Source organism: Bufo gargarizans, chromosome 3, assembly GCF_014858855.1.
Source record: "Bufo gargarizans isolate SCDJY-AF-19 chromosome 3, ASM1485885v1, whole genome shotgun sequence".
Classification (NCBI taxonomy): domain Eukaryota; kingdom Metazoa; phylum Chordata; class Amphibia; order Anura; family Bufonidae; genus Bufo; species Bufo gargarizans.
Genome location: NC_058082.1, coordinates 65,491,517 through 65,563,605, shown reverse-complemented (window position 1 = coordinate 65,563,605; position 72,089 = coordinate 65,491,517). Strand labels below are relative to the sequence as shown.

Genomic DNA, 72,089 nt, shown 5'->3' with positions numbered 1-72,089 from the left:
GTACAGACTGATTCCGGCCAGTGCAATACATTTTATTTACTTATTTATTTTTAAAGTATACATATTAGGTATTGCTGCATTTGTAACTACCTGCTCTATAAAAATATCACATGGCCTAACCCCTCAGGTAAATAAAACAATAAAATGAATAAATGTGTAAAAACAACCAGTATATGTTCCCCATTTTGCGAACACCCCATATGTGCTCGTAGCCTGCTGTATTGGCGCACAGCAGGCCTCTAGAGGCAAAGTGCAAAATATGTTTTTTTGCAGGCCTGAATTGGCAGACATGGATTTTAGCTGCCATTCAAATCGCTCCCAGGTCATGGTCTGACTGTAAATTGGAGTCTGGTAGAAAATGTCCGAACGCCAATATTGTCTAACGTTAGGGTTCTTTACTACGCCCATATGCAGCACGAGTCCCCAAAACTTCTTCATCTCTGCTGCATTTACTGGGGTCCAACCTAGGAGGTCTAGCATATGGCGAACTAGGGTTCTGAGTAATGACTTGTTGGGCGTACAAATTGGTTTGGGCCACCATTAGATTTACAAAATATTCAGAGAAGAAGATTTTGAAAAAATCTAGCTCGGTGAAGCCCGCACAATCTACCAGAATTCCTGAGTGGCCCACAAACTCAGGAATTTGGGGCTGATAATTCTCAGGGGGTGGGGTCCATGTGGGCTCCATCAGCTGCTACCCTGGGGCACCTTCTAGAGGGTCCCTCATCAGCAGATGATGATGATGATGATGATCAGGAGGTAGAGAAGTAGAGGAAAGTGGCATCCTCTTCTCCCTCACTGCAGACTCGGTATCGGAGGCTAGCATGGCGTATGCCTCTTCAGCTGAGCATAGTCATTGGGATGAATGGGACCTTTTTTTTTTTTGGGGGGTGTGAAACGTGTAAACCTTTATTTAGTGTGAGGGATGTGTATGTAGTGTTTTCACACATGAAGGGGCTTTTAATAAATTTTTAATTAAATTTAGAAGAAAAGTTGTAAAAAAAAACAGTTTTCTGCGAATATAAAATTTTTTGCACAAACTGAGCGATCAGTAATGGACACAAATTGCACTTACGCAGATGGTGTGTTCGTGCAAAAATCTAAACTGACACTAACTGAAATTGAAATCAACACAAATAATCCGCAGGTGCTGATCAGGCAGGTACGCACTGAAAAGCACTTGGAGGTCACAGCAAAAATAGTGCACGGACCAATTTGTGTCCGTAAAAAAAGGATGGGAGGGGGGTGGAAAGGGACAAGGGATCTGGAACAGCTACAAATGACAAAAAATCTGTGCAGCTATTCCAGATGTTGTTGTTATTTTCAGCAGCAAAAGGGTTAAATTTGTAGTGGTGGTACAGCACAAGTCCCAGCAGAACAGATCCTCTGCATGCAGTAATCAGCTAGAATGGCTGCTTGCAGGGAAGTTCAGCCTCTTCCTGTGCAGCTATAGCGCTGCCATTGGCTGGAGCGTTGTTCCAGCCAATCGCAGCGCTGGCAGGGGACCCAAAAACTGGTTTCCCCTGCCTCACCTCGGATGTGACCGGTGCTGACCAGTTAAGCAACATCCACCGTCCCCTGACCTCCACCCGACCCTCTCCACAACTGCTGACAGCTTCCTGGGCTGCGATGTGACCAACACATTGATCAGCCAATTGCAGCGCTTGGAGCTGCAAGGGGGTGGATCGGCACCATGCTGCTCTTTCCTGGCATGGCCTGGCCTGCTAGTAAGAGCAGCCATGGTGCAGCGATTCCACCCCGATCTTCCCCCAGAGACCCACAGACCTCATGAAGTACATGTATGTCATGGTTCTTTAAGTCCCGTCAAAATATGACGAACATGTACGTCATGGGTCCTTAAGGGGTTAAAACAGCACACAGCAGCTATGGTGCTCGCGATCAGCCGCCATATTTAAATAACCACCCACCAAGGTATATTTACCTTGGGTGGTCAGGAAGGGGTTAAAACATTGTACAGGGAGTCCCCCTGTAGCAGTAAACGCTGCTCCTCAATGATCCGCAGGGCGGTGTAATGTGCGCGTCCGTTAGGCCATTGTTGGTGTCGAGGGCAGTGAGCGTTGGAGGCTTCATCCGAAGTCGCTTAGTTCTAAACTTAGGAGAAATACTGTACAGTGATTCGTCTCTGTACAGTATTAGAATGTATGGGCTCCGAGGAGCCAAAGTAAGTTATTCACGAAGTTGCGAGAGACTTTATTGAATAACTCAGGTAGTTGATTTTTAAAGTTGAAAAACACTTTAAAACTAGAAACTGAACTCTGTTTCGGTCCCGTCTAGTATCTCTGAACCGAAGCCGAGTTTAGTTTCAAGTTTTAAAGTGTTTTTCCACTTTAAAAATCAACTACCTGAGTTATTCAATAAAGTCTCTCGCAACTTCGTGAATAACTTACTTTGGCTCCTCACGGCCCATACATTCTAATACTGTACGGAGACAAATCACTGTACAGTATTACACCGACGTTTTGAACGAGGAAACTTAGGATGAAGCATATGAAGCTCGCTTCGCTCAACACTGACCATTATAGACGCCTGCGTCCGTCTGTATGCACAGCTACAAGCGCCTAGAACACAGAAGAACTGGAAAAAAATAAATAAAAAAATGAATGAACAAAAATATATAGAATACATTTTTTTTTGTTTCAACAATAAGTTTTTATTAAAAACAGTCAAACGGGCAGCTTTTACTTTGACTTGTACAGTAGAAAATATATAAGAATAAATATTGGGTGCGGAGAACATACAGAAAACCTGTTCTATTCAGTAAAAGATGTCACATACAACGTGGCCTCCCCAGCAGATAGCAGCCCGAAAATAAAATCACACTGCACCCCCCCCCCTCTGCATACAAAATCACACTGCACCCCCCCCTCTGCATAAAAAAAAATCACACTGCACCCCCCCCCCCGCATACAAAATCACACTGCACCCCCCCCTCTGCATACAAAATCACACTGCACCCCCCCTCTGCATACAAAATCACACTGAACCCCCCCTCTGCATACAAAATCACACTGAACCCCCCCTCTGCATACAAAATCACACTGAACCCCCCCTCTGCATACAAAATCACACTGAACCCCACCTCTGCATACAAAATCACACTGAACCCCCCCCCCCCTCCCTCTGCATACAAAATCACACAGTCCCCCCCATACAATATTACTCGGCCCCCCTGCACACAATATTACACAGTCGTCCCCCCATACAATATTACTCAGCCCCCTGCTCACAATATTACTAAGGCTACTTTCACACTAGCGTTCGATCGGATCCGTTCTGAACGGATCAGATCATAATAATGCAGACGGAGGCTCCGTTCAGACTTTTACATTGAAAGTCAATGGGGGATGGATCCGCTTGAAAATTGAGCCATATTGTGGCATCTTCAAACGGATCCGTCCCCATTGACTTACATTGTAAGTCTGGACGGATCCGCACGCCTCCGCACGGCCAGGCGGACACCCGAACGCTGCAAGCAGCGTTCAAGGTGTCCGCCTGCTGAGCGGAGCGGAGGCTGAACGCCGCCAGACTGATGCAGTCTGAGTGGATCCGCATCCATTCAGACTGCATCAGGGCTGGACGGAAGCGTTCGGGTCCGCTCGTGAGCCCCTTCAAACGGAGCTCACGAGTGGACAGCCGAACGGTAGTGTGAAAGTAGCCTAAGCCCCCCTGCTCACAATATTACTAAGCCCCCCTGCTCACAATATTACACAGTCCCCCCCATACATTACTCGGCCCTCCTGCACACAATATTACAGTCCCCCCCATACATTACTCGGCCCTCCTGCACACAATATTACACAGTCCCCCCCATACATTACTCGGCCCTCCTGCACACAATATTACACAGTCCCCCCCATACATTACTCGGCCCTCCTGCACACAATATTACACAGTCCCCCCCATACATTACTCGGCCCTCCTGCACACAATATTACACAGTCCCCCCCATACATTACTCGGCCCTCCTGCACACAATATTACACAGTCCCCCCCATACATTACTCGGCCCTCCTGCACACAATATTACACAGTCCCCCCCATACATTACTCGGCCCTCCTGCACACAATATTACACAGTCCCCCCCATACATTACTCGGCCCTCCTGCACACAATATTACACAGTCCCCCCCATACATTACTCGGCCCTCCTGCACACAATATTACACAGTCCCCCCCATACATTACTCGGCCCTCCTGCACACAATATTACACAGTCCCCCCCATACATTACTCGGCCCTCCTGCACACAATATTACACAGTCCCCCCCATACATTACTCGGCCCTCCTGCACACAATATTACACAGTCCCCCCCATACATTACTCGGCCCTCCTGCACACAATATTACACAGTCCCCCCCATACATTACTCGGCCCTCCTGCACACAATATTACACAGTCGTCCCCCCATACAATATTACTCAGCCCCCTGCTCACAATATTACACAGTCCCCCCCATACATTACTCGGCCCTCCTGCACACAATATTACACAGTCCCCCCCATACAATATTACTCAGCCCCCTGCTCACAATATTACACAGTCCCCCCCATACATTACTCGGCCCTCCTGCTCACAATATTACACAGTCCCCCCCACACAATATTACTCAGCCCCCTCCTGCACACAATATCACACAGTCCCCCCCAATACAATATCACTCAGCCCCCTCCTGCACACAATATCACACAGTCCCCCCCAATACAATATCACTCAGCCCCCTCCTGCACACAATATTACAATGCCAGGATAAGGGAATCTGAGGTTTTCTGACAGAACACCCCACCTCAGCATACAGTTCTCGATCCCCCTCCTCTCAGCATGTCCACAGCACATGTACCTCCAGCACTGACAGACACTCCCCCCCTCTATCAGTGGTGACCTGCTCTGCAAACAGTCTGATCTCTCCATCTTCCGACACTTCATTTCCCGCTGCCCATTCAGTCAAGTGAGTGACTCATTGACGTCTGAAGGTCTGTTTCTTGATAGGAGTTTAACCCCTTAGTCCGTTTTGTGTCTGGAGTTTAGCTGAGAATAAAATAAGAGGGCACATTGAGGGCTGCAGGGGGAGGGGGAGGATCGGGGAATCTCAGAAGTCTGACACAGAGTAGGAGCAGGGAAGCCTGTGGCAGGGGCTGACTGGGCATGCGCATTTACACAGCAGCTATGGACGGATCTTCTCCATGTCTCGTGCAGCTATGGACGGACTGTCTGCACATCAGAACGAGGCTCAGGAGGTGTGGCTTCAGATTGTTTAAAAAATAGGCATATCTTCTTAAAGACATATATTAGGAAATGTATTTTTTCCCTGCCTCCCACACAGTTGCTGAAAATACATGGAGAGTGGCCAACCCCTTTAATCATTCCAATAACAGGGCATCTTAAGAGTCCCGTATTGTTATTTATCGTCACTACCTCCCCGAGTCAGGAGTGGGTAATTGCAGCGCGCCCCTTCCTTAACTTGGAGGCTTCGGCTTCAATAATTTGTCCCACATTTCAGCTCGATCACATTTATTTTCATACATTGACCTCCCTTGCATGTGGTATCCCTTTCTCACGCTCCCTCTCCAGTGTGGAACACTGATCAACATGGTAGGCGCAGAAAAGAACATCGAAATTTGATAGAGAAGATATGCAATTAGATCATGCACATCACGGGGACATGCGACATGGTGGAGCAGTATGTGTGCACACGCCTACGGGTACTGACTGATGGGTCTGCCCCCTTCAACTTCTGGGTCTCCAGATTGGGCACATTGCCTGAGCTTGCCCTTTACGCCGTGCAGGTGCTGGCCTGCCCTGCAGCCAGTGTATTGTCTGAACGTTTGTTTAGCACGGCTGGAGGGGGTCATCACAGGTTATATTTCCCAATGTTTTGGGGTCTACCCAAATTTAAACAGAAATAAATAAAAAAATAAATAAAAAAAATCTGTGTAGGCTACCTCTTCCACCGCCGCTTCCACCTACACTGCCACATCCACGGCGTCCTCAACCTCCTACTCCATATGGACCTCGTCCTAGATCAAGATTATTATATATTTTTTTTTATGTATTTTATGTTATTTGAAGTCATTTCCCTATCCACATTTGTTTGCAAAGCCCTTGCCATGCTCTTAACCACATTTTGCAGCCTTTTGCAGCCCTCTAGCCCTTTCCATGACTTTTTTAGAGCCATTTTAGTGCTCAAAAGTTCGGGTCCCCATTGACTTCAATGGGGTTCGGGTTCAAGTTTGGGTCAAGTTCGGCCCACAACTTTTTTGTGAAGTTCGGCCGAACCCGTCGAACCCAAACATCCAGGTGTCCGCTCAACTCTAGATTTAATCATTAAATCAGATAAAGGGGGAATATTGTGATGTTAAACTGTAAACAGTACAAATAGATGTGTCTATCACTCCTCTCTGATACAAAAAGCTATGAAATATTGGTGCGGGATCCTACCACACAGTATCAATTGCAACTGTTGATTGTATTAAAGGAGGCTGTAGATAATCACTGGATAGATCGGAATGAGTACCTTCCCTAAGTCCACAAGGGGTTACATCCCCTAAAAGGGAGGCCGATAGTTTCAGGGGTTGGAAATTTGACTCAAAATGCTGGTATTTACATTGATCGAATTCTACGTCCCTTTGTTCTATCCCTTACTTTGTATATACGTGATACGATGGACCTGCTTAAGGAACTTGAAGGAATAGTGGTTAAGGTGGATGTGTGACTGGCCCTGATTGATGTTGAGGCCCTTTATACATCCAAATCACTGACAAGTTTCTGGTGTTAGGTATACGTTCCACCATCAAAATTATATCACTGTCGTAAGGAACGCTATGAAAATTAGATAAAACTAATACTTTATTGTTTCACAAAAAGAGAAGGGAAAAGGGGAGGGGAAAACTACAACCTATATTAAAATTCTAGAACACCACCTAACCACAAGTATGAGTCGGATCAAGATGGCACATGAAAACCGCATGAAGCAGTACCGCTCAGTTGTGAATAGGGTCGCTAGAAAGTCCACTACTGGTGCGTTACTAAAAGCTGCACCACTAGGCCAGCCGGCCGTGATGGATTGAACCAGCCAGAAGTGTGCACCGTGGTACGGACAAGGTGCTCCCTTTAGTTTTTGTTATGGATTAGAACGGGTGCATCCATAAATTGGGGTATGATCCTTCTTGACCTGGCTGCCATTTTAAACTGGACACCCGATTCTTTATAGGCATAAAGGGGTTCTTGCGAACACTCGCTAAGTCGCCACAAGCACCACCCTAAATATGAGATGTGACAGGACTCTTCCCTGTCCCTGCCGCATCATCTTATTTGTAATCAATATCGTTATTTATACACTTGACCATATACCATTATAAAACCTTCATCCCGGTTCCTGCAATACCACACTGCCGTTTAATGTACAGTCTGCGTTTTGGTCACTTCTATATCCAGCATACGAATGTTGTGACATTCGTCTGAGTTCGTCTTACAGAGGGGGCGAACTGATGGGGCGGGATGGCTGATGCGGCGGTGCCGCGCCTCCTGTTTTCCCATTGGCCGAAGAGGGGAGGAGTTCTCTCCTTATATAGCGCGCGTCCTGGCGGCCGCGCACGGCCACTCTGTGCTGACAGCTGCAACCTCTGTTACGGAGGTTAGCAGCTTACTTTGCTGTTTGTCTCATACCCACATCCTTATGCTCCTGACGAGCCACACATGGCGAAATGTGTCGAGCGATGAGTGGGGTCAAACTTATGCTTTATGCATGCGACTTGTATTGCGCTCACACTGCAGTTGAGGTCTGTGGTATCCCAGCCCTCTGCAGTTGGTGAGCAGTTGCGATCAAGCCTTTTTTGCTCAACCCAGCTAAGTCTAGTGTCCCTTGATTCGTGCTTGTAGGGCCGGCACTCAGACATCCACAGATGTTTTTTCCGGAGGTTGGTCTATACGGGCAGATGTTTATCAATGGATTAGCTCATTAAATTTAGTCCAGGGCACACCAAGCTGGTTCTTTTTTGAGCAGAGCACCTTGTCCGTACCACGGTGCACACTTCTGGCTGGTTCAATCCATCATGGCTGGCTGGCCTAGTGGTGCAGCTTTTAGTAACGCACCAGTAGTGGACTTTCTAGTGACCCTATCCACAACTGAGCGGTACCACTTCATGCGGTTTTCATGTGCCATCTTGATCCGACTCATACTTGTGGTTAGGTGGTGTTCTAGAATTTTAACATAGGTTGTAGTTTTCCCCTCCCCTTTTCCCTTCTCTTTTTGTGAAACAATAAAGTATTTGTTTTATCAAATTTTAATAGCGTTCCTTACGACCTTTATACATCCATCCCACACCAAATGGGACTGAGGGCAACCAAGCATTTCCTTGATACCAAAAGCAATCATTACCAGGGCCATAACAGTTTTGTTCTTCGTTTGCTGGAATTCATCTTGACCCATAAGTATTTTGTATTCAATTCTAAGTACTACCACCAGCTCAGGGGCACCGCTATGGGAAGTCCCTGTGCCCCACCTAATGCTAATTTGCTCCTGGGCTGGTGGGAGGATACAATACTTTTTTCTGACCAATATGCTAACTGGGTCTCACATATTTTACTGTGGGTAAGATATATCAATGACATTCTGATTATAGATGAGCGAATCGAAGCTGACAAAGTGGAATTTGATCCGAATTTCAGGTTTTATTCGTTTGCACTGAATCTGAATTTCCTCATGCTCTGTGGTAACAAATCACATTTTTTCCTAAAATGGCTGCTGCACGTGTGAGGACATGGAGCAAGGAACTCTGGGAATGGCGAGATCACCCATAATGCCATGCATGCAGCCAATCAGCAGCCAGCCCTATGATGTCACAGCCCTATAATTAGCCTCAGCCATCTTGGATTCTGCCATTTTCCAGTGTATTTAGTGCAGGGAGAGACATCAGCAGGCGCTAGGGAAAGTGCTAGATAAAACTTAACTGTGCTAAAAAAATAATTTACAAGAGCAGGGAAAGATAATTCAAGGTGAAGGGAAAAGATAGGGAGGAATCATTCCACAGCATTTTGGTTGAACAGGGTTCAGTAGAGGATGTTACATCCTGGGTAATAGGAACAATCCTATTACACCTTGCTGCATTGACTGGGGATCCAAATTGCCATTATACAGCCTCGTGATTGCAGCAAACCGTTCTTGTTATTGGGGTGCAAATGCTGTTTGATACAGGCATTAATAGGGTTTATTACAAGAAAATATTTATACGTCTTATTTGCCCTTGTGCGGTGCAGTTATATGTTCTAAAGCATTTTGTGGCTTGTATTAGTGGGAAAAAGGGGCTTATTAGCCATTGTGTAGTGAAGTACGAAAATGACATCCCTTTTTGTCGTGTATTAGTGGCAAAAGAAAAATATATTTGCCATTCAGCGATGCAGTTATATGTTCTAAAGCCTTTTGTGGTGTGTATAAGTGGAAAAACTAAGGGCCTATTTGCTGTTCAGCAGTGCAGTTATATCTAGTTAAATAAATAAATAGGATAGACGGCTCTACCACTTAGGCAAATGTTAGAGGTGCAAGACTGCTTGATCTGACTCACCCAGTCAGGCGCATATAATCACAGGGAAAAACGAGGGTAAGCAGGCACACTCAAATCTGGGTACAATTAAATAATTTATTAATAATTGTAGGATGGGTAAATATAATGTTTTAATAGAATAGTGAAGATGTACTTGAAAGAGTAGTATTTTAATATAGTAGTGGGTGATCACCACTCGGTAGTGCGTACCCTAAAAACAATAAAAATATATATTGAGGAAAAAATCAAGGGAAAAAACTGGAATAAAAAAGAATCTAGAAAAAATGAGTCTGTAAAGTCTTTCATAAATTAATTTCCATATAATGGTGGCCACTGGTTAAAGGATAAAGTTAATAAAATTGATAAAATTAAAAAATGTATCTTGAATGATGAGATAGTCCTTTGTAGAGGTTAAAAACACTCTGAGCAGAGAATGATAACTCGTTTTGTATATTTTGTCAGTCACCACACAATCTAGGATTAGTATTGCGCTAGTTCAATATATTTCACATAGAGTAGTAGGCATGTGTATATTGTTAAAATTCCTTAGGCAGTCTAAACGGTTGTTGTATTAGTATGCCAAGCTGTGGAGGGAAGCGGAGCTCTGTGCCTGAGTGCGGCGTCCCGCACTGTCTCTGGCTACAGAGATCACTTACCCTTCCTAGCGCTGGTTGTGTTTCGTCCTCCGGCAGTAATCGGCAGTTCCTGGAAGGCTGAGCGGTCGATAGTGTCCCTCGTGTTGCCTAGGACGCTGTGATTAGTGGAGTATCTGTAATGGTGGTCCCTATTATTTTATCTTGTTTTATGTGGTACCAATGGTTATTTATGATCTTTTTAATTTTTTTATATTGTGGGTTATATGGTAGTATAATTCCGGGTGTTGTCTCTCCCTCCTCTGATTTTTTTAGTTGAATTTCCGAAAAATGATTTCCTTTCCATTTTTTTGACTTTATTTAATGATGTTTCAAGTAGTTCGGTGGGGTATTTTTTATCCATAAATTGTTCTTTCATTTTTTCTGCTTCCTCCTCGAAATCGGATTCTGTTGTGCAATTTCTCTTGACCCTGCGGAACTGTCCCTGTGGGATATTTATAATCCATGATGGTAAGTGGCAACTATCGTATTGAATAAAACTATTTTTGGATGTTGGTTTGTGGTAGGTAGTGCATATAAGTTTGTCTTCTTCTATTGTGATTTGTAGGTCCAGAAATTCTATTTTGGAGTTACTAATGGATGAGGTAAATTTTAGGCCGTATGGGTTTGTGTTAATTGTAGTTAAAAAGGTATCCAAATTATCCCTGCTATCTTGCCATATGAATATATATGATATTGTCAATATAAGGTTGCCAGAGCACCAGATGTGACCCCAGTCTAGGCACTATGAACTCATCTTCCCATTGCGCCATAAATAGGTTTGCGTAGCTGGGGGCGAATATGGTGCCCATGGCCGTCCCTTGGGTTTGTAGGTAGAAATCTGAATTCCAATAGAAATAATTATGGTTAAGTATGAATTCTATACCTCCTATTATGTAATGAATTTTTTCCGGTAATAAGGTGGCTTCTTTAATTAGTTGTTTTTGGACTGCTTCTGGTTAATGCTGGTGTAGAGTGATTGGACATCCAGTGTTCCTATGTGCCAATGGGATTTGAATTTTAGGTTTTCAACTGTTTTGATGATTTGTGTAGTGTCTTTAATGTATGAATTAATCTTTTTGACTCTTGGTTGTAGGAGTGTATCTATGTATTGTGATAGATTGCTTGTTAATGATTGTATGCCCGAAATGATGGGGCGGCCAGGTGGGTTATCTCTGTTTTTGTGTATTTTCGGGAGGCAGTACAGTGCTGGTAATCTTTGAGGCGTATTCACTATGAAGGTGTATTCTGTTTCTGATATGATGCCTTTTTCTTTTCCTTTTTCACAGTATTGTACTAATTCTAAGTAATATTGTTCCGTTGGGTTATTTTTTTAGTTTTTTATATGTACTAATGTCTGCTAGTTGTCTCATGCACTCATTATTGTAGTCAGAGACATTTTGAATTATGATTGCTCCTCCCTTATCTGCGGGGTGTATTACTATGTCTTTTTCTTTTTGCAATTGTTTTATCGCCTCTGTTTCCTTTCTAGATAGGTTGTTCCATTTTTTTTGGTGTTCTTTCATTTTGCGTAGATCTCTCTCTACACATTGTTTAGATGCTGCCAATTCCTGTCCTATTTCTTGTCGTGGATATTTTTTGGACGTACTTTTTAATGTGGTATGTTCATATATTTTATTGATCGTGCTTTCTTTTATAATGGGGTTTTTCATGTAGTATTTCTTCAAGCAGAGTTTACGAATACATTTTTCTATATCTATAAATGTGTCAAATTTATTGAGGGTGTTAGTGGGTGCAAATTTTAAACCTTTATTTAATAGGCTAATTTGGGCCTTATTCAAAGTGGCATTACTTAGATTGATAATTGTGTCCTCATGGTGATCTATCTGTTGTATTTTGGTCTTGTGTCCCCTTCCTCTGCATATCTTTTTTTTTCTCTTGCGTCGTATTGTCTTGTTTGGTATGTTAGGTGATTGTCTTTCCTTTGTGGTACTTGGTGGTTCTCTCCTGATTGTTGATGTGCTCTTTTCCGGTGTTGTGGATTGTGTTGATAATTTGTTCTGTATTCTAATTCTTGTGATGGTTGTCTGTACCTTAGATTGTATCTGTGGTTTTGGGGAATGGGTGTTGGGGAGCGTGGTGGTCTCTGTCGAGTGTGGGGTCTGTGGTGTGGGGGGGTTCGGTCTAAAAAATGGTTTTGTTCTTCCAATATTTCAAATCTATTGGTCGTGGTTATTGGGTATTTATTTATTCTTTGTGGTGCTGACTGTTGCGTATTGTCATTTCTATCTCTGTGGTTGTCCGTCTCCCTATCTATGGTGTTACTATTTTGTTTTCCTCTCTGTTCATTTTTTTGGTAAATATTATTTCTCAATTTTCTAACTTTTTTATTCATGATTTCTTGTTCTGCTTTATCTAAATTACTACAGAGTTTTTGTTGCCAAGTGTTGTAATCCTCATTTTTTGTGAATTTCTCCATTTTAATTCTAATTTCATCTAGTTGTGCTGTGATTTATTTTAGTATAGTGGTTCTCCTTTTAATGATTAAGTGCATAAGTGACAGGGAGTGTTCGTGTAATAGTGAATCCCATTCATCATTGAATTCCCTTTCCCACAGATCTTGGGCAGGTGTCTTGGTCAATTGTAGTCCCTTTGGTACTTTTTTATGCTCAATATATTGTTTTAATGATTTTATCTCCCATCTTTGTTTGAGTTGTCTTATTAGTAAGTATTCTGTTTTTTTAAAGGTGTCTAACATATCAGGTTCTTGATCTTCTATATCTGTTGTTTCAAAAATATATGTCTTAGCTTTTATAGGTTTATTTTCGGCATGTTCCCAAATATTCATTTTACCTGGGTGGTGAGCTAACGTCTAATGGGTGATAAATATTTAGGTAAATAAATAGGATAGACGGCTCTACCACTTAGGCAAATGTTAAAGCCCTTTTTGGCGTATATTAGTGGCACAAAAAAAAAATATATATTATTTGCCGTTCAGCGGTGCAGTTATATGTTCTAAAGCCCTTTTTGGTGTTTATTAGTGGCAAAAAACAAATATATTTGCCATTGAGCGGTGAAGTTCCATTCTACTACAGCCATTTACAGGGTGTATTAATAGGATAGATACGTACGTCCTATTAGCCGTTCTGTGGTGAATTGTGATTGCTGTATTTATTTTTTGGGGTGTATTAATAGTAAAAAGAATACGAGAAAATTGATGGGTGAATGTTGACTTTCTTCTGTATGAACCAAATTAAATTGATTAGCCATTCATTGGTGACATTTTTTTGTGAAACAGCCTTTATGGGGGAAATAGATGGGTGATTGTTGACTTTTTTATGTATGAACCAAATTATGTTGATTAGCCATTCAGTGGTGTAATTTGTTTGTGTCCGCCTCTACCTCCTCATCCTCCACCGTGTCCTCAGCCTCTACTGTAAAGACAATTCACAGTGCTCCTCCAGCATACCACATGTGCAGGGCACGGCGGTGTTATGCTGTTCTACACCTCATTTGCCCGGGTAAATGGAGTCACACAGGGAAGAAACATCTCTGTGTCCTTCATCAAGATATCGAATCCTGGTGGGGCTGAACTGGAGGAGGAGGTAGAGGAGAAGGACATTGCATTGAAGCACAAGCAATGTGTAGCGAAATGGGTGGTTTTTACACACATGTGACAGGAGAGGAGGAGCAGGAGCAGCCAGAGGAGCTACAGGGCGATGAGGAAGACGAGGCAGAGGACCCATACACACCGTGGCAGTATGCAGTGGAGATGGAGGCAGGGAGTCCCTACGAGTCACTTGCACAAGTGGCCTGATACATGCTCACTTGCTTGCTTAGTGACAGCCAAATTGTCAGCATTCGGCAGTGGGATGACTTCTGGCTCTCCACCTTATTGGACCATTGCTACCGGTCCAAAATGGGGGCCTTTGTTACACCCGCAGAGAGGGAGAACAAACTGAACTACTATAGAGACATCCTATGTAGTCAGTGTGCCGCTGCCTATCTGCACCATCGTCTATCCTCTTGCAGGGCTGACCGGTGGGGTGGCAGGAGTGCTCACGTTCTACTGCCATGGCTGCTGGGAGGGGTGGGGTGGCAGGAGCAGTACCAGATCCATCAGCAGCAGCCTGAGTCTACAGTCACTGATGAGCAGCTTTCTTCACCCACCTAGTGAAGAAACTGCTCACCAGCAGCTAGACATAGAGCATAACCTGAACCAGCAGGTGGTGGCATACTTGGAGTGCACCCTGCCAGCCGTCATTGAAGATCCATTGGACTACTTGGCAGCCAAACTGGATTTGTGGCCATAACTGGCCAAGTTTGCCCTGGAAAAGCTGTCCTGCCTGGCCAGTAGTGTGGCATCAGAGCTGGTGTTTAGTGCGGCGGGGACCATAGTTACCCCAAGAAGAACTCACCTGTCCACCCAAAATTGAGACTGACCTTTCTCAAGATGAATCAGGCATGGATTAGCCAGGATTTCCCAGCAATGCCTGAGGCATCAGATTAGATCATCCATGCTGCCTCACCCAAATCTTGACAAAAGAGAACGGTCTGTTCTGGCTACCTACCTCAGCTACTATTCAGATGCTGCCACCTGCCCGATGCCACACATATTTGATGCCAAATGCTTCTTCTTACACCCACCATCATCTGCGGGTACTGTTAGTGCCAGCCATCTCCCCACTCTGTCACCGCGTCACTCTGTGGTCTCCTGATGCTTCTGCTACCTCACCAATTAGGTTTCCTCATGCTGCTGCTGCCACCTCCAAACTCTGTCACCTTGCCACTCTGTGGTCTTTTGATACTGCTGCCACCTCCACGCTATAGTGCAGCGTCCCACTCAGGACACGTGGGAAATGCAAAATTACTGTGAAACGGCATTATTACATTGCATGTCATTTTGTATTACAACACCTGTTGTATTGTTGTATCCCTGTTCATAGGCTGGTCTGTGTAATTTATACATCCCACCACTAGATGGGGATAGCACTATTCTGGGATATCCAGCCCAGCTCAGGTCTGATCTGTGGGCAGTTGGTTGTTAAGTTTGAGAGAGTGCAGATCAAGCACCAAGCTGTTTAGGTCAAAGCCTAGTCCAGAAGGGGAAAAAGAAAGGAAAGACTAGAAAAACCAAAGGATAAACACCACTATTCAGGCATCAAAGACCTTTGGGAATCCAGGTGAAGGATACTTTAGCCTCACCAAATTACTCTGGTTTACAAGGGACCTGAAGCGAAGTCACCTACCAGAAATACTTATACAGAACCACAGCCTGAGTCAAAACCCAGCCAAACCTATTGACAGTGGATCAACAGAATTCCTCTAAGAACAATAGACTGTATTATGTCTGGATGTACAGTACAGACCAAAAGTTTGGACACACCTTCTCATTCAAAGAGTTTTCTTTATTTTCATGACTAAATTGTAGATTCACACTGAAGGCATCAAAACTATGAATTAACATATGTGGAATTATATACATAACAAAGAAGTGTGAAACTTTTGTAATATTCTAGGTTCTTCAAAGTAGCCACCTTTTGCTTTGATTACTGTTTTGCACACTCTTGGCATTCTCTTGATGAGCTTCAAGAGGTAGTCACCTAAAATGGTTTTCACTTCACAGGTGTGCCCTGTCAGGTTCAATAAGTGGGATTTCTTGCCTTATAAATGGGTTTGGGACCATCAGTTGCGTTGTGGAGAAGTCAGGTGGATACAGGTGAAACAGTCCTACTGTTTGTTTACTGTCTCAGCCAATAAAACAAATATAATGACTGTTTGATACAAGAGATACATATCTGTTCAGATAAGATACAGACACAAGATGATATAACGTGCATCAGGAACATCTGTATGATGTTGTAAATATTCTTGTAAACAAACATTCCGGATAGAGTCAATCTTTACGGAACACATTCAGTCACGTGGCACCAATCTCCACGTGTTAAAGAACTTACAACTAAACACAGAAAAACAGAAATTAGACAAAAGCAAAAAGGGGGGGGGGGGAATAAGGAAAAAGGGGGGGGGGGAGAGGCAGATAAGTGGTATATAAAGTTCCCACCCTTTATTCATATAACATCAACGTTTTAGGAACATTCAGATGCAGTGGAATTGCTGTCTGTAAGTCTCATCCATATACACTCAGGCCGCTATTCAAACATACTAAGTATATGCTTAGCATAATGCAATTAATTCAGAATAAATCGTCGATAGGATCTCCAGGGGTTCCATATGGCTTCAAATTTAAGTGGGGACCCAGAGTCCCAATGCACTATCTGCTCATGCCTAAATATCTGGTCACATTTGACAGTCCATTTCTGGATTGAAGGTATTACTTGTTGTTTCCAATGGGTCGCAATGAGGAGTCTAGCTGAGGCCAGCAAAGCCGCACACAAGAATTTTATGTTCTTGGGATTCCTTATATCATTATGCAAGCCAAAAAGGCAAAGTTTCGGAGTGACAGGGATGTGTACTCCGCTCACTTTTGATAAAACTCCACATACTGCTTGCCAAAAGGGTGTTATTTTGTCACAATACCACCAAATGTGTGCATGAGTGCCCAGTTCTGTGTTGCATCTCCAACACAAGGGGCTGGTAGTAGTAGGGAACATATGGTGGAGCCTTTGAGGGGTAAAATACCACCTAGCTAGGACTTTATAACTGTTTTCTTGTACCTTGACGCACCTGGACACCCTAGTTGGGGAAAGCAAAGCACGCCTCCTCTCCACTGGGGAAAACTCGATACATAGATCGGATTCCCATTGTTGTAGAAAGATTGGGTTGCTTACATTAGATAGAGACATTAAAATCTCATACAATTTGGAGATTTTCCCTATTGGGTCTTTAATTTGTATGGCTAGTTTTTCAAATGAGGAATGGATTACCAAGGTGGGTAAACGCGTCAGATACTTCCTTATATGCTGGATGCAATAGTTAATATGGAATGGAGAGCAGTCCTTCATCAATGGATGTTTATAAAGGTCCATTGCTGAAGGAATATCATTATCCAGGCAAATGGCTAATAACGGAGAGACACACTGTTTCACCTTTTCCGGAAGAGTCTGCAGGACATCAGTGGATGCTTGAAAAAAGACATCCCTAATTTGCATTAAAATAGGGTAATTAGGTATCAGAGTAGATCTCCAATTAGACTTTGCCCACATACTTAGTGTATATTTGGTAATTGAACTATGGGTTCGGATACTTTTGGAAGCTTGGGAGTTATCCATAAATAGGAATGCGCGTAATGGGATGATCGACATGTCTTGTTCTACTATTAGATCTAATCGATCGGAATGTGGTCTTAGCCACTCTAGACACCTTAGGCTTAACACCGCCTTGTGGTAGTGATGTACGTCTGGGATGCCCAATCCACCATTTGTAGGATGCTGAGTAATTTGTCTCAAAGGTATACGCTCTCTCTCCACCCCCCCCCCCCCCAAAGGAATCTCAACATAATATCTTGTATTCTTTTAAAAAATGATTTGGGGATGGGTATCGGAAGAGTCTGGATGTAGTACAGGATAGTAGGCAGGAGAATAGTTTTGATTAAAGTCCTGCGCCCGAACCATGAGACATACAGGACGTCCCATGACCTAATAGTATCTTCTAGGCATTTCGGGAGGGGTACAAAATTTTCTTGATATAAGCGGGAGAAATCCAGGGTGAGTTTTATCCCTAAAAAGCTAACATGGCTTGCCGTCCATAGAAATGGTGTAGTTTTCTTAAGAATCCCTAAATCACTGGACCTCACAAACATATATAACACCACAGATTTGGTCAAATTCAATGAAAAATTGGACAAGTCGGAAAACATTTCAAGCGTCGACATGATGGCTGGAAAGGCAATTATAGGGTTAAAGATCAACAACAGGACGTCATCAGCGAATGCTGCCGTCTGATGTACTGAGCATCTTACTGATAGTCCCGCTATCTCGTCTTGCTGTCGAAAGGACTGCAAAAGGGTTTCGATAACTAGTACAAACAACAATGGAGAGAGAGGGCAACCCTGTCTCGTGCCATTTGATATTCTGAACATAGGAGACAGCGTGCCATTCACCAGGATCCTAGCAGTAGGCGAGTTATACATTGCCATGACAACGGCGATAAAGGAATCCGGGATGCCATATTTCGCCAAAGCTTTAGTCATGAATAACCAGTCCACCCTAACGAACGCCTTTTCCGCGTCCATACTGAGAATCGCTAAGGGGATGCTTTGTGTTTTCGCCCATTGCATAAGGTGGATAATCCTAATAATGTTATTTTTCCCTTCTCTAGTGGGTATGAAGCCTACCTGTTCAGGGGATATAAGGTCTGGCAAGTACTTTTTAAGCCTATTAGCTAGTAACTTAGTGATTAATTTTAAGTCATGAGGTCTATAGCTGGCACATAGCGAGTGATCTTTCCCAGGCTTGGGTATGATAGTCACCTGGGCCGATAGCATATCTCTTGTAAACTCTGCCCCTTCTCTTACAGCGTTGCAAACTTTCAATAGATATGGTAGCAGAGTGTCACTAAAGTTCATATAGTAGGCCACTGGTAAACCATCTGGTCCCGGGCTTTTATGGAGAGGAGAGTCTTTTAATGCCTTTTTAATTCGTCAAGAGTGAAAGTAGAGTTCAAAACAGCAACTTGATCACTACTGAGGGACAGCAAATTTATGGTTTTTAACCAGTCGTCAATCAGACGATTTCTTTCTGTATGTTGCGCAGAGGATTGCTTCTCCCTTAAATTATAAAGCTGGCTATAAAACATGCAAAATTGTTCAGCAATCAGGTCTGTCTTACTAACAGTCTGTGCATTCGTAGATTTAATGTGGGATATAAAAGAAATCGCTTTCCTTTTTTTCACTTGGGAGAGTAGTAACTTTGACGCTTTATTCCCATGGGCGTAGGATTTGCATTGTGTGGATAGAAATAATTTAGCCGTATTGGCATTTAATATATTTTTCAATTCTGAGCGTAAGGTGTCCAGATGCGCCAAGACGTCCCCCTTTAGTTGTGATTTATGTTGTTTTTCAAGTTTGGCAATTTCTGCTGTGAGTTCTTCAATCTTAACCTGCTTTTGTTTTTTAACATAGGAGCCCAGGGCTATTAGCTGTCCCCGTATCACTGACTTATGAGCATCCCAAAGAAGTATTGGGGATATGTTATCTCTATCATTCAATTGGAAGTATTCTTCTAACTTTTCTACTATTTTGGGAATATTAGCGCTATTCAACAGCGTTTCATTCAATCTCCACCTAAACTCTCCTTTAGGAAGAGTCGTCATTTTGTAAGTGAGGAAAACAGGTGCATGATCTTATAAAAGGATACTTCCAATTTTTGATGACACACAATTCTGCAGTGATCGGATATCGAGGAATATATAATCCAAACATGATAAGATTTATGAGCAGCTGAATAGTATGTGTAATCTTTTTCATCCTCCAAGAATTAATCAATCCCAGTGAGGAAATTGCTGATTTAATCTTGTTCAGAGACGTCCTAGTGAGCGCAGACAGACCAGAGGAGGAGTCCAAGGTAGGAGTTAATGCAACATTAAAGTCGCCTCCTAGAAAAACAATACCATCTGCATAATTGCCAAATTTTGCAATAGTCTCCACCAACCAATCCGCTTGAGCTGAATTAGGAGCGTAAATGTTCCCAAATGTAAATAATTAGGATCCGATCAGTCCCTTGACAAAAATATATCTGCCATCATCATCCCCCAAGGTATCTTGACATATAAAGGGTATGCTTTTATGTACCGCTATGCTGACCCCCCTAGACGCCGAGGACATAGATGGACCATGAAACCATCGATTAAACAGCATATGTGATAATCTCGGCACATGCTGTTTACGAAAATGAGTCTCTTGCAGTAGCGCTGTGTGTACCATCAACTTGTGCAGATAGTGACATATTTGACTTCTCTTACTAGGAGCGTTCAAGCCTCTTACATTGTATGAGCACACCTGTAGATCAGTCATAATAGACGAGACTTACCATTCCAACTAGCTGAGGTACCCGTCCCGACGAGGTAGGCTGTTTCCTTTGTGGATGGGGAAAGGAAAGATCAGGAAAAAAGGGGTGGGAAGGATAGAAAACTGTAGAGGAAAAAAAATAGACAACAATTGAACACCATCTCAGGATGCGTATCCACGAAAATACAGAGAGTTAACATGCATAGACCAAAGGAGGAGGGTCTACCATATACGACCATCAAACCCCTTGAGCCCGCATTTGAAGGAGCTAAAGAGACAATGCTTTACATAAGAGAGAAGAAGAGATGGAAGGAGAAGAATAGAGAAGGAGATACATTCACATGTGCCAGAAAGATGACTGTAGAGGAAAAACCCTTATTAGAGAGGATTTACTACTTAATAATACTGTGCCATTCATCCCAGAGAAACCAGCACATTACATTTCAGCCTACCGGAAATAATGAGAACTGCAGCAATAACTAACATACGGATGGAGTAGCGTTAACACTCCTGTTTTCTGAGATTTCTGAGTTATGTTATCTAATCTAAGCAAACACCTTCAATTGCTTTTGTCTCAAGATAACGCGATGAGTTAAGAAATTTGAGTTAAGATCTGGAGTGCTAACCCTGCTACATCTGTATCAGCTAGATGGCGCCCTACAACCACAAATCTATTTCATATCATAAGCTTATGCTGTGCCTTGGATATCAAGTAAATAGGGTTGTACACTGAGACTAGCTAGTATAAGTTTCCCTGGAATATATAAAAATGAAAATAAAAAATCGTACATTGTTTACCCCTAGGATGTTACACCGCGTAGTTTTGGAGGAAAACTAATTTAAGAAAGAAGGATAGAAATAGAAAATGGAAACAAGATCAGAGCAAAGAATAGCAGTATAAGTAATGAGCGTTATACATATAGAAAATGAAAAGAAAAACCGCACATTACTCAATCATAGGTTATGCAAAGTCCTTGACTTTTATATTCTCCTTCAGGTGGGAAATTTCCTGGACATCTGGGGATGCTGTTTCTTTGGTACAACAGTTTGCCAGGATTCCTGCAACGGCAGTTCAGTTAAATTCGCCATTAGGGATGAGCGAACTCGAACTGTATAGTTCGGGTTCGTACCGAATTTTGGGGTGTCCGTGACACGGACCCGAACCCGGACATTTTCGTAAAAGTCCGAGTTCGGGTTCGGTGTTCGTCGCTTTCTTGGCGCTTTTGTGACGCTTTCTTGGCGCTTTTTGAAAGGCTGCAAAGCAGCCAATCAACAAGCGTCATACTACTTGCCCCAAGAGGCCGTCACAGCCATGCCTACTATTGGCATGGCTGTGATTGGCCAGAGCACCATGTGACCCAGCCTCTATTTAAGCTGGAGTCACATAGCGCCGCCCGTCACTCTGCTCTGATTAGCGTAGGGAGAGGTTGCGGCTGCGACAGTAGGGCGAGATTAGGCAGATTAACTCCTCCAAAGGACTTGATTAATCGATCGATCTGCAGCTGTACATCATTGAGCTGCTGAAATTCAAATGCTCACTGTTTTTAGGCTGCCCAGACCGTTTGTCAGTCACTTTTTTCTGGGGTGATCGGCGGCCATTTTGTGTCTTGTGCGGTGCTGCGACCAAGTGCATCCAAGCTGCGACCAAGTGCATTTAACCCTCAATGGTGTGGTTGTTTTTTGGCTAAAGCCTACATCAGGGTGAAGCTGTCACACCAAGTGCATTTAACCAGCAATAGTCTGTTTATTTTTTGGCCATATACTACATCAGGGGCAAGCTGCGCCTGTCACCAAGTGCATTTAACCCTCAATGGTGTGGTTGTTTTTTGGCTAAAGCCTACATCAGGGTGAAGCTGTCACACCAAGTGCATTTAACCAGCAATAGTCTGTTCATTTTTTGGCCATATACTAAATCAGGGGCAAGCTGCGCCCGTCACCAAGTGCATTTAACCAGCAATAGTCTGTTCATTTTTTGGCCATATACTACATCAGGGGCAAGCTGCGCCCGTCACCAAGTGCATTTAACCCTCAGTAGTGTGGTTGGCCAAGCTGTCACACCAAATGCATTTAACCAGCAATAGTCTGTTCATTTTTTGGCCATATACTACATCAGGGGCAAGCTGCGCCCGTCACCAAGTGCATTTAACCCTCAGTAGTGTGGTTGGTCAAGCTGTCACACCAAGTGCATTTAACCAGCAATAGTCTGTTCATTTTTTGGCCATATACTACATCAGGGGCAAGCTGCGCCTGTCACCAAGTGCATTTAACCCTCAATGGTGTGGTTGTTTTTTGGCTAAAGCCTACATCAGGGTGAAGCTGTCACACCAAGTGCATTTAACCAGCAATAGTCTGTTTATTTTTTGGCCATATACTACATCAGGGGCAAGCTGCGCCCGTCACCAAGTGCATTTAACCCTCAGTAGTGTGGTTGGTCAAGCTGTCACACCAAGTGCATTTAACCAGCAATAGTGTGGTTATTTTTTGGCCATATCCCAGTCTAATTCTGTCACTAAATCCATACCGGTCACCCAGCGCCTAAATACTAGGCCTCAAATTTATATCCCGCTAAATCTGTCGTTACCGCTGTACTGTTGTGGCTGGGCAAGTTATTTAGTGTCCGTCAAAGCACATTTTTTGTTCAGGGTTGAAATACAATTCCCAATTTAGCAATTTCATAATTTAGTGGTTTCTGCTATATCAGAGCTATTTGAAATCTATCCCTAAAAGGGTATATAATATTCAAGGTGCACATAGGGTCATTCAGAATAACTTCACACACACGCTACTGTGCATTTCCAAGTCTAATTCTGTCACTAAATCCATACCGGTCACCCAGCGCCTAAATAGTAGGCCTCAAATTTATATCCCGCTAAATCTGTCGTTACCGCTGTCCTGTTGTGGATGGGCAAGTTATTTAGTGTCCGCCAAAGCACATTTTTTGTTCTGGGTTGAAATACAATTCCCAATTTAGCAATTTCATAATTTAGTGGTTTCTGCTATATCAGAGCTATTTGAAATCTATCCCTAAAAGGGTATATAATATTCAAGGTGCACATAGGGTCATTCAGAATAACTTCACACACACGCTACTGTGCATTTCCAAGTCTAATTCTGTTAGTAAATCCATACCGGTCACCCAGCGCCTAAATACTAGGCCTCAAATTTATATCCCGCTACATCTGTCGTTACCGCTGTCCTGTTGTGGCTGGGCAAGTTATTTAGTGTCCGTCAAAGCACATTTTTTGTTCTGGGTTGAAATACAATTCCCAATTTAGCAATTTCATAATTTAGTGGTTTCTTGCTATATCAGAGCTATTTGAAATCTATCCCTAAAAGGGTATATAATATTCAAGGTGCACAAAGGGTCATTCAGAATAACTTCACACACACGCTACTGTGCATTTCCAAGTCTAATTCTGTCACTAAATCCATACCGGTCACCCAGCGCCTAAATAGTAGGCCTAAAATTTATATCCCGCTAAATCTGTCGTTACCGCTGTCCTGTTGTGGATGGGCAAGTTATTTAGTGTCCGCCAAAGCACATTTTTTGTTCTGGGTTGAAATACAATTCCCAATTTAGCAATTTCATAATTTAGTGGTTTCTGCTATATCAGAGCTATTTGAAATCTATCCCTAAAAGGGTATATAATATTCAAGGTGCACATAGGGTCATTCAGAATAACTTCACACACACGCTACTGTGCATTTCCAAGTCTAATTCTGTTAGTAAATCCATACCGGTCACCCAGCGCCTAAATACTAGGCCTCAAATTTATATCCCGCTACATCTGTCGTTACCGCTGTACTGTTGTGGCTGGGCAAGTTATTTAGTGTCCGTCAAAGCACATTTTTTGTTCTGGGTTGAAATACAATTCCCAATTTAGCAATTTCCTAATTTAGTGGTTTCTGCTATATCAGAGCTATTTGAAATCTATCCCTAAAAGGGTATATAATATTCAAGGTGCACATAGGGTCATTCAGAATAACTTCACACACACGCTACTGTGCATTTCCAAGTCTAATTCTGTCACTAAATCCATACCGGTCACCCAGCGCCTAAATACTAGGCCTCAAATTTATAGCCCGCTTAATTTGAATACAATACATTGGGCCAAATAATATTTTTGTTGTTGTGGTGAGCCATAACAATGAGGAAAACATCTAGTAAGGGACGCGGACGTGGACATGGTCGTGGTGGTGTTAGTGGACCCTCTGGTGCTGGGAGAGGACGTGGCCGTTCTGCCACATCCACACGTCCTAGTGAACCAACTACCTCAGGTCCCAGTAGCCGCCAGAATTTACAGCGATATATGGTGGGGCCCAATGCCATTCTAAGGATGGTAGGGCCTGAGCAGGTACAGGCATTAGTCAATTGGGTGGCCGACAGTGGATCCAGCACGTTCACATTATCTCCCACCCAGTCTTCTGCAGAAAGCGCACAGATGGCGCCTGAAAACCAACCCCATCAGTCTGTCACATCACCCCCATGCATACCAGGGAAACTGTCTCAGCCTCAAGTTATGCAGCAGTCTCTTATGCCGTTTGAAGACTCCGCTGGCAGGGTTTCCCAAGGGCATCCACCTAGCCCTTCCCCAGCGGTGAAAGACATAGAATGCACTGACGCACAACCACTTATGTTTCCTGATGATGAGGACATGGGAATACCACCTCAGCATGTCTCTGATGATGACGAAACACAGGTGCCAACTGCTGCGTCTTTCTGCAGTGTGCAGACTGAACAGGAGGTCAGGGATCAAGACTGGGTGGAAGACGATGCAGGGGACGATGAGGTCCTAGACCCCACATGGAATGAAGGTCGTGCCACTGACTTTCACAGTTCGGAGGAAGAGGCAGTGGTGAGACCGAGCCAACAGCGTAGCAAAAGAGGGAGCAGTGGGCAAAAGCAGAACACCCGCCGCCAAGAGACTCCGCCTGCTACTGACCGCCGCCATCTGGGACCGAGCACCCCAAAGGCAGCTTCAAGGAGTTCCCTGGCATGGCACTTCTTCAAACAATGTGCTGACGACAAGACCCGAGTGGTTTGCACGCTGTGCCATCAGAGCCTGAAGCGAGGCATTAACGTTCTGAACCTGAGCACAACCTGCATGACCAGGCACCTTCCTTAAAACCAAGGAAGTCACTCAGGCTCCCCCTGCTACCTCTTCTGCTGCTGCCGCCTCGGCCTCTTCCTCTGCCTCTGGAGGAACGTTGGCACCTGCCGCCCAGCAAACAGGGGATGTACCACCAACACCACCACCACCTCCGTCACCAAGCGTCTCAACCATGTCACACGGCAGCGTTCAGCTCTCCATCTCACAAACATTTGAGAGAAAGCGTAAATTCCCACCTAGCCACCCTCGATCCCTGGCCCTGAATGCCAGCATTTCTAAACTACTGGCCTATGAAATGCTGTCATTTAGGCTGGTGGACACAGACAGCTTCAAACAGCTCATGTCGCTTGCTGTCCCACAGTATGTTGTTCCCAGCCGCCACTACTTCTCCAAGAGAGCCGTGCCTTCCCTGCACAACCAAGTATCCGATAAAATCAAGTGTGCACTGCGCAACGCCATCTGTAGCAAGGTCCACCTAACCACAGATACGTGGACCAGTAAGCACGGCCAGGGACGCTATATCTCCCTAACTGCACACTGGGTAAATGTAGTGGCAGCTGGGCCCCAGGCGGAGAGCTGTTTAGCGCACGTCCTTCCGCCGCCAAGGATCGCAGGGCAACATTCTTTGCCTCCTGTTGCCACCTCCTCCTTCTCGGCTTCCTCCTCCTCTTCTTCCACCTGCTCATCCAGTCAGCCACACACCTTCACCACCAACTTCAGCACAGCCCGGGGTAAACGTCAGCAGGCCATTCTGAAACTCATATGTTTGGGGGACAGGCCCCACACCGCACAGGAGTTGTGGCGTGGTATAGAACAACAGACCGACGAGTGGTTGCTGCCGGTGAGCCTCAAGCCCGGCCTGGTGGTGTGTGATAATGGGCGAAATCTCGTTGCAGCTCTGGGACTAGCCAATTTGACACACAACCCTTGCTTGGCGCATGTGCTGAATTTGGTGGTGCAGAAGTTCATTCACAACTACCCCGACATGTCAGAGCTGCTGCATAAAGTGCGGGCCGTCTGTTCGCGCTTCCGGCGTTCACATCCTGCTGCTGCTCGCCTGTCTGCGCTACAGCGTAACTTCGGCCTTCCCGCTCACCGCCTCATATGCGACGTGCCCACCAGGTGGAACTCCACCTTGCACATGCTGGACAGACTGTGCGAGCAGCAGCAGGCCATAGTGGAGTTTCAGCTGCAGCACGCACGGGTCAGTCGCACTACAGAACAGCACCACTTCACCACCAATGACTGGGCCTCCATGCGAGACCTGTGTGCCCTGTTGCGCTGTTTCGAGTACTCCACCAACATGGCCAGTGGCGATGACGCCGTTATCAGCGTTACAATACCACTTCTATGTCTCCTTGAGAAAACACTTAGGGCGATGATGGAAGAGGAGGTGGCCCAGGAGGAGGAGGAGGAGGAGGAGGAGGAGGAAGAGGGGTCATTTTTAGCACTTTCAGGCCAGTCTCTTCGAAGTGACTCAGAGGGAGGTTTTTGGCAACAGCAGAGGCCAGGTACAAATGTGGCCAGCCAGGGCCCACTACTGGAGGACGAGGAGGACGAGGATGAGGAGGAGGTGGAGGAGGATGAGGATGAAGCATGGTCACAGCGGGGTGGCACCCAACGCAGCTCGGGTCCATCACTGGTGCGTGGCTGGGGGGAAAGGCAGGACAATGACGATACGCCTCCCACAGAGGACAGCTTGTCCTTACCCCTGGGCAGCCTGGCACACATGAGCGACTACATGCTGCAGTGCCTGCGCAACGACAGCAGAGTTGCCCACATTTTAACCTGTGCGGACTACTGGGTTGCCACCCTGCTGGATCCACGCTACAAAGACAATGTGCCCACCTTACTTCCTGCACTGGAGCGTGATAGGAAGATGCGCGAGTACAAGCGCACGTTGGTAGACGCGCTACTGAGAGCATTCCCAAATGTCACAGGGGAACAAGTGGAAGCCCAAGGCCAAGGCAGAGGAGGAGCAAGAGGTCGCCAAGGCAGCTGTGTCACGGCCAGCTCCTCTGAGGGCAGGGTTAGCATGGCAGAGATGTGGAAAACTTTTGTCAACACGCCACAGCTAACTGCACCACCACCTGATACGCAACGTGTTAGCAGGAGGCAACATTTCACTAACATGGTGGAACAGTACGTGTGCACACCCCTCCACGTACTGACTGATGGTTCGGCCCCATTCAGCTTCTGGGTCTCTAAGTTGTCCACGTGGCCAGAGCTAGCCTTTTATGCCTTGGAGGTGCTGGCCTGCCCGGCGGCCAGCGTTTTGTCTGAATGTGTATTCAGCAAGGCAGGGGGCGTCATTACAGACAAACGCAGCCGCCTGTCTACAGCCAATGTGGACAAGCTGACGTTCATAAAAATGAACCAGGCATGGATCCCACAGGACCTGTCCATCCCTTGTGCAGATTAGACATTAACTACCTCCCCTTAACCATATATTATTGGACTCCAGGGCACTTCCTCATTCAATCCTATTTTTATTTTCATTTTACCATTATATTGCGAGGCTACCCAAAGTTGAATGAACCTCTCCTCTGTCTGGGTGCCGGGGCCTAAAAATATGCCAATGGACTGTTCCAATGTTGGGTGACGTGAAGCCTGATTCTCTGCTATGACATGCAGACTGATTCTCTGCTGACATGAAGCCAGATCCTCTGTTACGGGACCTCTCTCCTCTGCCTGGGTGCTGGGCCTAAATATATGCCAATGGACTGTTGCAGTGGTGGCTGATGTGAAGCCTCATTCTCTGCTATGACATGCAGACTGATTCTCTGCTGACATGAAGCCAGATCCTCTGTTACGGGACCTCTCTCCTCTGCCTGGGTGCTGGGCCTAAATTTATGAAAATGGACTCTTACAGTGGTGGGTGACGTGATGCCTGATTCTCTGCTATGACATGAAGACTGATTCTCTGCTATGACATGAAGACTGATTCTCTGCTGACATGAAGCCAGATTGTCTGTTACGGGACCTCTCTCCTCTTCCTGGGTGCTGGGCCTAAATTTATGACAATGGACTGTTGCAGTGGTGGCTGACGTGAAGCCTGATTCTCTGCTATGACATGCAGACTGATTCTCTGCTGACATGAAGCCAGATCCTCTGTTACGGGACCTCTCTCCTCTGCCTGGGTGCTGGGCCTAAATTTATGAAAATGGACTGTTGCAGTGGTGGGTGACGTGAAGCCTGATTCTCTGCTATGACACGCAGACTGATTCTCTGCTGACATGAAGCCAGATCCTCTGTTACGGGACCTCTCTCCTCTGCCTGGGTGCTGGGCCTAAATTTATGAAAATGGACTCTTACAGTGGTGGGTGACGTGATGCCTGATTCTCTGCTATGACATGAAAACTGATTCTCTGCTATGACATGAAGACTGATTCTCTGCTGACATGAAGCCAGATTGTCTGTTACGGGACCTCTCTCCTCTGCCTGGGTGCTGGGCCTAAATTTATGAAAATGGACTCTTACAGTGGTGGGTGACGTGAAGCCTGATTCTCTGCTATGACATGAAGACTGATTCTCTGCTGACATGAAGCCAGATTGTCTGTTACGGGACCTCTCTCCTCTGCCTGGGTGCTGGGCCTAAATTTATGAAAATGGACTCTTACAGTGGTGGGTGACGTGAAGCCTGATTCTCTGCTATGACATGAAGACTGATTCTCTGCTGACATGAAGCCAGATTGTCTGTTATGGGACCTCTCTCCTCTGCCTGGGTGCTGGGCCTAAATATCTGACAATGGACTGTTGCATTGGTGGCTGACGTGAAGCCTGATTCTCTGCTATGACATGCAGACTAATTCTCTGCTGACATGAAGCCAGATTGTCTGTTACGGGACCTCTCTCCTCTGCCTGGGTGCTGGGCCTTAATTTATGACAATGGACTGTTGCAGTGGTGGCTGACGTGAAGCCTGATTCTCTGCTATGACATGCAGACTGATTCTCTGCTGACATGAAGCCAGATCCTCTGTTACGGGACCTCTCTCCTCTGCCTGGGTGCTGGGCCTAAATTTATGAAAATGGACCGTTGCAGTGGTGGGTGACGTGAAGCCTGATTCTCTGCTATGATATGAAGACTGATTCTCTGCTGACATGAAGCCAGATTCTCTGTTACGGGACCTCTCTCCTCTGCCTGGGTGCCGGGGCCTAAATATCTGAGAATGGACTGTTCCAGTGGTGGGTGACGGGAAGCCAGATTCTCTGCTATGGGACCTCTCTCCAATTGATTTTGGTTAATTTTTATTTATTTAATTTACATTTTTATTCATTTCCCTATCCACATTTGTTTGCAGGGGATTTACCTTCATGTTGCTGCCTTTTGCAGCCCTCTAGCCCTTTCCTGGGCTGTTTTACAGCCGTTTTAGTGCCGAAAAGTTCGGGTCCCCATTGACTTCAATGGGGTTCGGGTTCAGGACAAAGTTCGGATCGGGTTCGGATCCCGAACCCGAACATTTTCGGGAAGTTCGGCCGAACTTCTCGAACCCGAACATCCAGGTGTTCGCTCAACTCTATTCGCCATATTTTGTGCCGGGCACCAGTCAGGGATGTCCAGTCCTTGTATGTCCATGACCTCACAGACTCTTAAAAGGTCGGCATGACTTCTTATTACTTGCTTGTGCAGCGGCGTATTTACTAGTAAGCCAAACGGATGGAGCCATCGATATGACAATTTTTTCTGAAGGAGAATGTCCAAAAAAGGTTTTAGGTGTCACCTTTTTCTGAGAGTCATTGGCGACAAATCATGGTATAGCGATACTGTGGATCCCTCAATCTCTACATTTCTGTTGTTACGTGCTGCAGACAAAATGTCCTCCTTTACGGCAAACTTGTTGAGCCGTCATATAACATCCCTCGGGAGATCTTGTGGTCTCAGTGCTGGACGTAGGGCTCTGTGGACTCTATCTAATTCAAAGTCCTCCGGTTGGCGATCAGGCACTAGACGGCCGAATAGCTGGACTACCTCCTGCTTCAGGATCTCCTGTGACACCGATTCGGGGACCCCTTTTAAATGGATATTGTTCCTTCTCCCCCTGTTATCCTGGTCTTCCACCAGGGAATATAGGTAGTTCACGTGCACCTGTGCTTCATCCAGGCTATGGGAGATTTGTTCATTGAAGGTGATGATAATCTGCTTCGTCGTCTCTAGCGCCTCCATTTTGGAATTCATCAGACGCATGTCTTTTTTAATTTCAGACAAATCTCGGCGCAGCGGTTCAAGAGCATCTTGCAGGAGGTCTCTCATGAAGTCCCGTGAGATAGGTAAATCCTCAGAATGCACAGTCTCCTCCTGATCACTGTCACCTTCTCTCTCTGAGTCGGGATCTCTGGCTTCCACGGGGCCAGTACGGCCGGCGGGCGCCATCTTGGATTCGCCTCTGGGTTCATCTCTCCTGACGAATTTATCCAGGTCACTCTGGCTAGCAGAGGCTTTAAGTCTGCCTGGGGTGTCTTTAGGCTTATCCTTGCCTGTTTTGCCCATTTTCAGCAAATAATAATAGCTTTGAAAGGCTCAGAAGGCACGGTCAACAGCAGAGCTCTTCACATGTGCTGCATCCGGCTCGGCCGCTTGACTCTGCCCCCCCCCCGATAGTCCTACTGAATAGACTGCTAGAATTTGTATTATGGCAAGAATAAAGCAGCTAAGTAAAGAAAAACGAGTGGCCATCATTGCTTTAAGAAATGAAGGTCAGTCAGTCCGAAAAATTGGGAAAACTTTAAAAGTGTCCCCAAGTGCAGTCACAAAAACAATCAAGCACTACAAAGAAACTGGCTCACATGCGGACCGCCCCAGGAAAGGAAGACCAAGAGTCACCTCTGCTGCGGAGGATAAGTTCATCCGAGTCACCAGCCTCGGAAATCGCAGGTTAACAGCAGCTCAGATTAGAGACCAGGTCAATGCCACAACAGAGTTCTAGCAGCAGACACATCTCTAGAACAACTGTTAAGAGGAGACTGTGTGAATCAGGCCTTCATGGTAGAATATATGCTAGGAAACCACTGCTAAGGACAGGCAACAAGCAGAAGAGACTTGTTTGGGCTAAAGAACACAAGGAATGGACATTACACCAGTGGAAATCTGTGCTTTGGTCTGATGAGTCCAAATTTGAGATCTTTGGTTCCAACCACTGTGTCTTTGTGCGACGCAGAAAAGGTGAACGGATGGACTCTACATTCCTGGTTCCCACCGTGAAGCATGGAGGAGGTGGTGTGATGGTGTGGGGGTGCTTTGCTGGTGACACTGTTGGGGATTTATTCAAAATTGAAGGCATACTGAACCAGCATGGCTACCACAGCATCTTGCAGCGGCATGCTATTCCATCCGGTTTGCGTTTAGTTGGACCATCATTTATTTTTCAACAGGACAATGACCCCAAAGGACAATGACCATGAAGGAGAGTGATGGGGTGCTGCGCCAGATGACCTGGCCTCCACAGTCACTGGACCTGAACCCAATCGAGATGGTTTGGGGTGAGCTAGACCGCAGAGTGAAGGCAAAAGGGCCAACAAGTGCTAAGCATCTCTGGGAACTCCTTCAAGACTGTCGGAAGACCATTTTAGGTGACTACCTCTTGAAGCTCATCAAGAGAATGCCAAGAGTGTGCAAAGCAGTAATCAAAGCAAAAGGTGGCTACTTTGAAGGACCTAGAATATGACATATTTTCAGTTGTTTCACACTTTTTTGTAATGTATATAATTCCACATGTGTTAATTCATAGTTTTGATGCCGTCAGTGTGAATCTACAATTTTCATAGTCATGAAAATAAAGAAAACTCTTTGAATGAGAAGGTGTGTCCAAACTTTTGGTCTGTACTGTATATGGAAACAACTTCAGTAAAAGTTGGGAGTTGTATCCTACCACTGTCTACTTCATTCTTCAATTTATTTACATCTGGTTGTACCACCATTAACGGTACTGGCGTCACAACAAATACCACGAAGGGACCCAGCCGCCACAAGCACCCTAAACACCACTGCCATCAAGGGCACCTCAACCTCCATCTAGGCTGGTGCTTCCCTACCACAGAGTGTGCCCCGGAGGATTTCGTGCTGTCTTCCTCAATAATGTGCTGCCAGCCCAGGGAGGCTTTCTGCTAACCGTGAGTAAACCAATGAACTGTGTTATTATTTGGCCCCTCATCGGCCCACCGTGCACCTCCCGCGTAGCCCCTGCAGTTATGGCTGGCTGCAATAGTATATCCAAAAAGAGGGGGGTCTACCACCCTGACGGCGCCAACCCCATGTGGTAAAAGGAGTGCACTTCTTCCTGGCGCTAACATCGACCTTTAATGCTGAGTTCATACTTGAGTTATTTGGTCAGTTTTGGCCCCGTGACTGCACGAATAAGTGAAGTGTGCAGTGATTTTAAGAGCGTACTCCACAAATCTGGCCTTTAAGGAAAAGTGGCAATAATAAAACAAAAATAACTTGAAACCGAAACAGAGTTCGGTAAAAGTTTTTTAACAGTAGAAATTAATCTCTGAAGTTATTACCCGAAGTCTTGCGATACTTTGTGAAGTAATAACTTCGGGTCATAGGAGCCAATACATTCTAATTCTGTATGGAGCACTAGCTCCGTACAGCATTCTAACTAAGTTTTATGCAAATCGACGTCGGATGTTTTATCCAAAGTCGATTCGCTCATCCCTAGTTATGTATTCTGAGGTGTGTGGGTACTCATTTTTTGCGGGGTGATCTGTAGTTTTTAGTGATACCATTTTGGAGTGTGTCTTTTTTATCACATTTTATTAAATTTTTTGGGGGGTAAGAGAAGCAATTAAAAAATGGTGAATCAGCCATTTTGATACTATTTTTCCATTACGTTATTCACCGTATTAAAAAAATATTTTTATATTTTAATAGTATGGGCGTTTTTGGACACGATGATGCCTATGATGTTTATATTTTTAGCATTTATATATTTTTATTCTAAGGAAATTTTTATATAAAAAAAAATTATCTTTTTATTTTTTTTGTAGCCTCTCTAGGAGGTTACAATGTCTACTTTGTTTTTTAGAGAATATTACTATACTCCAGTGGTCAGCAAATGTCAACACACCAGCTGCTATGAAACTACAACTCCCAGCATGCAAACTTGCTTGGCTGTTGTTTTAACTCCCATAGAGGTAAAAGGAGGCTTCTGGGAGTTGCAGTTTCAGGACAGCTCGAGTGCTGGAGGTTGCTGATCCCTGCTATACTCCCATAAGGAGTATAGTCATTTTCTAATGGCTGATCTCCTATGTTGGCCACCTGCTGGCCAACATAGAAATTGCAGCTCTAATATGCTGGGACTCTTCAGAGAGACCCAGCCTATTAGAAACAATGAGAGGCATCTTAACCTGGAAGCGTGCAGGTTTTTCACCCTTTAGATGCTGTGAACACACTTGAACACGGAATCTAAAGGCTGTAATGCCCGCAATCGTCATTATTGTTGGTCACAGACATTAGCCGCGGGCCTCTGCTGTTTGAGCACCATGTTTGGGCGCCATGTTTAAAGACCCCACCAGCGCCTTACATCTTTACAGATGAAACAAGGACTGATTTTCCACAGATGGAAAATGGACATGGAAGTGTGAATGAAGTCTAGAAGTCAGCCCCAAATGGAGTTGTCTGTTGCTGAAGCTTTTGGGTTTTGTTTGAATGGGTCTCACCCATGGATCCTCTGCTTCTGGTAAGCCAGTTACAGAAACTTGAAAACTAAAATGACACCAAAAGTCTATGACCACCTCTATTCTTATACACCAGCTTAATAATTAGACAGACGTGTTAATACTGTTTGCTGGATAAGTATGTTGATGAAATGAACTTCACTTTTACCACAGTGTGTTGCTTCTATTTTTGCTACATCTAAAATTACCCACGCTCTTTTCCACACACATAAAGCAAGCACCTTAGCATCTGTCACATCTGAAATATTTCCCAGTACCTATGTCCAGGTGTATAAAAGAGCAGCTCCTGTAATACAGGTACTTAGTGGATCTTCACAACCTGCTGAGGATGTTGAGGTTTCTTGTGCTTGCTGCTTTGGTCCTGTGCGGTAAGTCTGTCTATGATTCTACGTAGCATACATTTCTACACTGGCTACTCTATTCTTTCAAAGGAGAGGAAGAAATCAGTAGTAACAGCAAAACGACATGTAGTGTTATCAACTGATCTTATTGGTGGGAGTCCGAATCCTGGCACATCTGCCGAGCAGCTTGAGGAGGCCGCAGTGCTCCAGTGACTGCATTGTGGCCTCCTTACAGTCACCAAGCACAGCTCTGTCTATTGGATAGCGGATGTGCTTGGTTTCAAAGCTTAGCTAAATTGACTTGAAGATGAAATGTTAAAATCTTTCTGTAATGAGCAGACGATGGAAGTTACAGTAGAAATACAAACAGAAGGCAGAGTTCTCAGATATTTAATACAGCAGAATTCTCCCAAAGGTTATATTTAGGAGGTGGTACAGCAAGCCAGGGAGGGAAGAGGAAGGGGGTGACAGTGGCAGAAATGATAGACATAGTGGTACTCACCATGGCAGTCTGTGCTCCTTGACGCTATACAGTGATAGGGCACATCCTTTCTTCCCTCTGGGTACACCTTTGTCTCCTGGGGAGTCTCCTGCCAGCTGGTGGTTTAGGTGCCCTTAATGGTGGGTGTTGTGGGGTGCAAGACAAGCTCCCTGTGAAGTGCAAGTTGGGACTGTGATACTACAGGTACTGGTACAGGAAATGATGGCAAAGTTCAAGCACAGCAGTTATAGTTCTCAGAATACATGGACTGGCAGATCTTACACAGTTCTTACAGTATCATATGCTGCAAAGCTGATTCACAGGCCAAGTTGTTGGCTCTGAGTTAAACTTCCCAACATTGAACTTTTCTCTCAAGCATTCAGATATAGGGGTGCAACACTTCTCTTGCTGCTTTCTGCACTGTTCCTCATGTTAGCTATGTACTCACAATGACGTACTACAAATTCCCACTCTGGGGTGTATTCCTTAGCATATCTCTACCGCTAAAGTATGTCCAGGCTCTCAAAGCCTTACATCTTCTGGACAAGTCAGCTGCAGAGTCCAAAAGTTTCTCAAATTATTCCCATAGAATGTTTTGCTCAAAACTGGAATAAAAATGTTTCTTTTTCTTTTATTCCCCTAGTCTAGAAGCTTGTTTGAAGACTTTCTCCACTTTGACTGGTTCACTAATTCAGGCCTGTTTTCTGTTTGCATTCTTCTCTCTCACTGCTCTGTCTCACACAGTTCTTACCTACTCCTCCCTATGGGAAGGGTGGAACAGCCCCACCTAGCAATGGTTACTATATGGCCTATTAACCCTTTCTGCAGCATACACACACACTAAGGCTACTTTCACACTTGCGGCAGTGTGATCCGGCCGGCAGTTCCGTCGTCGGAACTGCCTGCCAGATCCGCCGATCTGGATGTGACTGAAAGCATTTGTGAGACGGATCCGTATGCGGATCCTTCTCACAAATGCATTGCAAGAACGGATCCAACTCTCCGCTTGTCATGCGGACAGACGGATCCGTCTTGTATTTTTTTTCACATTTTTACCGGTCTACGCAGGCCAGAAGGACGGATCCGCCATTCCTATGGGGAAAAATGCCGGATCAGGTAAGTCTTCAGTGTTTTTCGCCGGGGGTAAAACCGTAGCATGCTCCGGTTTTATCTTTTGCCTGATCAGTCAAAACGACTGAACTGAAGACATCCTGATGCAAACTGAACGGATTACTCTCCATTCAGAATGCATGGGGTTATACCTGATCAGTTCTTTTCCGGTATAGAGCCCCTGTGATGGAACTCTATGCCGGAAAATAAAAAAGCTAGTGTGAAAGTACCCTAAGGCCCCTGTGCGGGTGCAATGCGTGAGGTGAATCAGGACCCATTCATTTCTATGGGGCTGTGCACACGAGCGGTGATTTTCACACATCACTTGTGCTTTGCGTGAAAATTGCAGCAAGCTCTATTTTGTGCATTTTTCACACAACGCAGGCCCCATAGAAGTGAATGGGGCTGCGTGAAAATCGCAAGCATCCGCAAGCAAGTGCAGATGCGGTGCGATTTTCACGCACGGTTGCTATGTGACAATCGGGATGGGGACCCGATCTTTATTATTTTCCCTTATAACATGGTTATAAGGGAAAATAATAGCATTCTGAATACAGAATGCATAGTACAATTACAGCTGGAGGGGTTAAAAAATAATAAAAAATAATTTAACTCACCTTAATCCACTTGCTCACGAAGCCCAGCTTATCTTCTTTGCTGTGTACAGGAAAAGGACCTGTGGTGACGTCACTCCGGTCATCACATGGTCCATCACATGATCCATCACCATGGTAAAAGATCATGTGATGGACCATGTGATGACCGGAGTGACGTCTCCACAGGTCCTTTTCCTGTAAACAGCAAAGAAGAGAAGCCGGGCTGCGCAAACAAGTGGATTAAGGTGAGTTAAATTATTTATTTATTTTTTAACCCCTCCAGCGCTATTGTACTATGCATTCTGTATTCAGAATGCTATTATTTTCCCTTATAACCATGTTATAAGGGAAAATAATACAATCTACAGAACACCGATCCCAAACCCGAACATCTGTGAAGAAGTTCGGGTTTGGGTACCAAACATGCCGATTTTTCTCACGAGCGTGCAAAACGCATTACAATGTTTTGCACTCGCGCGGAAAAATCGTGCATGTTCCTGCAACGCAACCCGCACCTTTTCCCGCAACACGCCTTTTGTGAAAGAGGCCTAACACTTTAAACCCTTAGCAGTTGAGAACTGCAGTAGCAATTATAGTAGAAGTCCTCCCTGAGTCTAAGAATTTTGCAGTGTTTCAAAATTAATCACAGGTGTGAATTTCCATTCTCACTAACACTTTCTGCAGTGCCTAATCTGTAGGGTGCACAACTTAGATCCGGATGGCCAGTCTGTCTCAGAGTGCGCCCGAAGCAATTAACCCTTTCCACAAGAAGTATATTCTATTGCCATACACATAAATGTACCTTACTGTCTCAGTCTAGCACAGCCTTTAAGTGGTTCTCAACCATCTGCAAATGTCTTTTTTCTTTCTCTCGGGGGTAGTCTCTGCTCTCATGGCAGCTCTCAGCCTCAAGAATGAAGGTTGACTGGACAAGGCCTAGTTTTCTTCAGCTCACACACATACATTCTTCCTCTAAGCCTGTTCAGCAAAGACTCCTAGCCAGGAATATGGGGCTGCCAGCCCATCTCCATCAACCAAACCTAGACTGTCAGAACTAGCTAGCTCCTTCCTATATATCACCTTTTTGGATTCAGTGCACAAATATCATCTCGGTAAACATTTTAAAGTGATGAACTTTATTATTAATCCTTTAACATTAAATTACAATATTAACCCTTTAGAAGTGATCCACTGGGTCACTTCACAATGCTGTCACTGGCCTAGGAAGAGGCTGCAGCTCTTACCAGAGTGTTGCTAAAGATTGTTAAGATCCTGATGACCTATCCTGGGGATCAGTCATTGGTATGAAACTCTCAAAAACACCTAGTTGGACTCACTGCCAAATAATACATTTTCATTAAACTTAGTATGCCACGGAAAAGCATTTATTTCCTATTCACAGTATAGGTGATAAATGTATAATCTCTGGGGCGCCCATCGTGGTTTGAGTGGTGGTAAAGACTGTCACTGCTCTCATTGTCATATGAAACCTGTAATACAAACAGAAATCTCAATCCTTATAAGACATATCCGGTCTGGCTGCAATCTTCTGCCTTTATATGACCATGGACCTCATGATCAACTATTTGTACTTGTTTTTCCTTCCATACAGGACACTGCTCTGTGCAGTACATTGAAGATGTAGATGACAATACTAGAGTGGTTGGAGGCACAAACTCTGCACCCAATGCTTGGCCATGGCAGGTCAGTGGTTACAGTATCAATATACTTCAGGTAGATAGTGTATAGCCAAGAGAACAGGCCGCTGCATAGGTCTGGTAGTAGGTTAATGACCCAAAAGAGTCATCATTTTCCAGAAAAGTCTATGTTATAACTTATTTATTATAGAATTACCTTGGTGAGCTAAAGATCCATGTGTACATTTACTTGCACCTCAAAATACTCCATATCTAGCAATTCCTTAAAAGCGGTTTTCGTCTAATAACTCCAATGGTCGTAACCTGTGCCCAAATTAAAAAACCTCACATGTCTCCAGTTCCGCATTCCTGTCCCACTACCCTGTCCATAGCCACATGTGATAGCTTAGGCCAGTGATTGTAGCTGTTAGGGGATCAGCCACATCCGGTCAGGTGGCACAGGAAAGGTAGGACTGTGGAAAAGCGAGTTGTTTTCTATTTCTTTTTTTTTTATTGGGCACTGGTTACAGAAATTGGGGTTGTTGTCTCTTGGGCTGGACAACACTTAATATACTTCTATTATATCAGAATTCGTTTTAATAAGTTATTGAGTACTGCAACACAGACACTGCAGGGAAATTCAAGTCCTTACCTTTAAGTAGATAACACGCTATGTGAACAGCAGCCTGTATTCTTGAATTCCCACATCAAGGAACTTGATGTCCAAAACATTGCTCTGCTCTATTGTCAGAATGCTTGCTTTTGCAAAACTACAACTCCCAGCATGCCCCTACATCCTACAGCTATCAGCCTACAGCAGAGCATGATGGGAGTTGTAGTTTTGTAGTTTTACAACAGGTGGAGAGCCGCAGGTTGAGCATCCCTGACTTAAACTATGCTTTGAACCTCTTTGATTTTTGATATATTGCCATTTTTCTATCTTGTGCAGTTTCCTGATAGGAGTTGTGGTGAAATCATACCTCACTAGTATTTCCCTCCTGGAAAAACAAGAGACTTCCTTTTTTTTATGATGGGGGAAGGTCTAGCAAACAGCAAAGGTGACAATTCTTGATTTACACACCCTTGTGGGATATCATGCATTGTCACTTTGCTGATTGCATGCAGCACCCACAACACTTCTGTTCCTGGATGGCTCTGAAAAAGAAAATCTGATGTTGTAACAAGACATATGATGTAGAGTTACAACAGCCAGAGGGGAAAAATAAAACATTTTAACAAAATAATAATAGCTTTGTTTTCTATATGTAGATCTCCCTCCAGTATCAGTCTGGCTCCAGCTGGTACCACACCTGTGGAGGCTCCCTGATCCTTGCTAACCGTGTGCTGACCGCTGCTCACTGCGTTGACAGGTACTAGATATGTTCATAATACAAATAAAGGGAGTCTGTCAGCAGGTACCATGACTTGTAAGGCTAGCTCACTGTGACACAATCATACCTTTTTATTTTGTGATCTGATGCTGCATTTTGGAGAAAAATTGCTTGTAATCCATATGCAAATGAGCTGCTAAGTGCACCAAGGGTGGGCCCAGGCCAGACCTTCCTTTTTCTTCTTGATTGAAACCTCTGACCTTCGACGTCATCCTTTAGAACAGGGATGACCAACCTGAGGCTCTCCAGCTGTTGTAAAACTACAACTCCCAGCAGGCCCAGACTGCCTACAGCAATCAGCCTACAACAGGGCCTGGTGGGAGTTGTAGTTTTACAGAGAGCCGCCGGTTGGCCATCCCTGCTTTAGAACATCAGCACTTGATACTGCAGGACCACGGCTGCACTGAGTGGCTCAGGACCATCCTCAGTGCACCTAATAGCAACTTTGAACATGGATTCAAAGCAGTTATCTCCAGAATGCAGCATCGGATCACAAAATAAAATGCATGATTCCATCACAGTGAGCTAGCCCTACCAGGAACAGAGTCTGTTTTAAAAGTAATTTGATTCAGAAATTAAAAAGGCCAATAGACATGCACGAGTGTACAAATCCATATCCACAAACCTGATATTCATATTGATTTGTTTATAACTTGCCATAGACTAATGGAAGCTATTTCTAAGTTTATTACTGTGGATTGTTACCTTTTTTATGGAAATAATTTTATCTATGGTATTTAGAGGTAGGGTTAGAGACGCAAAATGAATATTTACCGTGAGTAAAGGAAGTATTTCAGTACTTTCGACTATAGTATAGTATAGTATAGAAGTCACTAGTTTCCTAGCCATAACGATAGTTATGTATTCTGGGGCAGAGAGGTCATTCACATTTTTTATTTTTTTTATTTTTTTAATAAGGGTACGGCCACACGGTCAGGTTTCTGCATGCAGTTTTAGAAGCCAAAATCAGGAATGGATCATAAAAAGAGAGAAAGTATAAAGAGCTTCTCCCCTTTTATAAAAGGCAACTTCTCCCCTTGTTTGAATTGACTTTTTGGCTTCGAAAACTGCATCAGGAAACCTGACCGTGTGGCCATATCCTAAAATCACAGTAGTGACTTTAATTTTCTACTTCACTGCACAGTAGAATTAGCATACGGTATCATGTCATTGTTTGCTCTTTGTGTAGACATTAAGCAAAAATGGGTTCCGAGAGGTTTTTTTTTTAGCATAGGTGTATGCACATTATATACAGAGCCTGAATTGGTGATCCAATGGGGAGGTGCAGTCTGCATGTGTTTCATTTAGCAGAAACTCTTCACTGAGTTGTGCTGGTCTCATACACAACTCTATTTAGTGAGTGGATCTCACTTTTCCTTATTCCGCATTATCACACTATGGGGGCGCCTCGTTGTGTCCCTATTTCTCTTAGCATTGTTTGTTCTTTGACAGGGTTGTCAACTTCCGTGTGGCACTTGGAGACCATAACCTCAATCTAAATGATGGTACTGAGCAGATCATTGCTGTGTCCAGTATCAGGAAGCATGCTAACTGGAACCCCAATAGTGTGGCTCTTGGGTAAGAGAAGCTTACATTCTTGCAAGTTATCATTTATATTTCGAATGTTGAATGCTAAGTATGTTGAATGTTAAATATACGCACACTTTTTTTTGTATCCACCTGATAAAATCTTTACGTGATTATTGCCTAGTTATTTAGTCCATATTTAGATATGGACTAAACCACACAAAGTGCTCCTGTCTTGCTGTTGTTTATCTGGTTTATGATATTAAGAAGAGTACCGTAAGTTAACAGTTAAAGGTCCCTGTTTAAGACTCTTATTTATTAGCTGTAGCTGGTGAAGACTACAAAAAGCATTACACTAAAGGCCAGTCACTTGCACACATTAAATTTCACACCGAACGCAAGTGTGAAAGTAGCCTTAGGTGGACAGCACATTTGTCTCAAAGGGATTTGTATAATACATTTATAACCCCTATAGTGGTGCTGCGGTTGCTTTTTGGTTTACCAAATTATTACAACTGATCTCTGGGGTTCTAAGCAGCATAGTATATACGACTGCTATGGGGCTGGGGGTAAATCTGCTGTGAGCTTCGACTCTTTCCGACATGAAAGCCCTGCATTTTCATGCCTATACGATTAGGGGAAGCGAAGAGCAAAGAGATTACTGCCCTTGGTTGGTCTCTTCAAAGTTTTTTTCCTGGGCAATGCAGTTTTGCACTTTTATAAAAGTGTTTATCCAGGAATTTGATACTGAGGGCCTATTCTCAGGATAGGTCATCTATATAAAATTGCGGGGTGCGACTCCCAGCACCCCCAACGATCAGCTGTTCAAAGAGGCCATAGCGCTCCATGAGCACTTAGGCCTCTTCCTAGGCCAGTGATGGTTAACCTTCGGCACTCCAGCTGTGGTGAAACTACAACTCCCAATATGCTCCATTTATTTCTATGGAGTTCTGAGAGCAGCCAAGCAAGTGTGCATCTTGGGAGTTGTAGTTTTACCACAGTTGGAGTGCCAGAGATTAGACATTTTATGGCTAGGCACAGCTCAGTCCCTTTCAAGTGAATGGGACTGAGCTGCAATAAAAAAGCTAAGCAGTTATACAATGTACAGTGTACATGGTGATCTGTGAAGAGCCCGCTGACCATGAAGTGAGGCCAAAGCAATAGTTTAACGGATTTTAAGGATTGGACTACATTATTGACTGGAATATAAAGTCTTGGTGGCTCTCAAAGTTTATCACGTTTCTCCTTTCAGTTATGATATTGCCATCCTCTTCCTGGCTTCAAGCGCCTCCATCAACAGCTATGTAAAACTGGCTTCACTCCCATCTGATGGCTCCATCCTGGCCCATAACTATGACTGTACAATTACCGGATGGGGAAGAACCAGCAGTAAGTTCTACTCCAGTCACATAGTGGATATTTGGGGGCATGAGTCAACATGTAGTATTTTTCAGTTAATGAATCTAGAGGGATCCAGGCTCTACACCAGGCTTGTGGTTACTTACTAAATGTGCAAATAGCTGATTACAGTGCAGACTTCCAACATGAAAAATATTGGTTACGATCTGTGATGTTCCTGGCATCAATGATATGTAGAATTTATTATTATTTCCACTGAATGAAAACCATGCCCTCTGCTAATGACCAGGAAGTGTTCGAGATGCCTAAAAATGTCTGTCACATTTCAAGAATGCAAATTGCACATTATCATAGCTAGAAATTATTCGCACCATTATTCCTAAATAACAAATCTAGTTAAAGGGGTTTTCCAGGACTTTGATACTGATGACCTATCCTTAGCATAAGTCATTCATACCAGATTGGGAGTTCTGCCACCCAACACCTCTACCAATCACCTGCAAGCAAGAACTGTGGCCACTGGAACTAACGCAGTGTACAATGTCAGAAGCCGACAGCCCTGTGGGGTTACTGCAGCCTCAATTCTAGCAAATTCTGATTGCTACCGGCTGTGTTACTGTGTTACTTCCAGGGGTCGCAGCTCCTGCTGAGTGGGGTGTCGACCTCTGCGGACCCTAATGGTAGGTCATCAATATCGATGTTATGGAAATTCCCTTTAAATATGACAATAAACTATATATTCTGCCCTATTCTGCAGGACTGAAGTAGGTGGTGCCGGCAAATAACTCCCCACTACTCTATTAATAGCCAATATATTATAATACTGTTTTTTCTATTTGCTGCTCTGTTGCACTTTATGCTCCACCCCTGAAACCTTACATACATTGCACTCAATGAGATCCCATTTTTCAGTGGGACAATCCAATTTTTCCAATTTGGAGAGAGGAGTACTAAAATGCGAGCATGAAAGATGCAGATATTGACTTTGAACCTTGGATACTTGGGCTTCATGGTTATTAATAGCCAATATATTATAATACTGTTTTTTCTATTTGCTGCTCTGTTGCACTTTATGCTCCACCCCTGTCAAACTTGAAACCATATCCTCACAGCTAAGGCAAGGTCATTTATGCCAGTGATACGTATGTAATATCCTTGAACTGAACATTTCAAAGAATAACATTTTCTTATATTTTTAGCTGGTGGCTCTCTGCCATCCATCCTCCAGCAGGCCCCTCTGCCCGTTGTTGCCCACTCCACCTGCTCCACCAGCTCTTACTGGGGCAGCACTGTGAAGACCACCATGGTGTGTGCCGGTGGTAACGGAGTCCAGGCCGGATGCAATGTAAGCTTAGTCTTATCTTTTTTTAAATAGTTTTTTTCTGTTATTTTCTCAATTTTGTTATATATTTTTAATGGTGATCCATGAGCTTCAAGTTACACCTCTGAGCCATCCTGAGTACTCAAAATGTCTGATGACTAAAAGAAGGAGAAAAAATTTAGATTTCTTGAGAAAAGTAATTTAGAATCTAATGCATTCACATGTTCCCAATATAGATTAACAATACAGTTTTGTAAACCATCATATTAAAGGGTTATACCTATATCAGAAATAGCTGACATAGCTCTATGATATACCAGCAATGTCACATACTGTAGGCGCGGCTCTCACCTCTGAGACATGTGCCTATCTGCAGAACAGGGCACATTCTACTATTTTCAGAATGAGCTGAGCTTGTACTCAGCTGTTTTCGGAACTGTCATAGCGGTAAATGGAGTGTGGCTGCGCTTCCGTGGTGCACTCTCCATCTCTTTGGGGCAATCCGTTCTTTAGATAGGAGCTGACCCCAGAGGTGGACCTGTACCTGACATTGGTGGCATATCCTAGAGATATGCTACCAATGTCTCAGATGAGATAACCCCTTTAATATATCACCTTGCTTGAGCAAACATATGCCCAAATGAAATACCCTCCCTATAGTACTGTCTACATCTAGAAATCAATCACAGTGAAAAGTACATTCATATATTGTAGGGTTATCTATCTAAGAAAATGTTTAGGCTGAGACTACAGATAGGCTTTATGTAGCGCAATGTTTTCAAATTTTCCCAAAAGGACACAGTGGGGAAGATTTATCAAGACTGGCATACCCATGCGCCAGTCTTGATCTCCCTGCACTGGCATGAGATGTGCCTAAATTTATAAGAGGCAGATGCCTCTTAATTAATTTGGTGCATCTCTGCCCTGCTGTCTGCCAGAGGCTAAAGTCTACGCCAGCCAGGAGCTGGTGCAGACTTCAGCCCAAAAATTATGCCATTTCTGGTGTAAGTTATAGTAAATTCGGTGTGCCGTGTGAAGCCCGCATCTTCCACTAAGCCCCACCTCATGAGTTTTATACTACTTAGTGCACTCCTGTGAACTGCAGCCATCACCTTTAGTTAAAATCAGTCTTGACTTACAGCGGTACAAAAAGTCTAGGTGTATCCTTAGCCTTATATCTATGTGTGTCTTTTCTGTTTAGGGAGATTCTGGAGGACCTCTGAACTGTGCAGTCAATGGGGTCTACCAAGTTCATGGTATTGCTAGCTTTGTGTCTTCCCTTGGATGCAATGCTTATCTCAAGCCTACTGTGTTCACCAGAGTGTCTGCTTACATCTCCTGGATCAACAGCGTAAGTTCAGACTGAGAAAAACGTCTAGTACTTTTGAACAGGAATAGAGGCATTGCAGTTTGTTCATCAGCCATGTTATTTTACTGCAAATCTCCATTACTTCTGTGTTGTATTCTGCAGTATATTGCAAAAATGCAGATTTTACTTATTTCAAGTGCATGGCCTACTGCCGAATATACGGTGGGCCAACTGACCTAAGAATGGTTTTGGAGAGTGGAAGGGCTCTTCAATAGACATAAGAGATCTGCAGATATCACCCTAGTTGGGTTTGAATCTGGGATTTCTTTATATTTTATACATTTTTATTTGTGAGTATGCTAGCAATGAGAATATATACAGTATACAATTGCCATAAAGACTGGTGTTTCAGAAAGATGCAGAGTAACACCCTGTGTTGTTTGACGGCTGTAGTATTTGGCCTGGAATTGATTTTACATTTACATGTTTCTTTTTACTTTTAGAACATCTAAATGCTTCAACCTTGGACAAGCAGAACACAATGAGATTACAACATCAGATATGATTCACAGTGGAACATCAGAAGGATTATCTTTCCATAAAATCCTATTAAAGAGACTTATTCTCACATTCTGTCTTGACTCTTTAGTATCTATTTATTCGATACATTGCCACATGGGAACAGGTGAAACCATGAACCTTGGGAAAATTCGGCTCCTATTCCCTCACTTCCTGCACAAGTGGCACATGGCACAGTACACTGAGGGCAAAACCTTCTTTAGGCCTCATGCACACGACCGTAGCAGGTCCATGCCCATTCACTTGAGTGGATCAGCAATCTTGCGCTGTGGTGCGCTTCAGTGGGTTTTCTGTCCGTGTCTCTACACTGCAAAAAAGTAGCACATGCACTACAACTTTTTTGCAGTGTAGACCATCGGAATAAGATTGCACGGGCACCGCCGGCACTTAATTTACTTTTTTGCTACAAAAATGCTTCAGTTATTGTAATGGGGCCCTCAGTGTTTAATCTGTACAGTAATGTGCTCATTCACCTACTGAGGTGGTCATACATGCTTAGTTCCATCCTTCACCTGCTATCTACAAATCGACAATTTAGCGACAGTCTACTGTTAAAAGCTGTTACAGTTACAAGTAAGAGAGCTGCAACAGAAAGGACGTGCCCACTGAGAAAGGACACACCCCCTGAGCTGCCAGCTTGAATTTATTATAGAAAGAGATTAGAAAGAGATGGGCATGCACTACATGATGTCTGATTTTAATTTCTTACATTGAGAAGTAACTATATTAAGGGCACAACCCCTTCAGCTGCTATGATGTTTTTCATAGAAAAGACCTTGAGAAAACAGGAAAATCACTCAGAAGCAGCAACAGCACATCTCTACACTGAGAGCCATATACATACACAGCACAGCTAAAAATTATTTTTGTAATACACTTCAATATTGTTATTTTTTTCTTTCTACTTTTCCATGCGAAATAGGCATGTGATGTTCAGGTGGCTATGACGTTTTACAATCTGTACTCCCTTACAGAGCAGTGTGTGGGATTACAGATTCCCTGCACTGGGCGCTCTTCAAGACGAAACATCCCTCCTTCTGCTAATGGCCTAGACCAGTGACGGCTAACCTTGGCACTCCAGCTGTGGTAAAACTACAACTCCCAAGATGCCACCCTTGCTTGGCTGCTCTCAGAACTCTGTAGAAATAAATGGAGCATGCTGGGAGTCGTAGTTTCACCACAGCTGGAGTGCCAAGGTTAGCCATCACGGGCTTAGACTATAGTAGAGCCAGCGCCACCTGATTCTCTTCTTTGGGATATTTATTTCTCCTTGTAGCATTCAAAGGGGTTTTGTCACTTCAGCTAGTTGCATTTATTATGTAGAGAAAGTTAATACAAGCCACTAATGTATTGTTATTATCCATATTGCTTCCTTTGCTGGCTTCATTCATCAGCGGTGGCCATGCTTGCACACTATAGTCAAAAGTGCCTGCTTCTCTGGTAGCTGGGCTCACATGGGCTCCTACTTTTTTCTATAGTGTGCAAGTACAGCCACCACTGATGGATTGTAGGGTGGTCAGACCATGGAAACAAGCAGTATATAATGTAATGGAAAAATTAATCCAGCCAATATGGAATCTATAATTTGTATAATAACAATACATTAGTAGGCGCAAATTTGCTGAAGTGAAACAACCCCTTGAAGTCTCCATCCCATGGAGTACTTCCAGTAAGTCTCCATAATAGACTGGTCTTTACACAGATTTAGCATCCTGCCTAAGCCGGATTCAAGGCCTCGCACCCAGCTAGCCAGAATCCCACAACATATTAATGAGGGGAAAGCACCCCGAAACCGCTGTCTAAGGATGGATATCTGGCTTGGCTATATTCCCTTGTCAAATCCCAAATCTTGTTGGAAACTTGGATTATGACTCATAGAGAGCCAATTCCAAGAGGTGGCGCTGGCGAGATGGTTCTCTTATTTGGGAAATATCTCTATGCATATTCGTTTCCCATGGAACATTGTGTAGTTACATAGTTAATATGGTTAAAAAAAAAACATAAGTCCATCAATTTCAACCAAGGGATGGGTGGGGACGCGAATCCCAGAAGGAAGTGAGACTCAGATTTCTACACATTTTCATAAGCATTAATGTCATTTACTTTTAAGAATTCATCTAAACCCTTTTTAAAACTGTCCACTGTTCCTGCTGTGACCACATCCTGAGGAAGTCTATTCCACAGATTCACAGTTCTTACAGGAAAGAAACTTTGACGGTTCTGGAGACTGAACTTTTTCTTCTCCAGTCGGAGGCAGTGCCCCCTTGTCTTTTGAGGGCATTTTACATGGAACAGTTTTTCACCGTATTTTTTGTATGGCCCATTTATATACGTGTACAGGTGAATCATGTCCCCCCTTAGATGTCTCTTCTCAAGACTAAATAAATGTAGTTCTTTTGATCTTTCTTCATAACTAAGACTCTCCATGCCCCTTATCAATTTAGTTGCTCTCATTTGTACTTTTTCAAGCATGCTTTCTATTAACTGGTGCCCAGAACTGAACTACATATTCCACATGAGGCGGCACCAATGCTTTGTGAAGTGGTAATATTACATCCCTGCCCCGCGAGTCCATGCCTCGATTATGCACGACAATATCCTGGTAGCCTTAGAAGCAGCTGATTGACATTATATGCTGTAATTTAATCTACCATCTACAAGGACACCCAAATCCTTCTCTACAAGTGACTCTCCCAGTGTTACATCCCCTAGGACATATGAAGCACAGAGATTATTACTAACAAGATGCATAACTTTACATTTATCCACATTGAACCTCATTTGCCAAGTAGATGCCCAATAACTCAGAGTGTTCATGTCAGCTTGCAGTTTATGCACATCTTCCATAGACTGTACAGCTCTACATAGCTTAGGGTCATCTGCAAAAATAGAAATGGTGCTATTAATCCCGTCCTCAATATCATTAATAAATAAATCAAATAATAGAGGACCCAGCACTGAACCTTGGGGTACACCACTTATAACCCGGGGCCATTCTAAATAGGAATCATTGACCACAACTCTCTGGACACGGTTCTTCAGCCAGTTTTCAATCCAATTACAAGCTATACTTTCCAAGCCTATAGACACTATTTTACCTATTAAACATCTATGAGGGACAGTATCAAAAGCCTTTGCAAAATCCAGAAACACTACATTCACAGCCGATCCTCTGTCCAGGCTACTACTCACCTCCTCATAAAAACAAATCAGGTTAGTCTGACAACTTCTGTCCTTGGTAAACCCATGTTGGTTATCACATGATATTATCAACAGTCACATACTCCTGTATATAGTCCCTTAAGAGTCCTTCAAACATTTTCCTCACAACAGAAGTTAAAGGGAACCTGTCACCGGGATTTTGTGTAAAGAGCTGAGGACATGGGTTGCTAGATGGCCGCTAGCACATCCGCAATATCCAGTCCCCATAGCTCTGTGTGCTTTTATTGTGTAAAAAAAACAAAACGATTTGATACATATGCAAATTAACCTGAGATGTGTCCTGTATGTGAAATGAGTCAGGGACAGGACTCATCTCAGGTTAATTTGCATATGTATCAAATCGTTTTTTTTTACACAAAAAAAGCACACAGAGCTATGGGGACTGGATATTGTGCATGTGCTGGCAGCCATCTAGCAACCCATGTCCTCAGCTCTATATCCAAAATCCCGGTGACAGGTTCCCTTTAAGCTAACGGGTTTATAATTACTTGTAGAGGACTTAGATCCCTTTTTGAATATGTTCACCACATTTGCTTTGCGCCAATCACTTGGCACTGTACCAGTACCTAGAGAATCTTTAGAAATTATAAAGAGGGGCACATCAATGATTGAACTCAGCTCTTTAGGAACTTGTGGGTGTAATCCTTCTGGGCCCACAGCCTTGTTTACATTTACCTTATTTAACTTAGCTTGGACCATATCTACAGTTAGCCAGCTGAGTATATTACTGGATGTAGGCAGAAAGTGGCAGTGACATAATGAAGCAGCCATATGATACAGAACATGATGGTAGGCAGACAGACACTGGTAGTGGCTTGATGGGAGCAGCAGCCGTACAGTACGGTACATGACGGTAGGCAAGCACACAGCTGCAGTGGCATAATGGGTTATGGTCAGCAAGGGCAGATTTATTCATCAGCCTTAGCTGGAGTTATGTTAAAAATCTTAAGGGTACATGCCTCATACATTTTGAAAAACTTTCGCCATGAGGGCCCCAATGACTACAGCATAGCCAGCAAAATGTGTAAACTGTTCTTCTGCCATCCAGGGGCGGGCTGGGCCGGGGGGCAGGGAGGCAATTGCCCCCCAGGCCGCCCTAAATAAACGGCCGCTGGGCCGCCGGTCTAAAAAAAAAAAAAAATTTTTTTTTTTTATTCTTCAGGGCCGCACCGCCGATCACCACAGGCGGCGCGGCCCTGGATGTCATTGCGGCCGTGCTGTGGGGCAGGGGAGGGAGAGGCGTGTCCCTCCCCTGTTCTTCTGATAGGCTGCAGGCACTAATGCCTGCAGCCTATCAGAGGCCGGCTCAGGCAGCGCGATGACGTCATTATCATCGCGACGCCTGAGCCGGCAGCACACACACGCAGCAGGGACACAGGCCGGCATCGCTGCTGATGGAGGTAAGTATTATTATTTTTTCTTCTTTGCGGGGGGCTGGCACTATGGGGGGGGGGAGATCTGGCACTATGGGGGGAGATATGGCACTATGAGGAGGAAATCTGGCACTATAGGGGGAGCTGGCACAATGGGGGGCACTATAGGGGGAGCTGGCACTATGGGGGGCACTATAGGGGGAGCTGGCACTATGGGGGGCACTATAGGGGGAGCTGGCACTATGGGGGGCACTATAGGGGGAGCTGGCACTATGGGGGGCACTATAGGGGGAGCTGGCACTATGGGGGGCACTATAGGGGGAGCTGGCACTATGGGGGGCACTATAGGGGGAGCTGGCACTATGGGGGGCACTATAGGGGGAGCTGGCACTATGGGGGGACTATAGGGGGAGCTGGCACTATGGGGGGACTATAGGGGGGGCTGGCACTATGGGGGGACTATAGGGGGAGCTGGCACTATGGGGGGGACTATAGGGGGAGCTGGCACTATGGGTGGGACTATATGGGGAGCTGGCACTATGGGGGGACTATAGGGGGAGCTGGCACTATGGGGGGGCACTATAGGGGGAGCTGGCACTATGGGGGGGACTATAGGGGGGGCTGGCACTGTGGGGGCATTTCTTACTGGCACATTATGGGGGGGCACCATGGGGGAGAGGAGCACTATGGGGGTAACTGGGGGCTCTAAAGGGGCTTTTTTTTATTATTGGCACATTCTGGGGGGCACTATAGGGGAGAGCAGCACTATGGGGCATCTGGTGCTACTATAGGGGCATTATTTGGGGGCACTATGGGGAAGTGGGGGCTCTAAAGGGGCCTTTTGTATTGGAACATTATGGGGGGCACTATGGCATTTGGTGGCACTAAGGGGGCATTTTTTACTGGTACATTGTCGGGGAGAGGAGCACTATAGGGGCATCTGCTGGGGGCACTAAGGGGCATTTTTTTACTGGCATATTATGGGGACACTATGGGGAAGGGGGAGAGGAGCAGTATGAGGGCATTTACTGGGGCACTATATAGGGGTATTTTATACTGGCATACATTTTGGGGACATTAGCTCAACTGCGGGCACTAAGCGGGGGTATTTCATGTACTGTCACATTATAGGGAAAATTAGTACTACTAGGGGGTATTATGGGGAGCTTTACTACTACTAGGGGCTATGAAGAACATGATTACTAGGGCACTATAGGGGCATTATTACTACTAAGTGTGCTCTGGCAGATAATTATTTCTATTGGTGGGATTTTGGGGAGCACTGTTACTTTGGGGGCACCCTGGCATAGTATCAGCTTAGCACAATTATTTTTGGGGGACATTATCTTTATACTATTAGTGTCTGGGCGCAGTTATTTTTTAGAGCACTGTGTGCCAATAATTGTTTAAGGGGGCACTATCTGTGTGGTAGTAGTATTTCCAGGCGGACTGTTTCTGCAGTATAGTATTGGGGGCATAGCGGGTACAGTATTGGGGGCACTATCTGTGTGGTAGTAGTATTTCCAGGGGGACTGTTTCTGCAGTATAGTATTGGGGGTGGCAGGAAACTAATGTCTGTTTCTCAATCTCTGCAGAGAAGGGAGATGGCAGAAAAATCATCATGGCGGTCTGGTCTGAATGGAGAAGATGAGGAAAGAGAACGTCTACAACAAAGGTGACATCACTGGATGTAAGAGGTATGTGGCGCTATGTAGGAGAAGAGATGCTCCGGCTCCTCCACCTGACATCTGCAGAAGGAGGATTCAGAACTGGGTGAGGATGACGAAAGCGGGCAGCAGGCCACGGGCGGGTGGCAGATGGTGGGGGGAACCACAGGCCTTGAGCAGGATCAGGGTAGGGAGGAGAGCGGAGGAGCTTCCTGGCTGTAGCTTGTTATATAAGCAGGCAGTGCAGCCAGGACGGCCTCCCCTCTCCGTATGATGTGTAGAGACAGGCCGCAACTATAGAATGTCAGCTGTAAAGTGTGTGTTGGGAGTGGCCTATTATATGTAGGAGGGGCTTTTAATGATGGGCGGGGCTAAAAATGGGCCACTTGACTAGATTTGCCCCCCAGGACTAAGGCTGCCAGTCCTCCCCTGCTGCCATCCCTTGTTGTATCAGTGTGAGCATCATTTCTAAGATAAATATCAGGGTGATGACATTGTTTATGCCACAGCTGCCACTACCTGACCTCGAAAAAACATATGCGCCCTGCTGAGGTGGTCTGGTGCATAACAAAATCCTTCACCACTTTACGCTGCTTGTGCAGCATCCCACTACGTGTGTGTGGGCACTGCTTAAAAGCACTTTTTACTTTATTATAAGCACTAGGTTGTCATGTATAATTTTGCATTTGTGTATCTGCAAAATCCCTGTTAACAGGTCTATTCGGTACATTTACCGTCTATTTATACATTCCGCCACTAGATGGGGATAAAGTTCAGGTACTTTATATACCTAGGTCAGGCCTAGTTAGTCAGTTGAGACCAGGAGGGAGTTGAGAGGAGTTGAAACCAGGATGTAGTTCAGAAGTGAGCAGATCTGAGGTAGTTAGATCAACTTAGTGGGAGGAAAGATAGAGTGAAGACTTCGCATTAGTGAGTGGAACCAACTTCGCTAGAAGGTGTTTACTCAGATGTTTAAGTGCAGAAGAGCGTTTTCCTTCTGTAGCTGGATTATAGACTTGCATCCCTGACCAGTAGGAGAAGAGTTTGCCTCCCTGGAAAAGAAACAAGCATTCCTAGGAATTCATCTGTGATAAGAGCTATTATTAAGGGCCACAGACACCTTTGCATGGTGGAGGTTTATAGCTTCAGGCAGCCACACCAACTTTCTAAGGGACAGTTGAGTTTTCCTGTCTACAAATATTTAGCTTGTAGGGAAAGTCAAGGAATAGGATCCAAGGCATCTAAAGGAACCAGGTACACCTAACCCACAGCTCCAAAACCCACCAAAAACCTGACAAGCCTTAAACAGTGGATTTGCTGAATTGTCTCTGTATCATCTAAAGACTGCATGATTGTACTACTGGAACTGAAAGACCTCTAAAGTAAAAGTTGTGAGTTGCATCTTACCACTGTCTACCTCATTATTACTACCTATGGTTGTACCACCATTAACGGTACTGGCGTCACGACTAAAACCTTCAAAGGACTCAGCAGCAACAAGCACCCTTAACATCAAGGGCACCTCAACCACCATCTTGGCTGATGCTTCCTACCACAGAGCGTGCCATGGAGGATTTCGTGCTGTCCACCTCAACACTGTGCTGCCAGCCCAGGGAGACTATCTGCTAACCGTGAGTAAACTGATGAACTGTGTGTTATACCATTTGACCCCTCATCGGTTTACCGTGAACCTCACGTGGTTCCCCCTGCGACTGTCTGGCTGCACTTGTACAGATACTATAGCATCTGCAAAGTGGAATTCCAGTGAGTTGGAACATCGTGGATCAAGGTGTAACGGCAGACTGTTCTGTCGCTTCAAGGCCAGATGGGTATTCCTTGCCACATAAGAATGGCTCAAATGTGAGGAGAGTCTTCTAGACATTGCCAGCACCATCTGCAATCCAGTGTACATTTTCAGAAGGCGTTGGACAACTAAATTGATCACAAGCACCATGCAGGGAACATGTGTTGTTTTTATCAAATGAAGTAGTAAGGGATGATGACCATGACAAGGACGTACTGCATGTGGATGCAGGCTAGCGGCCACAAACGAGACCAGGAGAAAGAGGACACTCTTGTTGCTCTTGCTGGAAGCCACTTCTGTTTTCCCATAGTAACTGGTGATGCTGCTTCATGTGTTTCAGTAGAGCTTTGGTGTCTATGTTGGTGTTTTAACACCTACTGCTTATTTTAATCCTGCATATCTTGCACTACGACGAATCCTATTTCTTCTATCACTGTGGAGAAAAAATGCAAGATGGGACTTATTCACACAGAGCTGTTGCTGCCACCACCCTCCTTTTCTGTTGTTAACTCCTCCTCAGCACCCTGATCCAGCTTGCAGGTCCTGTCCAACACACAATCATTGTCATAGTCCTCACCCTTCTCTCCTTTTATCAGACTGTGATATGTCATCATGGGCTCCTTGGCCCCTCTCCTGATTTCCTGCTCTGTATTTGGCCTGAGTGCCACTGCTGGTACTACTGCCCTTACCACCACCACTGTTACTACAGGTGCCACTTATACCATCACCACCAACATAGCTATGCATGGTGTGCCCACTCTCCCCCAGAACCTCCTCATGACAGTCTAAAGGCTGATTGTTATTATTATTATTAAAGTGCCATTCATTCCATGGCATTGTACATATACAGTAATAAGGGGTTCTCACACAAGTCATTAGCAGGAATACTCTCTTGAGTATCTTCTATAGCATGTGATGGGGTATTGTTGCCTCTACTCAGGAAAAAAAGAAGGCCTTCATTAGGAGGGGGTAGCGAAGACAGAAATGATGGAACCGAAACCTCTCTGGGGTGGCAAGGAGGAGGAGCAGAAGGAATGCTGTCACTTCTGGCTTTGAGGCACTGTTTGAGACATCTGTAGTGTACGGGAGCTGTAATGCCCGTCACTACAGAAGGGTCACTGGTGTGCTGTCGTTTCCCCTTATTTATGGGGAGGTTGGTATAAGTCATCTTCATAATGTAATGCTATGTACTTCCCTGTTACTGTGAAATGTGCATGTGCAGGCCTGCTAGGGGTGTTATTCCAGCTCTGAGTCACTAGAGGGAGCTAGGGAGCCCTAGTTTATATAAGGCCCAGTCAGGGAGAAGAATAGCAGAGAGAGAGTGAGAGGAGAGAGAGGAAGACTAGACTGTATCCGAGTTAAGGCCAGGCCATGGGCCTGTGAGAGCAGAGCAGGCCTGGAGCCTGCAGACTAGGAGAGGGTATTGCAATCCCTGTAACCGGGTTCCAGATCCAAGGAGAAGGTTCCCCTCCTGAGTCCTTATTTGCTAAGGCAGGAATTCCATAGTTAACCAGCCTGAGGAACAGAAAGGAGCAGAGGCAAGTCTAATAAAGCGAGAGGTACTCGAAGTAGCAGAGGAGGTACTTGATAAATACAGACCCAAGGATATACGCCAGAGTGAGGGCATCAGGCCTTGGAGAATAATTTCCTTGCTTCAGGATCAGTCAGGAATAGAGTGCAAGCCGCCTGTACTGCAAGTCCTGTGTTTAACCCTCTGAAGTCACCTTGCTACATAAGGCCTGTCTGCAATGTACGTAAACCAACTGTCTTCAAAGGAACTGCGCTTCCAACTATTTGTCCATGCATGATGATTACTAAAAGACAAGTAAAGTTACCCTGTTATTCAAATATAAAGATTCCTCAATTATTCCGCCTGTCACTACACGGTGTGCCACCGTTCAATTGGCACTGGCGTCACGACATTCATCACCTGCCTGTTCCAGTGCTGACCCGTTTGAAGACGACAGTGAGTCCCAGGTTAGTGGGTTACCCTGCACTACAAAGCCCAGCATACCTAAAGCTACACTACTGACCCCCTGGGACACTGCATCGCTCTTTTTGGCGTCACGAACAGGATCGCATGCTTCTGGAGTGCAGAGAAGTGTGAACTGTGTGCTTTAACTATTCCATCACCGTATTGCAAGGACTGTACCCTTTATTCCCAAGTCTGTGGATTATAATTGTGCCTGGGAAGAATCGGAGGCGCTGCGCTGTGTTGCGCTACCCCCAGAGAGAAAATCGTGTTTGTGGATTGTGATTTATTGGACTTTTTATCATCCTGCTTGCTGTCACTGAATAGCTGCATCAGGACACCCAAGATGGCCGCCGGAGCCGTTGAGCTTCCTCCTGCGCCATCACTGTATGCAGTGGCGCAAATATTTGGCGCCAAAACCCTCCAAGAGGGAGGAGAACAATGCCCTGGGGCACCACCCACCTTGATGGATGATAATGAGGCTGCCTTCCCTACAGTGTTACGCCTAGGAGGCGGGCCTGTGATGTATGGAGATCTGCCCAGCCCGAAGGAGGAGCCGGTGTGGGAGCTGAGAGGAGCTGAGAAAAAGATGGCAATGTCGGACGCTAGAAGGCCCGAGCTTGAACCCACGAGGGAGTGGGGCGCCACTCCACCGGACTCCCCTACGCCGGAGGCATGGGACCCTCTAACCTGGACGACCAGCTTAAGAGGGCAAGCCGTGGATCTGAATGTGACCCGCCGCCGGCACCCACAATGGCCGACGCTGATGGCTGAACTACGGGCCGTGGTGGCAAAGAAGACGACTACCAGAAAGAAGCGGTTTGAAGAGATGGCCAAATCTATCCAGGGGGATTCATTCCCGGGTAAGCCACAGCTGGAGCGGCGCCGCGGGATCGTGGTGGCCTTTGACAAAGAACGGGGGTTCGGCTTCATCCAAGAGCTGGGGACCGGCCGAGACTTTTTCATAAATAGGCGCTCAGTGAAGCGCCACTATCTGCCTGAGCGCCTACATAATCTGGTGTTGGGGGAAATAGTAGAATATACCCCAGCGGAGGGTTTAAGGGGACCCTATGCCACCGCAGTCATCTGCCCCAGGGTGCAGCCTGAGATCTGGGAGGAGGAGAATGAAGATGTCGAACCGGCCCAAAAAGAGGGGCCGGGATCTGAACCGCCCCGCTCCACTCACCTGCACAGCCAGATCTTCTTTGGGCCCGATGTGTTCTGGGAGCCCATAGTCCTGCAGAGGCCTGCTGACCGGTATCCCCCTCCTGAGGCAGTAAAGCGGGAGATAAAGCGGGAGATCCAAGACAGTTGCCGGCGGTCTGAAGTCTGTGCTGAAGCCCGACTTCTGGCAGCAGTCACCGCACGTCCACCGGAGTTGCCTGCAAGCGGACCTACGGCTGTGGAATCCCTGCAGAGAAGGATATACCTGGTGGAAAGCCTCGGTTACGCTGGGTGCGTCCAGTGGGTTCCGTTCCCTAGAACCGAAGCAGAGGTGGAAGCGATGCTGGATAGGCCTCCTCCAGTCAAGATAGTACGAGGAGACGGGTTCCAAATATGGCCTGCTAGGCCAGAACAATTGCTGCAAGAATCCCATGAATATTCCTCTGAAGAAGAGTTCGATACTCGTCTGTGAGTAGGCCTGCTAGGCCTTTTTGTATGTCCCCACAGAAATGTTCACCATTATGGCTGGAGCTGTCCCTTATGTTTGCCGGGCTGGTGAAGCTTGCTGCTAGTTTTACACGGCCGGTGGCATTATAGTAAAGTGAAGTTGCCACTGTGAACCACTGCTCCCAGCCTGCCCATGTTTGTTTTTGGGACACCCTGCCTGCTGCTGAAGATCCCAGTTGTGCCTTTGTTTGCACCTTTTTCCCCCTTTTAACCCCCATTTCAGGTTGAAAAGGCTCTTTTATGTCAGCACCGTTTTAAGGGGTAAGCAGGACTTGCCAGGATAACATGGCCCTGGTATTGTCAGAGTCCTGTATTGTCATTTTATATGTGTGCTGCTGACCGTATTTATTAACAGGTTTTATTCACGTCTATGTGCCCAGAGATGGACTTCCTATGTGCGAGCCTCTGAGATATTGATTTTATTATGGACTTATTCATTGTCATGGACTATCCTGGTTCTTTAACATCCGCTGTGCCAGGTCAGCGCCCCAGTTCCACTCACTATCCTGAGAGAAGAGAACGACGCCCCTTGTCACCGCACTTCACCTTTGCCAATTGGACCTGATATAAGCGTAAATGCAGATGAATTACATATATGTAGGCCTGCATGTGTTTTTCTATTTCAGGTAAAGATTCCGGTTGGGCGGGCCCTGATGGAGTACGAGGTCGTACTCAGCTTAAAGCAGCGGGGTATGTAGTGTACGGGAGCTGTAATGCCCGTCACTACAGAAGGGTCACTGGTGTGCTGTCGTTTCCCCTTATTTATGGGGAGGTTGGTATAAGTCATCTTCATAATGTAATGCTATGTACTTCCCTGTTACTGTGAAATGTGCATGTGCAGGCCTGCTAGGGGTGTTATTCCAGCTCTGAGTCACTAGAGGGAGCTAGGGAGCCCTAGTTTATATAATGCCCAGTCAGGGAGAAGAATAGCAGAGAGAGAGTGAGAGGAGAGAGAGGAAGACTAGACTGTATCCGAGTTAAGGCCAGGTCATGGGCCTGTGAGAGCAGAGCAGGCCTGGAGCCTGCAGACTAGGAGAGGGTATTGCAATCCCTGTAACCGGGTTCCAGATCCAAGGAGAAGGTTTCCCTCCTGAGTCCTTATTTGCTAAGGCAGGAATTCCATAGTTAACCAGCCTGAGGAACAGAAAGGAGCAGAGGCAAGTCTAATAAAGCGAGAGGTACTCGAAGTAGCAGAGGAGGTACTTGATAAATACAGACCCAAGGATATACGCCAGAGTGAGGGCATCAGGCCTTGGAGAATAATTTCCTTGCTTCAGGATCAGTCAGGAATAGAGTGCAAGCCGCCTGTACTGCAAGTCCTGTGTTTAACCCTCTGAAGTCACCTTGCTACATAAGGCCTGTCTGCAATGTACGTAAACCAACTGTCTTCAAAGGAACTGCGCTTCCAACTATTTGTCCATGCATGATGATTACTAAAAGACAAGTAAAGTTACCCTGTTATTCAAATATAAAGATTCCTCAATTATTCCGCCTGTCACTACACGGTGTGCCACCGTTCAATTGGCACTGGCGTCACGACATTCATCACCTGCCTGTTCCAGTGCTGACCCGTTTGAAGACGACAGTGAGTCCCAGGTTAGTGGGTTACCCTGCACTACAAAGCCCAGCATACCTAAAGCTACACTACTGACCCCCTGGGACACTGCACATCACCTGCACATCACACTATGCTGGTTCATCTAGGCATCTTCCTGCCTACTGTCCCCCTGACTGGCTGATCCAGGCTGTCTGTCAGCCTCTGAGCCAATCTGGGCAAGTCCGTACACCCCACCCCACTTCACTTCACATCAGTATTATGTGATCCTCTATCTTATTCCTCTCTTAAGGTTTTCCCCGCCAAAATAACCCCAAGTAAAATGCCCCTGGGCAAATCACAAAAGCTTCTGATTTGTTTGGTGGATAAATATTTGTGAAGTTCATAATGAATCTGACATAAATACACCATATGTAAACTAGACACATACATATATAAACTACTGTATATTAAAGATGCCCTGTCACTAGGATCAATCCTATTACGCCAGACATACTGCCTGGTAAGGCTCTTCGTGCTGATTAGAACAATACCCTTCTTTTGTCTGTATACTAAACAGCTGCAGAGATATATGCGTTTTTATTCATACGCAAATTAGCAAATAGAAGTACCAGGTGGCTGGGTTGAATCCTTTGAGCACTGCTATGTAACTTCCCCTGTGCTCTGCACACTCCCCCCTCCCCTTGATTGACAGGTCTAGAAATCAGCATGCTGAGGGCACAACTGTGTACTAGCATCTACATATCATATACTCTATGTACTATAGGTTCACCACATTGAGATAAATGTTCTTCACTATTTCTAACTAGTAATTAAATGGAAGATGAGACATTAGGCAGTTTGAGACATTTGGAGTAACTATACACTCACACTTGTTTTACAAATTCTCTTGTAAGTAGACACTCAGACTTTCGTGTAGCCATTTTTCCCTCATGTCATCACTTAGCCCCTCATGCAACCACCAAGAAACCAGAACAGACAGTGGCAAAACTACAGTGTTATGGGCCTCAGTGCAAACTGGCCATGCATTGGGCTTAGGGCTCTTTCACACGAGCGGATGCCGTGTGGGTAATCCACTGCGTGAAAGACAGCCAACCCCCATTCTGGACAGCAGAGACATGGAGCATTAACGTGATTAATAATGCTTTGTGCCTCTTTGTGATTTCATGATCTTTTTACTACAAAATCCCAGTGAGATAAAGTTGTCACCGTGATTTTGTAGCAAAAAGATCACAGAGAGGCACGGAGCATTATCAATCATGTTAATGCTCTGTGTCTCGGCAATCTGGCTCACTTTCACGCAGCGGATTACCCACACAGGATCCGCTCGTGTTAACCACTTCAGCCCCGCTAGGTGAAACCCCCTTCATGACCAGAGCACTTTTTACACTTCGGCACTACACTCCTTTCACCGTTTATCGCTCGGTCATGCAACTTACCACCCAAATTAATTTTACCTCCTTTTCTTCTCACTAATGGAGCTTTCATTTGGTGGTATTTTATTGCTGCTGACATTTTTACTTTTTTTGTTATTAATCAAAATGGAACGATTTTTTTGCAAAAAAATGACATTTTTCACTTTCAGCTGTAAAATTTTGCAAAAAAAACGACATCCATATATACATTTTTCGCCAAATTTATTGTTCTACATGTCTTTGATAAAAAAAAAAATGTTTGGGCAAAAAAAAATGGTTTGGGTAAAAGTTATAGCATTTACAAACTATGGTACAAAAATGTGAATTTCCGCTTTTTGAAACAGCTCTGACTTTCTGAGCACCTGTCATGATTCCTGAGGTTCTACAATGCCCAAACAGTAGAAAACCCCCACAAATGACCCCATTTCGGAAAGTAGACACCCTAAGGTATTCGCTGATGGGCATAGTGAGTTCATAGAACTTTTTATTTTTTGTCACAAGTTAGTGGAAAATGATGATGATTTTTTTTTTTTTTTTTTTCTTACAAAGTCTCATATTCCACTAACTTGCAACAAAAAATAAAAAATTCTAGGAACTCGCCATGCCCCTCACGGAATACCTTGGGGTGTCTTCTTTCCAAAATGGGGTCACTTGTGGCGTAGTTATACTGCCCTGGCAATTTAGGGGTCCAAATGTGTGAGAAGAACTTTGCAATCAAAATGTGTAAAAAATGACCGGTGAAATCCAAAAGGTGCACTTTGGAATATGTGCCCCTTTGCCCACCTTGGCAGCAAAAAAGTGTCACACATCTGGTATCGACGTACTCAGGAGAAGTTGGGGAATGTTTTTTGGGGTGTCATTTTACATATACCCATGCTGGGTGAGAAAAATATCTTGGTCAAATGCCAACTTTGTATAAAAAAATGGGAAAAGTTGTCTTTTGCCAAGATATTTCTCTCATCCAGCATGGGTATATGTAAAATGACACCCCAAAACACATTCCCCAACTTCTCCTGAGTACGGCGATACCAGATGTGTCACACTTTTTTGCTGCCAAGGTGGGCAAAGGGGCACATATTCCAAAGTGCACCTTTTGGATTTCACCGGTCATTTTTTACACATTTTGATTGCAAAGTTCTTCTCACACATTTGGACCCCTAAATTGCCATGGCAGTATAACTACGCCACAAGTGACCCCATTTTGGAAAGAAGACACCCCAATGTATTCCGTGAGGGGCATGGCGAGTTCCTAGAATCTTTTATTTTTTGTCGCAAGTTAGTGGAATATGAGACTTTGTAAGGAAAAAAGAAAAAAAAAGAAAAATCATCATTTTCCGCTAACTTGTGACAAAAAATAAAAAATTCTAGGAACTCGCCGTGCCCCTCACGGAATACCTTGGGGTGTCTTCTTTCCAAAATGGGGTCACTTGTGGCGTAGTTATACTGCCCTGGCAATTTAGGGGCCCAAATGTGTAAGAAGTACCTTGCAATCAAAATCTGTAAAAAATGGCCTGTGAAATCCAAAAGGTGCACTTTGGAATATGTGCCCCTTTGCCCACCTTGGCAGCAAAAAAGTGTCACACATCTGGTATCGCCGTACTCGGGAGAAGTTGGGGAATGTGTTTTGGGGTGTCATTTTACATATAACCATGCTGGATGAGAGAAATATCTTGGCAAAAGACAACTTTTCCCATTTTTTTATACAAAGTTGGCATTTGACCAAGATATTTTTCTCACCCAGCATGGGTATATGTAAAATGACACCCCAAAACACATTCCCCAACTTCTCCTGAGTACGGCGATACCAGTTGTGTGACACTTTTTTGCAGCCTAGATGCGCAAAGGGGCCCAAATTCCTTTTAGGAGGGCATTTTTAGACATTTGGATCCCAGACTTCTTCTCACACTTTCGGGCCCCTAAAAAGCCAGGGCAGTATAAATACCCCACATGTGACCCCACTTTGGAAAGAAGACACCCCAAGGTATTCAATGAGGGGCCTGGCGAGTTCCTAGAAATTTTATATTTTTTGCATAAGTTAGCGGAAATTGATTTTTTGGGTTTTTTTCTCACAAAGTCTCATTTTCCGCTAACTTAGGACAAAAATTTCAATCTTTCATGGACTCAATATGCCCCTCAGCGAATACCTTGGGGTGTCTTCTTTCCGAAATGGGGTCACATGTGGGGTATTTATACTGCCCTGGCTTTTTAGGGGCCCTAAAGCGTGAGAAGTAGTCTGGAATATAAATGTCTAAAAATGTTTACGCATTTGGATTCCGTGAGGGGTACGGTGAGTTCATGTGAGATTTTATTTTTTGACACAAGTTAGTAGAATATGAGACTTAGTAAGAAAAAACAAAAACAAACAAAAAATTTCCGCTAACTTGTGCCAAAAAAAATGTCTGAATGGAGCCTTACAGGGGGGGGTGATCAATGACAGGGGGGTGATCAATGACAGGGGGGTGATCAATGACAGGGGGGTAATCACCCATATAGACTCCCGGATCACCCCCCTGTCACTGATCACCCCCCTGTAAGGCTCCATTCAGACATCCACATGATTTTTTACGGATCCATGGATACATGGATCGGATCCACAAAACACATGCGGACGTCTGAATGGAGCCTTACAGGGGGGTTATCAATGACAGGGGGTGATCAGGGTGATCACCCCCCTGTCACTGATCACCACCCCTGTAAGGCTCCATTCAGACATCCGCATGATTTTTTACGGATCCATGGATACATGGATCGGATCCACAAAACACATGCGGACGTCTGAATGGAGCCTTACAGGGGGGTTATCAATGACAGGGGGTGATCAGGATGATCACCCCCCTGTCACTGATCACCCCCCCTGTAAGGCTCCATTCAGACATCCGCATGATTTTTTACGGATCCATGGATACATGGATCGGATCCACAAAACACATGCGGACGTCTGAATGGAGCCTTACAGGGGGGTTATCAATGACAGGGGGTGATCAGGGTGATCACCCCCCTGTCACTGATTACCCCCCCTGTAAGGCTCCATTCAGACATCCGCATGATTTTTTACGGATCCATGGATACATGGATTGGATCCACAAAACACATGCGGACGTCTGAATGGAGCCTAACAGGGGGGTTATCAATGACAGGGGGTGATCAGCAGGGCCGGCGTCATAACCCGGCATCCCCGGGCAAGTGCCGGGGCCCAATGCTCCTGGGGGGGCCCACTGAGCTGCTATGAGCACTTCCATCAATACAGATGGGAGCTCTCACTGCTGTCATTTCAGTTACGCAGTACCCCTTTGGTGGGGCCCTCTGAGCTGCAGAGACTCAGACCACACCCCCTCTACACAGGACACACTGCCTGATGAGAGAGACAGGAGGGCTGGAGCTGTGAGTGAGTCTGCACTGTGACTGTCTCTTGTCTGTGGGACAGAAGGGGGGGTCTCTTCGATCGGCTGCTGCTTCATTCTATTTAGTTGTTTTACTGTTTCATTAAGCAGTTTGCCCCCATGACACCTGCCCCCCCCCCCCCCATATCCTGTCCTATCTCATCCTCATGGGGCCCCTGCTGTCTCCTTTCCTCCCTCATGTATCCAGAGCTCCTGTTTCACCCTCCGATCTCCTATTGCTCCCCTGCACAGACCTCCTGCCCCTACTTCTTGTATGAATCCCCCTCAGAGCCCCTTCCCCCTACTTGCTGTGTCCACCCCTCCTGTCAATCCAGGGCCCCTGTCTCACTCCTCTGCCTCTCATTATGGTGACATCTGAACAGCATTCACCATAAGGACCTTCTAACGTCACAGGGTCATGTGACTGTACCCCCACCCCGTACTGTGCCCCTTTATACCCTGCATTGTGCCCTCTTACCACACCCTGTCCAGTGCCCATAGTCATTCCCTGTACTGTGCCCTCTTATACCCTTTTATCCGGTCACTGTATGGTGGTTTTATCATTGTATGGCGGTGTTATCACTATATGGCGGTGGTATCCAATAACTGCATGGCCATAACTGTATCCCCTTCCCTGCCCACGCCATCCTTTTTTAGACCTGGCATGAGCGGGAAAAGATACAGATTGCGGTGTTAAGGACCTTTATGCCACAATCTGTGTCAGAAATACGCCTAAGGCTACTTTCACACCTGCGTTTAGGTGCGGATCCGTCTGGTATCTGCACAGATGGATCCGCACCTATAATGCAAACGCTTACATCCGTTCAGAACGTATACGTTTGCATGATAATGCAAACTGATCCGTTTAGACTTTACATTGAAAGTCAATGGGGGACGGATCCGTTTGAAAATTGAGCCATATTGTGTCAACTTCAAACGGATCCGTCCCCATTGACTTACATTGTAAGTCTGGACGAATCCGTTTGCCTCCGCACGGCCAGGCGGACACCCGAACGCTGCAAGCAGCGTTCGGGTGTCCGCCTGCTGAGCGGAGCAGAGGACAAACGCTGCCAGACTGATGCATTCTAAGCGGATCCGCATCCACTCAGAATGCATTAGGGCTGGACGAATCCGTTCGGGGCCGCTTGTGAGAGCCTTCAAACGGAACTCACAAGCGGAGCCCCGAACGCTAGTGTGAAAGTAGCCTAACATAGACGTATTTCTATATAATAAATGACCCCCTAATTGTATTATTATTTGGGGGTAGGGCTAATATCTTTATATTATATAGATTCTAGTGTATTATACTGGGCCCTGTATTTACCAATAGATAAATGATCCTTGGGAGACACAGTCCTCACCCCTGACCACCAGGACCAGGTAGCGCTCTGTCAGTACATGGCGGCCTCCCCTCTCCGCCACGCTGCTCCGCGGTGTACTGCTGCTTATTCTGACACTAGGGCTGGGTTCACATCCCATTTGTGCCATCCATTTAATGTATACCAAAAATATACGCGTTAACAGATGCCTCAGACTGATGCTGTACAGTGGCCTCCGTTCACCATACAGTTCCATTGTAAAAAAACATATACGTTAACGTATGCATTTTTTACTTGACTCTGCAGGATACAAAAACGTGGAGTGCTGCACATTTGTATACATCAAACCGATAGGAAAAACGTGATGTGAACACACATTGGGGGGGAGGGGGGAGTACTAAAATTTGCTGTGGGGCCCAGTCAGTTCCAGCTACATCACTGCACATCTCCTTCTCTCCTCCAGGCCTGGCTCACTGCTGCAGTGGGCCGCCGGAGAGAAGGAGCGCAGGGAGCTGCGGTTAGTGAATGACAGGACCACCAGCTTGTTGGCTGGTGCAGATGATGCAGGGAATAATCAGACATATATGGATGGCTGTAGTTTACTAGGATTCATTTGTATTGAAGAAACATACAGCAGAGAGCATGGTGCTCATGTTAGCACAGGAGATATAGAAGAACAACAACCATAGATAACAGGAAAATGCAATAACAGATAGTCACCACATAGAACATTATGATAGAGTATTTGTGTATAGTGACATCTAGTGGTCAGACTCAATACTTCAAATACATAGGCATACAGGGAAATAAACCAAGCAATGTATAACATAGCATGAAACAATGTTCAGTCTCCAACACCCCTTCTCATTGTGAAGTGCTTAATTAGACAAACCGATTCTTCTTGTTAGATCCATATGTCTCTTTGCAGGCAAAGGCTTAGTAAGGATGTCTGCTAACATTTCCTCAGTGGGACAGTATCGTAGATCCATCTGTCCTTGCTCTTGCAAGTCTCTTAAGAAGTGATATCTCACATCTATGTGTTTGGTTCTCGGGTTTATCCGCTCTGTCTGTGCGAGTGCTATACATCCTTGATTGTCCTCATAGATTGGCGTGGACTCTGTCTGATTGTGATCTAGATCTTCCAGCAATTGTCTCAACCAGATTACCTCTTGCCCTGCTTGTGATGTGGCCACATATTCTGCTTCGGTGGAGGACAGTGTCACTGTGGACTGTTTTCTGGTGGTCCAACTGATCAGCCCGTCTTTGAATAGAAACAGGTGTCCACTGGTGGATTTCCGATCACTGGGGTCACCTGCCCAGTCTGCATCCACATATCCAGTCAGACCACTTTTCCCTGTTGATGAAAGTTTTAGTTTAAAGTCTATTGTTCCCTTCAAATAGCGTATGATCCTTTTTGCTGCGTTCCAGTCCATCTGGGTTGGCTGGGATACTTTTCTGCATAAGAATCCCACTGCTGTGGCTATGTCAGGCCTTGCCACTGTAGCAATGTATAGTAACTTCCCCATTGCTCTTCTGAATTGTGAGTCATCCTGCAAGGGGTTAATTGAGTTGTTTAATTCTTTAAGATAATTTGTCTCCATAGGCGAGTTGACTGGTTTGGCATCATTGAGCCCAAAAGTTTCAATTACTTCCTGTATTTTGTGACTCTGGTTAATAAGAAAACTACCATCTTCTTCTCTTTCTATCTGCATGCCTAGGAAGTGTTTGACATCACCTAGATCTTTTGTTTCAAAGTCCATGTTTAAGACCTCCAGCAGTCTGGAACAATCCCCTTCTTGCTCATAACATACTAACAGATCATCTACATAAATGAGTACAAAGATCCACCTACCATTTAGTTTCTTGGTGTATAGGCAGGGATCGGCCTTGCTCCTCTGAAAGGATTCTCTCAAAAGCGCCTCATTAATCTTCATGTTCCATGCTCTGGCTGCTTGCTTGAGCCCATAGATCCCCTTCTTAAGTTTGCATACCTGTTCTGGCTTTTGTGGGTCTACAAAGCCCTCTGGTTGCTCCATGTAGATGTCTTCTGTTAAGTCACTGTGTAGGAAAGCGGTTTTTACATCAAAGTGCTTTACTAGCATTTGTTTTGTAGTTGCAACTGTGAGTAGAGCTCTGATTGTGGTATGTTTGACGACTGGGGCAAATGTCTCATCGTAGTCTTCTCCATATTTTTGGGAGTATCCTTTGGCTACGAGTCTCGCTTTATATCTCTCAACTGTACCATCAGTGTTGTACTTGACCTTGAAAGTCCATTTACAGCCAATTGCCCTCTTTTTGGCCGGCAGTTGCGTTAGCACCCAAGCCTGCGTGTCCTGTAGTGAGATGATTTCTTCCTCAGCTGCCTTTATCCATCTCTTGGCTTCCCTCTCCGGGAGTTGTGTTATGTCTTTCCAACAAGTGGGTTCTCTTACGCAGGATGTTTCTACTTTGTACGAGAGTCTGTTGGGGGGTTTGCCTTTGTTTTCCCTCATTGAGCGTCTTGGTTCAGCGTCATTAGCTGGTTCAGTTTGTTCCAGTCTCTTCTGTGACACAGTATCACTCTCGGGTGTTTGTTCCATAGGAAAAAAAACCTGCTCAGCGTTATCTGGTTCTTCTGCTCTTGGCATGGCTGGCTCCGTTACTTCATTTCTCAGGTCCTCGATAAATGTTACGCTGCTGCTGATTGTCACTTTATCGGTCTTTGGGTCTAGGATTCTGTATCCTTTGGTGTTTTCGGCATAACCAACAAAGACACCTTCAATTGCTCTATTTTGGAGCTTGCTGCGCCTTTCTCCCGGAATGTAAGCAAAAGCTTTGCTTCCAAATATCTTGAGGTGTCCTATGCTTGGTTTTCGACTGTGCCATAGTTCGTATGGAGTTTTGGTCGTTGCCTTGGAGTGTAATCTGTTTTGTAAGTAGGTGGCCGTTTGTGCTGCTTCTCCCCAATATTTTTCAGGGAGTCCAGAATCAGTCAACATGCATCTGATCATTTCAGTCAGAGATCTGTTTTTCCTCTCTGCTACCCCGTTCTGCTCTGGAGTATATGGGACAGTCTTTTGATGTTCTATTCCTAGTTCCCTGAGTGTATTCTCTACTTGAAACCCGGTGTACTCGCCACCATTATCACTTCTGAGTACTAATGGTTTTCTGTGAAATTTATTGCTTACTTTGGTAACATAGTCCTTCAGCTTGTCGAATACTTCTGACTTGTTCTTCATTAGGTATGTCACTGTAAACCTTGAGTAGTCATCTATAAAAGTTAATATGTATTTATTTCCTCCTGGGGTGGTTGTTCTCATAGGCCCGCATACATCTGTGTGTATTAGGTCGATCGGTCTTGTTGCTCTACTTTCACTTGCCTTTGGTGGGGTTACTCTGGTGGCTTTGGCCTTGATGCAGCATTCACACCTTAGCGTGTTTGGGCAGCCTGTTAACTTGAAGCCTTTCGTTAAATCCCGTCTGGCCAGCTCCTGTATGCTGTCAGGGTGCCTGTGGCCCAGACGTCTGTGCCATAAATGAATACAGTTCTTGTGCTTATGTGTGCAGAGCTTTGTTTCTTGCTCAACAACATCAAGTTCATAAAGGTGCTTACCCGCTTTAGCTGTTGCTATCACTCTTTCCCCATCTTGGATAGTGCATTGGTCACCTTTAAACATTGTGGTTAGTCCTTTGCTTGCCAGTCGCCTGACTGATATAAGGCCGCCATTGAGCCCGGGAACATACAATACATCCGTCATTGGTATTTTTAACACTTGTCCAGCCTCATTTTTACAAGTGACTATTCCATATCCTGTTCCTTCAGCAGTTGTGCAACTCCCGTCTGCAAGATATATGGTTTCTTTCTTGTCTGGATTGAGCTCTACGAAGAATTCTCTATCGTTAGTCATGTGACTTGTTGCTCCAGAATCACCGTGCCACGCTGCTTGGTCGCTGTTTTTCATCATGGTTATGAGTGCCTGATTGGGATCTTTTTCCCTCTGCTCATTCCTCCACAATGGACAGTCGCGCTTGAAATGCCCAGCCCTGTTACACCGGAAACATAGTTTGGCCTTCCAGTTTGGCATCTTAGTGTCTGTTGCTTTAAGAGCTGCTCCTGTATCGCTCTCTTGCCTGTGAGAAGATTGCTCCTTTCTGCGCTTGTATTCATCTGAAAGTCGAGATTTCACCAACTGTAATGTGAGTTCTGCTTCAGATCTTGTCTCTAATGCATTAATCAGAGGGTTGTATGACTCTGGCAGGCTGCATAAAAGTATTGCTGTCACATGGTTATCTTTGATCTCCTCTCCGAGGTCCCTGAGTTGTGCAACAATCTCCAGCACGCTTCTTATATGTTCTTGCATATCCCCTTCTGGAGTCAGTTTTGACTGATACAGCTTCCTTAGTAAATATAACTTGTTGTTTAAGCTAGAGCTCTCATGTAATCTACGGAGTGCATTCCACATACCTTTGGCAGTATCTTCCCCTTTTATGTGGATAAGCTGTTCATCTTCTACCAGTAGGGCTATTGTGGCTCTTGCCTGTCTGTTTTTCTTATCCCACTCCTGGTTGTCTACATCCGGCCTGTCTGTGGTGAGGACATCCCATGTGTCATCTTTGCTCAGCAACATCTCCATCTTGAACTTCCACATCTGGTAGTTGTCACTATTTAGCTTAGTGATCCCCAGTTTAAGATCCCCGCTGCTAGCCATGTTTAATGTACCTTGCTCGTATTCCAAGCACCTGGATACCTCAGAGCAGATTTCCTCCGCAGCTTGATCAAAGATGGTGTGCAGATGAAGACTAGGCCTCTGTTCCGACTGTCTGATGATTCACGTTGTCTGGGCCCATAACCTTTGTTGGCTGGTGCAGATGATGCAGGGAATAATCAGACATATATGGATGGCTGTAGTTTACTAGGATTCATTTGTATTGAAGAAACATACAGCAGAGAGCATGGTGCTCATGTTAGCACAGGAGATATAGAAGAACAACAACCATAGATAACAGGAAAATGCAATAACAGATAGTCACCACATAGAACATTATGATAGAGTATTTGTGTATAGTGACATCTAGTGGTCAGACTCAATACTTCAAATACATAGGCATACAGGGAAATAAACCAAGCAATGTATAACATAGCATGAAACAATGTTCAGTCTCCAACACAGCTCCCCTGCAATGATAGGTATGTGAGGGGGCCACTGGGGGGTCATTCATCACACTGTGAGGGCCCCTTACACAGTATAATGACTCCCAGTGCCCCCCATTTAGTATAACGATCCCCATTGACCCTCCATTTAGCATAATGACCACCAGAGCCCCCATTAAATATAATAACCCCTCGTGCCCCCTCCATACAGTATAACCCCCAGTGTGGGGGCGACTGGGGGTCATTATTCTGCATGGAGGGTCACTGTGGGGTCATTATACTGTGAGGGCCCTTTACATAGTATAATGACCCTCAGTGTCCCCCATTTAGTATAATGACCCCCAGAGCCCCCTCCATACAGTATTCCCCCAGTGTGGGGGCTACTGGGGGTCATTATTCTGAATGGGGGCGACTGGGGGTTATTATTCTGAATGCAGGGCCACAGGTGGTCATAATACAGTGGGGGGGGGGGGAATTGGGGGTTCATTATACTGTGTGAAGGGCCACTAGTAGTCATTATACTGTGTGAAGGGCCACTAGTAGTCATTATACTGTGTGAAGGGCCACTAGTAGTCATTATACTGTGTGAAGGGCCACTAGTAGTCATTATACTGTATAGGGATCACTGGGGGTCATTATACCGTGTGGGAGCCACAGGGGGACATATCAATGTAAAAAAATGCCTCACGGGGGCCCACTGGGATTTATCGCCCAAGGGCCCACATGAACCTGGAGCCGGCCCTGGTGATCAGGGTGATCAGGGTGATCACCCCCCTGTCACTGATCACCCCCCCTGTAAGGCTCCATTCAGACGTCCACATGATTTTTACGGATCCATGGATACATGGATCGGATCCACAAAACACATGCGGACGTCTGAATGGAGCCTTACAGGGGGGTGATCAATGACAGGGGGTGATCAGGGAGTGTATATGGGTGATCACCCGCCTGTCATTGTTCACCCCCTGTAAGGCTCCATTCAGACGTCCGCATGTGTTTTGCGGATCCGATCCATGTATCCATGGATCCGTAAAAATCATGCGGACGTCTGAATGGAGCCTTACAGGGGGGTGATCAATGACAGGGGGGTGATCAATGACAGGGGGTGATCAGGGAGTGTATATGGGTGATCACCCGCCTGTCATTGATCACCCCCCTGTAAGGCTCCATTCAGACGTCCGTATGCTTTTTGCGGATCCGATCCATGTATCCGTGGATCCGTAAAAATCATACGGACGTCTGAACGGAGCCTGACAGGGGGGTGATCAATGACAGGGCGGTGATCAATGACGGGGGTGATCAGGGAGTTTATATGGGGTGATCAGGGGTTTATAAGGGGTTAATAAGTGACGGGGGGGGGGTGTAGTGTAGTGTGGTGTTTGGTGCGACTGTACTGAGCTACCTGAGTCCTCTGGTGGTCGATCCTAACAAAAGGGACCACCAGAGGACCAGGTAGGAGGTATATTAGACGCTGTTATGAAAACAGCGTCTAATATACCTGTTAGGGGTTAAAAAATTCGGATCTCCAGCCTGCCAGCGAGCGATCGCCGCTGGCAGGCTGGAGATCCACTCGCTTACCTTCCGTTCCTGTGAGCGCGCGCGCCTGTGTGCGCGCGTTCACAGGAAATCTCGGCTCTCGCGGGAGGACGCGTATATGCGTCCACCCAGAAGAGCAGGGCCGCCGGCAGGACGCAATCCTGCGTACGGCGGTCCTGAGGTGGTTAAAGAGCCCTAAGCCCAATCCTAAATCCTAATAAAATCTGGTCCTACCTCATCCAGGGTGTCGCTGACGTCGGCGTGATGTCTACTGGATCCAGAACAAGGTCCCTGTGGTGATAGAGGAAAAATGAATAATCACATAAGGAAGGGATGGTGACTGCCCCTGTGAAATCACCAGCAGGGGGCGCTGTGCTGGCCTGTAACACTGAGCCAAGCCAATGTATAGCAGGGTAATCTAGGACATTTCCAGTGCAGTGGCGTGCCCAGGGGGTAGGAGGGGGTCCACCCCGGGTGCCGGCTCTC

The 72,089-nt window shown here is 45.1% G+C and overlaps 1 protein-coding gene across 4 annotated transcripts; it reads left to right on the top strand.

Annotated features, from left to right (window-relative positions):
- Positions 1-34,235: 34,235 nt before the first annotated feature.
- On the top strand, positions 34,236-45,506 carry LOC122932499 (chymotrypsin-like elastase family member 1). 4 transcript variants are annotated; one of them, XM_044286954.1, is made up of 8 exons: positions 34,236-34,275; positions 38,048-38,139; positions 39,342-39,442; positions 40,916-41,041; positions 42,243-42,379; positions 43,549-43,694; positions 44,872-45,021; positions 45,483-45,506. In XM_044286954.1, the coding sequence occupies exons 1-8, from the start codon at positions 34,236-34,238 to the stop codon at positions 45,489-45,491; spliced, it is 801 nt and encodes a 266-aa protein (XP_044142889.1). In that variant the 3' UTR covers positions 45,492-45,506. The 4 variants fall into 4 exon arrangements, with proteins under 4 accessions (XP_044142889.1, XP_044142891.1, XP_044142890.1 ...); XM_044286956.1 differs by lacking the exon at positions 45,483-45,506 and adding an exon at positions 37,251-37,270 and having other exon boundaries at positions 34,236-34,279; positions 38,081-38,139; positions 44,872-45,036; XM_044286955.1 differs by lacking the exon at positions 45,483-45,506 and adding an exon at positions 35,113-35,120 and having other exon boundaries at positions 34,236-34,297; positions 38,081-38,139; positions 44,872-45,036.
- The last annotated feature ends 26,583 nt before the right edge of the window (positions 45,507-72,089 follow it).

Excerpts from the sequence above, each read along its gene's own strand:
- LOC122932499 (XM_044286952.1), top strand. The coding sequence starts at position 34,236 with ATGTTGAGGTTTCTTGTGCTTGCTGCTTTGGTCCTGTGCG. Across the intron at positions 41,042-42,242 it reads CCCAATAGTGTGGCTCTTGG|TTATGATATTGCCATCCTCT; the intron begins GTAAGAGAAGCT and ends TTCTCCTTTCAG. Across the intron at positions 42,380-43,548 it reads CGGATGGGGAAGAACCAGCA|CTGGTGGCTCTCTGCCATCC; the intron begins GTAAGTTCTACT and ends TTATATTTTTAG.